This window comes from Patella vulgata, chromosome 6, assembly GCF_932274485.2.
Source record: "Patella vulgata chromosome 6, xgPatVulg1.2, whole genome shotgun sequence".
Taxonomy (NCBI): Eukaryota; Metazoa; Mollusca; class Gastropoda; family Patellidae; genus Patella; species Patella vulgata.
This window is the reverse complement of record NC_065884.2, coordinates 28,542,778-28,614,866: the sequence shown is the minus strand read 5'-3', so window position 1 is coordinate 28,614,866 and position 72,089 is coordinate 28,542,778. Positions and strand designations below refer to the sequence as shown.

The following is a 72,089-nucleotide window of genomic DNA, read 5'->3' as shown; positions in this document are numbered from 1 at the left end:
AAACTTTAAACATTTTTTTATGGGGGTGGCCCCCCCAAGCCACCCCAGTAGGAGGGTGACCCTCCCACACTCTCCATATTGTCATTGTCAACATTTTATATAATTTCATTTGCGGGCCCCCCCCCCCAAATATATATTTCACGGCTATGCCTCTGGCTCTGCTTAGCTTTAACGGGAAATATTAATCATTGAACACAATCAAGACATTCGCCTAATGAACATCTATACCTCAATTAAAAGCAGAATTGTTATGTTCCAAAGTCTTGACCAATCAAATTGCTTATAGCTACTTAGCTTAAGCAGAAAATTCTATTCATCAAACTTAGTCAATGTACTGATATAATGAATCTATACTCAGAGTTTCATCGCTCTCACCCAATTAGTTATCGTGTTCCAAAGTCTCAACCAATCAAATTGCTCATCTCTGCTTAGCCTTAGTGGAAAATGTGCATGAATGCATAATGTCAAGGCATTCACGTAATAGACACCTTCACCAATTTGGAAAATTCTATATCAATTAGGAGAGTTATTGTGCTCCAAATTTTTGACCAATTAGATTGAAGTCTCTACTTTGCAAAGGAGAGAATGTTCAGCATCGAACCTTGTTTAGGTATTGATGTAATAAAACTATACACGAAATTTCACCACTATCACTCAATTAGAATAAAAGTTGTTGAGCTCCAAAGTCTTGACCAATCAAATTACTTATCGCTTCGCTTACCCTGAGCCGCAAATTCTCTCATAATCCAAGGTATTGATGTGATGCAACTATGCACCAAGTTTCATCACTCTTACTTAATTAGAACCAAAGTTATTGTGTCCCAAAGTATCTACCAATCAAATTGCTTATCTCTGCTTACTCTAAGCAGAAAATGCTCATCTTTGAACTCCATCAAGGCATTCACCCAATCAACGCCTGCACCAAGTTTTAAAATTCTACCTCAATTCGAAGTGGAGTTATTGTGTTCTGAACTCTCAACCAATCAAATTGTTTATCACTCTGCTTACCCTGAGCAAAAAATGCTTATTATTGAACTTAGTCGAGGCATTGATGTAATGAAACTATACACCAAATTTCATCACTCTCACTTAATTAGAACTAAAGTTATCATGTCCCAAAGCATCAACCTATCAAATTCAATATCTCCGCTTACCCTAAGCAGAAAATGCTCATCTTCAAACTCCATCAAGGCATTGACCTAATAAACCTACACCAAGTGTGAAGATTCTAGCTTAATTAGAAGAAAAGATATTGTGTCCCAAAAAGTGTGACGGACAGGCGGGCGGGCGGACGGACGGACGGACAAGACAGACAGACCCATTTTAATCGTCCCCTGCCTTTCGAGTGCTCGAGATAGCAAGTCAAGCGCTTGAGATAATTAAGTCAAGCAATCGAGATACTAAGTTGAGTGCTTGAGGTAATACAATTGAACACGTCTCAACCGATGCTTTAAGCTGTATAATAGTTTCAGAACAAAGATATTCATTTGTTCGTTTTTACAGCCCATCCAAAGCTGCAGTGAAAATTTACAAAAATTAATTGATCTGGCTGATCCTACTTAACCAGAAGAAACTTTCAATGCCCCTTTTTAGCAGTTACAAAATACAATTTCTTCTTTTCGGAAACAATTTTATTTTTCACTTTAGACGTCCGAGTAGACTGACTTTCCGACACTCCTGCAAAGATTTTAACAATTAATTATTAAGTAAAACTAAACTTTTTATTTTGGCCTCGAGGAGAACAATTGAGAATATATGTTTATTATAGATTAGTTCTACATTACACATCTGTGTTTGGTAAATATTGTGAAATATGTAACAAATCATGTTGTCGGTGTAAGATTTGAGTTATGTTTTGTTTGATAAATATAAATACACCTGAGCTGATTACCTTAATTTTTAACTTGTTTACCTTTGGGAAAACCTGTATTTCTGTCTATAATATAGATGACATGATAACATTGACTGTTTTATAAAAATATCTGCCAAGAAAAATGTTATAATGTAGATAGAAGTGTATATGATTTCCGTTATGCAAGAAGATCTAACACACAGGCATGCTGATTTGGCATATTTATTCCTTGTGATGCCGAATTTTGAATTTGTTTTTAATAATGTATCTTCTAGTTTGTATTCACCTATTCAAACCCAACTTCAAAATATGAAAATAGATCTCAAATCTGTTCATAACTTGATCAGCTATTGCATATTTAATCAACTATAACTGATTAAAATAGCCTAATTCTTTATTTAATACACTAATTGTTCCATGAAACCTTTTCTAATATAAACATACTTTCGAACATATTTATTTATTTAATGGGACATGAAAATTAAATTTACAAAGGCATTTCCATATATATATATAAATACCAATATAAATAGACCTATTTGTCTATGGGTATACAGAAAATATAAATGCATTAAAATAACATATAAACAAAAATCAAAATAAATTTAAATGCATATATTTAAACCAAATTGGGCTGCACACTTTAAAGATACATTCCTGATTACAAACTGTTTGATTTGATGATATATTTGAACTAAAAACATATTCAAACTAAACTAATTTATTATAATTTTGCTTCAAATCCTTCACAAAACATTGTACTTGTCAGGGAATACCCCTGCTATGAAAAATTGATCAAAACAGTTCATGTTTGTGTCATGTGACTTGACTATCTCGGTACCTAGCAACGGGTGCGAAACTGGAGGAGAATTCATTGCATATACAAGACTATGTTGTCTTTAATCGCTGATTATCACAAATATAATAGCCCAATAAATTCTCAGATAATCCACTGCCCAAGTCTTTTTCCATGTTTTTTTATCGCAGAAACTCTTGTACCATTAAGTTTATCAACATATACATCAATCGCTCACTAACGCTGGGAGATTAGACAATCTTAGCATGCTACCTTTGACGTTACTCGAGCAGACATCACTAATCGTCGGGTTGCCGGTTAGGGAAACTCTTACATTTTTGTCCTGTATGCACTCTATGGGTGTTTTTCAGGGAATCCAGTATTTTTCAAGTAAGATTGGATGTTTCTACTTTTCATATATACCGTGTGTCTATCATGGACGAATGAATAAAAACATTTGCAAGTTACATGATAGAAAAAAACCCCTACAAATTGTGTTATGAAGAAATACCATGGTGCCGTATCAGCTTATAGAAAAAAAACGAATACAGTAATTTATTCAGGAATATTACTGACATGAATTTCAAACCGATACATGAATTAAATATAAATTTTTTTATGAACGGTGCACCCGTTTGTTGTTATTTTTTTGTGATAATTACATGTAGTAGAATAAGATATTACTCATAACAAATTACCAAGAATTATTTTTGTTGAAGTCTAGTTAAAATAAGGGGAATCCAAGCTTAAAATTTTAAAACCCAGTTCCTATCGGAACTTAATTTGACCTTATTCTGGTCAGTTCGTTTGAAAATGGATTAAGAACGCTGCTATCATATCTCACAAGTATTGTTTACTTCTCAATTCCTGCCACTTGTTCCCAGCTATGGTCATTTGTCAATTTGTAATTGGAGACGCACTCTGCCTGGTGCCAGTACATTACTGATTATAGATGCTTCCATATTCTGCAGGCAATCACACCTGATTTATAAGATATATTTTGAATACCAGAAATAAGAAAAAAAATTGGTGATTTCACCATTCTCAAACACAGCTGCTATTTCGAATACAAAATATCTCAATATATCGTTTTGCAGACACCTAAAAACAACCAGAAATTATCCTATTATTTTCCAATTTTCAGCAGCGCCGTCATCCAATTTAGTCAACAGTTTCTAATTACCCCAACAGCTGTTTCTCTTGGTGGCTGGCTTCTTGCAAAACAACCATTTGTCAAAATAGCTTTTAAAAAATAAATAAAATTTGTAAAAAATATAAGCTTGAGTCACCAATTATTCCATTTTCTGCTGCTAAAGCAATTTTGAATAGATCTCATTTATTTAAATTAATGTCCAATCTTTGCATAATGCAAAAATCTCTTACATTTTCTAAAGTAGGTGTTGGAATACTACACTTCTTAAATATCTGTTTGTTGATGGGGAGCCCCCCAACCTAACACAAGTGACCAGAACTTAGGCAGTATTATTCCACACACAGGTGGCTAGGGGTTAAACATTGAAGAATATGAGTTCAGAAACAAACGTTCCTCGATTCACCGGCAACAAAAAAGAAAAAAGTATGTTTGGAGATTACCAATGACATTTTTGCAAATTGACAGCTTCTGCATTCAAAACTCGAATATAAATGGGTTCAAAGTTACCTTGATTCCACCTAATAGTAGCACAACAAGTTGTAAAAAGGATTTGAATGTGTTTTCTTAATACACTCTTCCAGCTAAATAAACAAAAAAAGAAAAAAGAAACATAGGTACCAATCGAAAGTATGACATGGCATCGCCGGATAACAATGAATCTTCGGCTGCCAACCGCAACACAGGGTCCACCATGGATTAAGGAGCCCCTATGTCCAGGACTGATTTGAAAATCCAATGGAGGGCCCCTGAGGGCTACATCACTGTTATTAGCAGATGGAGTCCTCGGTCTGACCATGCTCACATGGTTTTTTGTGCAACCAAGATTTTTTTGTTGGGGGCTCTGGGGCCTCGTGGTTAATCCAGAGCTGTAGTTCAAGAGTTTGTCTGCCCTGATCACAATAAAAACCAATAGCCTACACATCAAGCATAATTATGTTAAGCAAAAATCAGTGTTTTCGTGGAAAAACTAAAATTGTGCCAGTCAAGTTTCACGTATACATTCCCTATGATAAAATTTTTTTAAAGACCCCAAATTGACCAATAATTCATGGCTTTGACTAATGTAAACAACAAAATATAATGTGTCTCGATTTCAAAACATCTATTTAACATATGCTCAGACATTATTAAAGGCTCTTTCATATTATGTGTCATCAACCCGAAGTTCCCTGTACACATTGGCATGAACGTAAAGAACCCTTAATATTCGAAATAAGAGTAAGCCATAGTGCCATGGTCCGGGCCCTTATATCACACTGCTTGCTAGGCAAGACTCGCCCACATTTGGAAGAGATGGATAGAGAACAAGCTAAAAAAAAAGCGATTTTTCATACAATCAGGGGCCATAATCCAGAAAGATACGATCTGAAATGCATGAATATTGCAATGAACTGAGATAATTGGTATATAAAGATATATTTCAGGTTTCATCAAAATCAAATAAAAATTGTGATTCCTAGAGGATCCACAGCCTTGATATTACCATATTCCTGAAGCAATGGCCCAAGAAATCCCTCTCCGGCCATTGCTGGATTAGCTTCTGATACTTGAGCTAGCTTTTGAGGGAGTGTGTCTATTCTTCCCTTTCAATCAAATCTATCCCAAGTACAGCAACATGACAGCCCTTCGTTTAATCTGGGGTCTTCCCTAAAACTTTGGACAGTGATTTAAGGTATTAACCAGCGGATTTTTTGTACAATCAGGGGCAATAATCCAGAAAGTTATGGCCTAAAATGTGCAGAAAGGACAGAGATCTTTGGGATATAAGGATATGTTTTAAGTTTCATCAAAATCAGATAAAAATTGTGACCTCTAGAGGGTCCACAACCATCACATTACACACTTCTACACAATTTGCGTACAAAGAGCGGCCATTTTGTCAGGCAGTTTCATTTCGATTTTCACGAAATACGAATTCAACCTTCATTATGGTGGAATGTTGATGTATTTAAAAAGGTTTTTAAAATCGGAAAAAAATTGTGACCTCTAGAGAATCCGCAAGCTAAAAATGCGATTTTTTGAACAATCAGGGGCCATAATCCAGGAAGTTAAGTTCGGGTATCCGCGATTATCAAAAGGAACCAAGATCTTAGTGTGTAATGGTGATATATTCACATGTTGTTTTTTTTTAAATCGGATAAAAAGGGACTACAAGCTAAAAACATGATTTTTTGTTCAATCAAGGGCCATAATTCAGGAAGAAATATTGAAAGGAACCAAGATCTTTGGGTTATAAACATGTATTTCAAGTTTCATCGAAATCGGATCAAAATTGTGACCTCTAGAGGTCCACAACATTGATTTACCAAATGTTTACACTATTTGCATACGAGGGGCGGCCATTTTGTACGGCAGTTTTGGGGGGTCCACAACCCTGATACACAATATTGTAACACTATTTGCGAACGAGGGGCGGCCATTTTGTCCATCAGTTTCAGTCCCATTTTTACGAAATTCAAACTCAACCATCCTTAGGGTGTAACGGTGATATATTCAAGCCTTTTATTTAAATCAAAAAATAATTGTGACCTTTAGAGGGACCACAAGCTAAAACACGAATTTGCGTACAATCAGAGGCCATAATTCAGGAATATGGATTTGGTACAATGATGGGCTTCTCTTCAGTGATACATGGCACGCCTTTTCGCCCAAATTGAAACTTTCTGAGAATATGTGTTGTTATTTCTTAGAGAATGGTTATCACTCATCAGAGCATGGTTTTTTCTCATCAGAGCACGGACATGCTCCAAGGCTCTATGAAGTGTAAATAGAAAGTTTCAAACTTTTTTTCTTAAATTTACAGAGAGAACACCATTATTATAGTGTAATTGGAAAAGCCATCTATCAAAAAAAAAAGATGGTGCTGTAGAACCTAGTGTACTATTTACTAATAGAAATATGATTGATAATGAAAGTCTGTTGGGTTATCAATTTCTGAATAATTAAGTAGCAGTAGACTGGTTTCTGTTCTTCTGTCAAAGAAGCCTTCAGACATCTCCATATTATTTATTCTGTCTGTGGCATCAAGAGATAAAACTCAACATTACTCAAAGGTTGTAAGGAATTTTTATTGTTCCATGAAACAATAAACCACTTATTTTGTGACAGCAGAAAGATAAGTTTTGAATAATGTTTTGATGTGAATTTTGTTTGAATGCTGATAATCAATTTGACAAATTGTTGACAGGCAGGGAAAATTTATCAGTGATAAAATATTGACTAGAAAAAATTCTACATTTGAAATCCATTACATACAAATTTTGTACACAATATGAACTGATTTAGTTACAATTGTTAAACAGTTATAGTAGTCTAAAGAATGAAATACAAGAGCATCGCCTGCAATATACGTCCACATTATCCTGCTTTGATCGATATGGTACTTTTTAAAATGAAGAGAATAAAATATGAAATGGCTACAATGTCTATAATATGATATCAGGTAAAGAAGGGTAGGCGTTGGGTTTGTTTTGCCAAATTTACAAACTAAATATTAACAAATAAGTGGGTGGGACACTGCCCCTGGGGGTTGGGGCATGCACTAAAATAAATAGTTGCTGTTTTTACAGTATAAGGAATAAATATGCAAAGTTCCAAGATAATTCATTCAGAATTGGAACCTGTAGACAATAAATACAAAATTTGGGCGTGGCACTGCCCCTGGAGGTTGAATATGGATTGATATAAATAGGTACCACACTTTTATTGAAATGATTGATACCACAGACAAAAAATATTTAACAAAAAAAGGGGGTTTGGTACCACACCCCTGGGGGGACATGCACCAAAATAAATAGTTGCTATCCTTACAGTATAAGGAATAAATATGCCAAGTTCAAAGATGGTCCATTTTGAACTCCAGCCTGTAGACAAAACACACAAAAAAGTTTTTTGGTTTCAAGGATGCATATTGCTGGGCCATTTGCAAAGATATATGACATTAACATGTTTATACAAACAATTAAATATAACCATCGGTTGCCAGGCAAGATAGCAAGAGATGGATAGAGAACAAGCTAAAAAAAGATTTTCTGTACAATCAGGGGCCATAATCCAGGAAGTTACAGTCCGATATGCACAAATATTTAAAGGATCTTTGGATTATAATCATATATTTCAAAATTGTGACTTTTTGAGTGTCCACAACCTTGGTATTACATACTTTTACACTATTTGCGTAGGAGGGGCGGCCATTTATTCACGAAATTCAAACTTAACCAATATTACGGTGTAACGGAGATATATTTAAACGCTTTTTTTAAATCTAGGGCGTCCACAAGCTAAAAACACAATTTTTCGTACAATCAAGGCCCATAATTCAGGAAGTTACCATCCGATATGCGTGAATATCGACAGGAACCAAGATTTGTGGGTTATAAACATGTATTTCAAGTTTCATCAAAATCCGATCAAAATTGTGACCTCTAGAGGATCTACAACCTTGATATATATATACATTTACAGTATTTGGGTACAATGAACGGCCATTTTGTCCGGCATTTTTGTTCCAATTTTCATGAAATTCAAACTCAACCATCATTGAGGTATAACGGTGATACATTCAAACATTTTTTTATATCGGATAAAAATGGATGAATCATTAAGCTAAAAACACTATATTTTGTACAGTCAAGGGCCATAATTCAGGGAGTTACGATCCGACATGCGCGAATATTGAAACCTAGATCTGTGGGTTTATAAACATACATTTCAAAATCAGACGAAAATTGTGACCTCCAGGGTGTTCACAAACTAAAAACATGATTTTTTGTACAATCAGGAGCCATAATCCATGAAGTTTTGATTTGATACATGACAATATCGAAAGGAACGAAGATCTTTTGGAGATAAGCCTATATTATATTCCATGATATGCCCATCGGGAACCTAAGGTTTACATTGCATAATTCTCATACCTGTCAAATAGTCTGTACTGTACCACTTGCTCAAACTTTAAAGTAGGAAATACTGCATGTGAGTACCATACCCTGTGTGTACGGAAGCAGTGTATATAAGACTGTGACATATCACCACGCAATGTCTTTTTCTCTTTGAGTCTAAGAATAAGTGTACCTTTATACACGAAGTGTATATTTTTATTAGCAGAAGAGTAGCTTCTTCGATTATAAGTTTGACGCTAAGTTTGACGCTACGTCTCTTATTGTCATTAGTTTAGTAAGGTTTTTTTTTTTTACACAACAGTGCTTGGATCGTTGATCCAGGTTTTGTATTTCAGCTGTTTATTCAACAAGTTGTGATGGAACATATTTTTTGTTTGATAAATTTAGTTTTGCTTTAATATGGATGATCACATGTTTGAAAGCGATGGTGCTGAATTCGGTGGATTCCGTCCTTCTAGCTAAAATGTCTACATGTGACAATCGAATTGCAAAGTTCAAGGTTCGATCAATGTCAAGGTTGCTGGAACTCATGGTTGATCAACAAAGGCTGTAAACTTGTCTATTTCTTTTTCTATGGAGGCCGCCATATTTATTTACAGTGTGTTATGTGCCACGAACTCTGATTGGACAATGCTAATTAGTCACGTGTAAACACAATGATCGCAAAAATTCGGGAATTGTTGAGTATTGAAGCAACGGCTAGATGTTGTAAAACTTGCGGTCGTTGCTTCAGGAACATGTGGGTCAGAGGGATCACATGGTTCAAGCCACTTCCTCTGATTTGTTAATAAACAATAACAGTAATGCGGAAAGATCGGGTAAGACACTGGTTTAAGGTAAAAAAAACGGAAGGCTAGTTGTAAGGTTAACAGCAAAGCAATTAAAATGCCAAAAATTCTGATGATGAATATCTAATAAATACCATGCTGTCTATTGGCATGGCATCTTCACGTAAACCTAGCTACTACTACCGAATCATGTCTCTTCACTTCCATGAATTTTCTATCCAACAATAATTTGTTGGATTTACAAAAACAAATTTTTACTTTGACCAATATAGTTTCAGATTTGAATAAAAAGTCTTCAAACTCTTGACAGACGGCTATCTGCACTGTGACCTCCGCTTCCACTGGTATTAATATTAATAACAATGATAATTTTCAGGGTAGAGGAGGAATCACTGATGAGGACATGTTTTATCAGTTTGATGAGGATGAGTCTTATATTTCGGAACCTATCCTAGATCTAGTTGATCCTCAGCATATGTACAATGAGTTTAAGGAAACCTCTCCTGAAAATGTTGAACTATCTGCATCTTGTTCTGATTATTCAATTCGGAGATTCCCCAAAAAAATTTTCAAAATGAGGGAAATTTTGGTGATCCAGTGTACACTTTGGTCCTTAAGACAATATTAGTTCTTTAAAAAATTGTTGCTTCACTCTGTCTATAGAGTCAAATCACACATACTTAATGAACGTGAATATATATTTATACATAAAAAACAGTGATATTTGGTAAAATCATAAACATTGTCAAAATATCCATCAAATTCTATCTGTTTATTGACCTATGGTTGGTAGACCAAATAAGGTAATGTTCCCCCCTCTGGTCTTGAGTAATAAAGAGGTTTATTCCATATTTGGGATGGAAATTAACGTCAAGGCTAATCTAAGACGTGCAGAAATTAGGGGATTATAAAAGAGGGTGTTGAGCAAGACTGGTCAGAGCTCACCCAGGTATTCCAAGCAGCTATTATTATTGAGACGAGGAACCTTCGAAGCCATTACAGCTTAACATAACAATAAAGTTGTAAGAACCATTTAACCTGTAGTGTTATATATTACGATCACGAAGAAAACGACTTACTCCCCCTCCTATTGATGAAGATGTCTGGAATGTTTTGCCTAAATAAAATCTGCCAGATCCCAGGATATTTCTCTTCAAGAGGTCCAAAAACTATTAGGATTTGGTATGGCTCCACTAATTAATATTTTATCTGGGTATACTACTAGTCCTGAGATCAGGGAGAAAGTTGTTGACTCTACTGCTATTTTAGGCAATGCCATGCTGGATTTGTCTATTCGTAGACGCCTATTTCTGCAGAAATATATTTGCAGGTGATATCAGCCGATTTGCTCTTCAACTCGGCCGGTTGCAGAGACATTGTTCGGGCCAGATGTGGCAGAGTATTAAATATTCGTCCTCGAAATAATTATTATAATAATAATAACAAGATGACTAGTCATCAACATCCTGCGCCCTTGCACTTGTTTGGAAGAAATAAGGAAAAATAACTTCTTTATGCTATTGGTAATGTATACATGTAGCTGTTTGTATTGTTACAAAGTTTTGAGCCAATCAATGAAAGAATAGTACATTTGCAAATACCCAAATAACCTAGAACAGGAATCATATATCCTATAATTTATGCAATGTATCATTACGATTGTACTGCAGACATTTACGCTGGCATGTAAATGATTTAGTACAATCCTCACATTTATTCATGTTTCTTCCTCTCTGTAACAGTAATAAATGTACATGTATACAACCAAGGTTTTTAAAATTAATGATGAATAGTTGAATGTGTATTTAAATGAGTTTTATGAGTAAATGATTTACTACAAACATCTCTTCTCCTTTAGGAATGTCCAGAAACTGATGAGAAAATGGTTTATGAAAGCATAAATGGTTTATGAAGCGGCAAAATATAGATATTCAAGTAACAATTATACAAAAAAGTGAACTTAACAAAATACAATATGTTGATCATGTTAGACTTTCGTAAAGTAAATAATGAGTGAATCATATACTATAGCTGAAAAAAAATTGGTATTACAGGTGCACATAATGTAAGTTCTACATCCTCTTATTTTGAATTTCTCAGATTTGATAATTTTATGAGTTTCCAGAAATTCCTAAATAGCAAAAGGCACAACTAATGTAATAGGTTGATGTGTGTACAAAGTATCAGAAAGATATCTTGAATAGTTTATGAGATATGCTCCGGAAACAAAATTGTATACCAAAAACTAAGTCAAATTTGTTTCCATGGAAACACACAAAATATCAATCCCATAAATTCCTAAATACCAAAAGGCACAACTACTGTAATGGGTAGATGTCTATACAAAGTTTCAAAAAGATATCTTGAATGGTTTATGAGATATGCTCCGGAAACAAAATTATACACCAAAAACTAAGTCATTTTTGTTTCCGTGGAAACACAAAAAATATAAATCTCAGAAATTCCTAAATAGCAAAAGGCACAACTACTGTAATGGGTAGATGTTTGTACAAAGTTTTAAAAAGATATCTTGAACGGTTTATGAGATATGCTCCGGAAAAAAAATTATACACCGAAAACGAAATCAGACCGGACGGACGAACCCCGTTTCAATATCCCTCCCTAACTTCGTTCGGCGCAGAATAATAATAGAAGATATTTTCTAGGCCAGAACTAACGAGGATTTCACCGCTCCTGGCGCGGAACAATGGAGGGGAAGAGGTCGTCCACAGTAGAGGCAAGTCCAAATTTTGTTGCTGGACAAATTTCCATGTGTCTTGATAACTGGCACATTTTGACATCAGAGGGTTCTTGATGTTGTAAGTGGATACACTATTGACTTCAGGACACCTCCATATCAAAATGCTTTACCAACCTCACCAAATTTTAGCCTTGATCAAACTTTGTTAATAGATGAAGAAATACAAAAAATGTTGTTGAAACAAGCAATTACTGTCTGAACCGTTGTAAATTTTAAACAGATTTCTTCTATTATGAACAAACTGCTTAACTTTGGTTATTATAACCCTACCTGTGTGTTTGAAATTAAATAAAATCCATTGTACAACTAAATATCCCAGCAAATAAAAAGGTTCTCTCTTTAAAAGGAACTCGTCACAAATTTTGTCATCGAGAAATACAAAAATGGAAGCTAAATTACGTCATTAATCGGGATAGATCATTTTGTATAAGGGGTCTCAGCAAGGCTTGTCTATCGTAACGGGGCTTTGCTCTTTTACAACAATTCAAATTTTGTGTATGAATAAGCTATTGCTCTCGGACCCAGTAATGAGTTTGGGCGTTTACAAACATAAATACGCCCATAGTCCGTTATTTTGTTTCCGTCTTGTATTAATTATTTGGTTAGAGAGTTGGGTGGGATTATTTCTTTTGAACACAGGTGCAGAACAAAAAGAACGACATTCGTTTTACAGGTCTTGAATATCTTTAATATTTCCTGATGAACTTAAGCAGTCCTTCAATTAACCTGAGCAATCTGCTGTAGCTGAGGTAAATCCGTAAGTGCCGATGTATTTTACATTTGCCTCAACAAAATTAAAAGCCACGGCCATTCCATTGAATAGGTATATCATGTTTTGGGGTTTTTTTTTTTTTTTTTTATAAATACCAAATATTATTATCAACAAATCGTACCGCACATCGGTTTAATTATCGGCAGATAGTTCCATGTCTTTCAATTTCTCTTTGAATATTATTTCTGTTGTGCAAAAACTGTTCAGAATTTTGCATCTCGGTAACACAATTAATTTCTGAAAATCCCGGCTCCATTTTGAAAGTCACAAGACAATGTATCCATACGAGTGTACGCTCAGTTATCAACTATATATTAATAAAAACTACAACTCCATTTTGAAATCCACGGTGAATGGAATTTTCTGATGGCATTTCGTAGATCGCGATCATGCCTCAACCAATCAACGCTTTGAATTCTATTACTGTAAAAGGTACCATGCCATATGAGTTATTGTATGCTACACAGATGCGGTGAAAATGGTTAAATTTTGCACGAAACTTGCAAAAGTTTTTCTCACGGTCTGCATAATTAACACACAAGAGCCAATAATACACGCAATCTGCGATGCCTCTTTTAAATACATTTTTATAGAGATGATAAACAATGTTTAGACATCTCAAACTTTTCTTATCAGTCGGAAGTCAATTAAATATGGAAATTATTTGAAGGTAAACATGGAGATAACTTAGCAATTTTAAAATGCGTATGCAATAACTTTAATTCTTTATTAAGTGACTTATGTTCACATTTTATTTACAATTTCTATCATAAAGTTAATCATTCCTAAAACTATTAAGAATGAAAGATTTAAAGTAGGGATGCTTGTTTTTAATGGTGTTTTCTCATCTAGAAGTAATCAAATTCAAATTTATAGTACACATGGGTAATTTGAAACACATGAGCGATATGTCAAGATGTGCAGCTTTAGAATGGTCAAAACCAAAGCAACTAATATTTACCAGCAGACTATGTTTAATTTACCACCTCATTACTAATGGTTCAACAATTACCAGTAACTCAAGCAGCCTTGAAAAATTATTTTAATATCTTGTAGCCCATCTGTCCAAATCATTTAACTAAATGATCATCACCCTAAGTACAGTTGTAAATGTTAAAGGATTCTGCAGGGTAAATTATAGAATTAAATACCATTTACATACCAAAATAATGTAGCATGAAAATATTTTCTTGAGGAAATCCTCATGGGCATTGATTATTGGGGAATGCTACCATGTTTTATGACCCATATTAAAAGAAACACATACTAAACAATATATGTATATGAGAATTAGAGTTTCATGTAATATTGTAACATGTAAAGACATCAGATAAAATAAATTATGGTTTTTTTATTCAAAGAATGAAGATTTAATGGTGAGATTTTTCCCACACATCACATGCTTATGGGATGGACCATAGATGGACGATTTAAATTGAATCTGGGTCTATTGAAGGTTCTTTTACACCCGTACCAATATGCATACAGGACATCAATCTTTCATCCAATCCAAATGACTAGACACTGTTCCTTGCCAGCCCCTCTGTCCGGCACCAATAACTACGTGAAACCAGACTATCATTTCTTATCTTCATTTTAGAAGGGCCAATCCGTGGTTATAATTCTCCAATACATATCGTCTTAAATTCTTTCACGGAACCACAGGTCACATCGCTAAGCCACTATTATTTACTCTGGTGCTCTGTTTTACAACCAAACAGATATTATCTATTAATTGCAGTAAAAACATCCTATTTACATTCAATGACGGAATGGGTAAGTGTGAGAGTGATATATATCGTCTGCTATATAGCATGCTACAGGCACCCTGTCAGTACTACACGGTACTACATGTTGGTCATTGAGGTTGTCGATCTAAAAATAATTCAAGCCCAATAATACTATAAAAAATGCAGTATGCAAATAAGAATGTTTGCCTTCGTGATGATGTTAATCCAATCGCTACTGTCAGTTTTCCCGTGTTTAGACGGCTCCAACCAATGACAAAATAGTTGTTTGGTGCACAGAGTGAAAATTCAGCCATTTTTATAAAATGCCACCTTGACAGAATATGAATAAGAGACATAATAAAATGATGATTATGTTGAATCAGTGAATAATTTTTAAAAAACCTTTTTGAGATGTTTCTGCTAATTTTGTGTAACCATAGATAGTCATCGTCTTGGTTCAGCTTTTGGCAATTGGTGAAATTTTAATTCAGTCAGTTTATCTCCATCGTCGCAACCAATTTTATCAAAATTTCAAATTCAGTATTGGATCAGAGATAGATTGTTGAATGAAAATATATAATTGGTTTCGATGTATTCTTTATCGAATTATTTTTATTTCCAAAGTGATTATAATTTTTTTTTAAATTTGCAACGGCCACACAAATTTTGAAATAGTCTTTAATTCTTTCTAACTCTAATGCTCTATTTCCTGGCATTTTTCACCTAAACAGATGTTATCTATACTATTCAAAAAAAAAGTAGGGGTTATTCAGAAACAATACAAAACTGCAGAAATACACTGCTGTTTTTATTAGAGGTAACCAGTGGATGTTAATAACAGGCCAATTGCCTACACATGAACATAAACAGTTCGAATGGGCGGCTTATCTAACAGCCCCATTTCACTCGCAAAGTGATACACTGTCAAAAGTGAAAATACACGTTATTTTTGTCTTAATAATAATGAGTAATTGCTCCACCAATCCTCAGACATTCAGCAATGCTCCTAACCAACAGTCCAATCACGATTTGGGTCAATCTGACCCACTCCTCTTGCAGTGCCACAGCCAATTCTTGCAGTGTTGTCAGTTGATGTTGATGTCGATGAACATCAAATTAAACGTAACACACTAAAGCAAAGATACGCTAAACAGTAAATCTTATACTAGGACCAATAGGAAAGCAAACATGGATAGGATAAACCAGCAAGTGGCAATTTTCATCAACCCTTCCTTGAAGTGTCAAATTTGACAATGAACCCCTCCCACGAATATGGTACTATTGCGTGTCGCACATGCAGCTCAGTGATTCTGTTGGGGCGATAAGTTCTTCATCTGTGAACATACTTTCAAAGCATGTCAAGTGTCCATGACTATTTATCATATCCCAACCTGCACAGGTATTTGCATTTCAATATCCCCCACTTTTTTTGAAGAGTATATTAATTGCTTGCAGTAAATTAACACAAAACATATAAATTGGCTTCATACAGCAATGCATCATGGTTTATGCTTTTATATACTGCGGTTGACCGTACTGTACACGAGGTTGACAAATCGTCTGCTACAGCGCAGTATATCGTCATTTAAATAACCAACAAAATAATTTTGAGATGATTTAAAATCAGTAATTTGTTACGAATGCTATGTACAACTTACAACAAGAGTGGCATTCAAGTATACGTTTTCTATTAAGAGAAAAAGACTTTAACCTCGTTTTCCCTACCATTTACCATGTTAAGACACATGAAGAATACGGCCAGTCTTCCAGAGCCTAAAATAGACACCGGAAATACGTCACACATAAAAGCTCCTATAGCCTATAGGCCTACAACATAACATTGTCTTGTAGGTTTAACTTTCCTGTGAAGCGTTCCACACATAACACAAGAGAGTTATCAACTTCACTTTTTATTCATTATCTTTATTTTACAGAGATCAATATAAGAAAACATTTTATTTGGTGCCTTCATATATGGTTTGTTTATCTTATATGAGTACATTCCCATTTAATGCAACATGACAAATACAAACACCAGACCACCAAAACTGGTCACCTTTACTTCATGGAATTACTTGTTGATGTAAAGCAAGTGTACATTAATTAATGATCAAGGGAATTTCAATGACATCTTGATGAAACCCAAACACAATAACTGCCTCTTTACCCTCCATTAAGGTTTTCAATCTGTCAGCAAGTTCTTCCTGGCTAGAAGCTAAAACAGACCTCATAGAATACTGTAAGTTTTACTGGATTCTCCTTGATTACTTGGTAAATACCAATGGCACCTTTGGGAGTGTTTGATGGTAACTAAAGACAACCTCCATGACCTGTTGTGACGTAATCTGATACTCTATATTTTGATTCTGCAGTTCCATTCCCCCTGATATGAAGGGGCTGATAAGAATATACACTTTCAATCGTGTTTATGCAGAACAGAGGGCCTGGCAAGGAAAAGAATCTAGTCGTAAATATGGGACTAAAGACAGAGGTTCTGTGTACATGTTAGTGTGTCTAAAAAATAACTCTAGCCAGGGCGCAATGCTGGTACCCGTTTAGGTCAAATACCTGAGGAAATATTTCAAAATAATAGAAGCATTTGCATCATTTATGCAGTAGTGAGAGAAATAAAACCATGGTGCTGCTCTATTATAAACGTGTAGAAACTATAAAATGGTAAACTAATGAGTTAAACATTCCTGTATGGTTGTTACAAAGTTTTCATTACACAGGGGAGAAATATTGTCACCCACTATGCAGGGACCTTGTAAAAGCTGTAGTCATGTTATACCAACAGCAGACAATCTGTGTATTAACCATGTATTTTAAGAATAACCTTCTATTTCCTCTCATTTTCTTTAAGAAGTAAAAATATACTAAACAGCAAAAAAAATGTCAGTACAATTTCAAAATCAGAGAGGCACTTTAATCAAATCATTCTAGAAAACAACTTCCTAAATGGATCAAAGCAATTATTTGTGAACATTATGATGACACATTAGTGATTAATACATCACAATTCCAAGACATTATGAGAAGGTTTAGAGTCTGTACACAGTCTAAACATCAGTATCTGGTGTGCCCACCGCAAGTGTCAATAACAGCAGCGCAGGGTCTGTACATGGGGTGGACCAGGCGATTGATGAACGCCATTGGCACCTGGAACCACACTCTCAGAAAAGCCTGGCGCAATCCATCGGCTGTGTTTGGTCTCGGTACGACGTTATTAAGTCACCTCTGAATTTCATCCCAAAGATGATCAATTTGGTTTAAGTCCGGACTAAGGGCTGGCCAGTGCATAACGTTGACACCATTATGCTGTAGAAAGTCCCGGATTAACTCTGGCAGTGTAGGCATGGGCGTCGTCATGCTGGAAAACGTTGTTTTGATGACATGCTGAAATGATGTGGGATCTGAGAGCTTGATCGATGTAGCGCACTGCTGTGATGCCACTCTCTGGTTCAGGCCGATTCCACACCAAACCATTATGCTTGGACCTCCCCATGAGTCTCGTTCCATGATACATTGGTTAGAATAACGCTGGTCATGTCAACGCCATATTCTGGTCCTGCCATCTGCAGTTGATACGCAATACCGACTCATCTGTGAACAGAACAGTTCTCCATTGCCTGTGTCGTCAGTTCTGGTGTTGTTGGGCAAACTGAAGACGTTCACATTGATGGCGAGGGGTGAGGATCGGTCCACGGTAAGGTCTACGGCAATGGATGTTCTCTCTGGTGAGACGTCGCCGCACTGTATCGGTACTGATGGGTCTTCCGTGTGTTCCCACTGTCTGATGTGCTGTCTCGGATGCCTGTGTGAAGGGATTCTGCATGTGCTGTCGCACAACATGGCGGTCTTGTCACCTTGTGGTAACCCCTTGGTCTACCAGTGCGGGGCCGATCATCCGTAGTGTTGGTGGCCCAAAAGCGTTGCTGAAGCCTGTAGATGGTCCGAACATTGACCTGGAAGTGTTTCGCAAATGCTTGGCCAGTGTGGCCAGCGTCGACTCTTCCAAGCGCCTGGTTCCTCTGAGCTGTCGTTAGTCATGGCATGCTGCTGACATTGTAGTGTGAATGATTCAACCAGGTATTGGGGTGCATTTTATACGGCTGGTCCCAGTTAACAGCACGTGCAGCAAATATACAATAAAAAGATTTGGCAAGTTTTATTCAGAGTACCAACCTGACGTTTCTTTTGCTGCTTAGTATAAATAGCAGTCAGGAGCGAATTCAAAGTAAGCTCAGTATATTTTATATTATGTGTTGCTATCTGAAAAAGTTTTGTACCTATGGCGTTCCATTCCATAATGTCATCATTCTACCACTCCGTTGTGGTCTTCTACCATCCCTTCACTATCATATTTACGGTTATCATGAAACGCCCAGTTAGTAATACCACATGTTCTGTCAACTATCACAAAACAGGCGGAATTGACAGGCAGGTCTTGAGATTATGTCCCATGTCTGATCCTCTCGTTCACAAGAATTTGCTCCCATCAATGAACTCCAATGCCAGGAAATTGACTAAAATTTTCAGACCCGGTCCCAATAAATATATACTCAGTTACATATTATACAATGCTATCTGAATTTTTTTTTACACCTACGGCACTTGTTTCCACTATGCCATCATTCTTCCACTCCTCTGTAGTACCACTAATGCGATGGTCGTGGGGCGATAGACTGTACAAATGAATGAATTGACAGGAAGATCTCGCAATTTCTCCCATTTCTCAGCAATGACCTCAAATGCCAGGAAATTGACTCAGATGTTCAAAATTTCTCAGGGGGAGCCCCTGCCACAATCACCCTTTAGGTTGCACTCCCCCCCCCCCCAATCATAAACATTTTGGCTACCCCACTCCTAAGGGTTCATAGTTTTGTTTTATTGAAATAAATTGCAGAATTTTATCAATAAATAGATTATATTACATATTTAGTTTTGCCCAATACCCCCTTAAAGTCCATCGTTTCATGATAATGTAACATTTCTCTTAACTTCTATTGGACACTGATCAGTCAATATTGTCTGCTATTGCCCTTGATGGAAGCGGACATTAACCCTTAAAATCAGTCAATAGACACACAAATTATTGAGGCATAAAACATACAGGGCAATTTATCTTCTCTTAAAGCTATTAACACTTACAATCATTATTGCAGGGTCGTGTTACAGTCTCCCAACAATAGGGTATCTCACCTAGAAAATCCCCCACATACAGGTGTTACAGAAGATTTGAAATGACCTGTTTACCTGCATATCATTAAGCTACTGTTGAAAGTTTAGAAGTGTTTTGATACCCTTTCAATCAGCCCTTATTGTCATTTAGTTTATAATGGTTTTAAGTGTACATAGGACATGTTCAACAAGTGAGCCCCAGTTTAGTATCAAGGTGACAATACTATACCGAGTTGAACTAATCCTAAGGTAGGACTTGTTTGACATAAACAGTATGGACTGACTGCTGATATACTTTGTAGTGTTTGCACAGATGTTAATTTCTTCTCAACAGTTTTAAATAGGATATATCTAATCTTAAATAAGGTAAGGTATAGATTCTTGTAAAAACTTGTATATTTACATCAAAGTAGAATTTTCAACAAGATTGTTACAATGACAATACTACTGACAACACTGTTGATACAATAATATATACTGTATAACAGTGAACAACCAGCGGCTGCCAGGCAAGATACACCCACATTTTGCAAGAGATGGATAGAGAACAAGCTAAACAAAAAGCGATTTTTCGTACAATCAAGAGCCATAATTCAGGAAGTTATGATCTGAATATCGACAGAAACCAAGATCTTTGGGTTATAAACATGTATTTCAAGTCTCATCAAAATCAGATCAAAATTGTAACTTCTAGAGGGTCCACAATCTTGACATACCATATATTTACCCTATTTAGGTATGAGGGACAGCCATTTTGTCCGGCAGTTTTGGTCCCATTTTCACGAAATTCGAACTCCGCTGTCACTAGGGTGTAACGGTGATATATGTAAACGTTTTTTTCAATCGGATAAATTTTGTGACCTCTAGAGGGACCACAAACTAAAAACGTGAATTTTCGTACAATCAAGGGCCATAATTCAGGGAGAAATATTGAAAGGAACCAAGATCTTTGGGTTATAAACATGTATTTCAAGTTTCATCAGAACTGGATCAAAATTATGACCTCTAGAGGGTCCACAACCTTGATATACCATATATTTACACTATTTGCGTACGAGGGGCGGCCATTTTGTCCGGCAGTTTTGGTTTGATTTTTAGAAAATTCGTACTGAGCCATCATTAGGGTGTAACGGCGCTATATCAAAACGTTTTTTTTTTAAGTCAAATAAAAATCGTTACCTTTAGAGGGACCACAAGCTAAAAACATAATTTTTCGAACAATCAAGGGCCATAATTCAGAAAGTTACGATTCGATATGCGCGAATATCGAAAGAAACCAAGATCTTTGGGTTATAAACATGTATTTCAAGGTTCAAAAATCATATCAAAATTATGACCTTAGAGGGTCCACAACCTTTACATACCATATTTTTACACGATTTGCGTATGGTGGGGGGGGGGCATTTTCACTCAAATTTGAACTCCAGCTTCATTACAGTATAACGGTGATATATTGGAAGGTTTTTTTAAATCAGATAATAAATGCGACCTCTAGAGGTACCACAAGGTAAAAACACGATTTTCAGTACAATCAGGGGCCATAATCAATGAAGTTATGGTCCAATATATGTCAATATTGAAAGGAACCAAGATCTTTGGGAGATAGACCTATATTTTAAGTTTCGTCAAAATTGAATAAAAATTGTGACCTGTAGAGTGTCCACAAACAAATTGTGGACAAACAAATTGCTGACAGAAGTTGCAACGACAATATACATCCACATGAAAATGTGGGCGTATAAAAAGTAACTTTTGTATATGTGAGATGAAAAGATTTGGGGTTCTGCAGTGTAAAGTATATCTCATCATATGTTGGTGTTTTACCAAACATTAGGTTTTAATTATTTTGGGGGAACTAAGATAATTTCAAAGATCTACATAAAGCTCACTATTGTGGTGGGAGTATCATAAATATGGACCCAATACATGTATTTAAAGCCTCAGGGATTTACTTTGTTATATATCTACTAGAAGATAAAAGACTTCTATTGATTAAGCCTGGGGTAATAATTATCTGTGTCTAGAAACATGTAAAAGTAGATGTACAACAAGTAAAGTTGCCACGAGAGGGGTAAACTGAGCAGACAGTCACTTAATCCTAAATACCAAATTGATTGAAAGGAAGTGTGTGCTTGTAGATAGCATCTGATGAGATGAGCCTCATAGATACACTATCCAAGTATCATTAGAAAACACTCTATCTTCTGGACCATCAAATATAAGGCCAATTGACCACTAGGTTTTACATTTATTATCATTCCCACATGTTCTCTGTGTACCAAACAAACAAATATAACCACTCAGTTTTCAAGGAAAGAGGTTTTTTTTGTTTTGTTTTCTCTTGGTAGGGGAAGTATGAGAAGAATGATGCATCCTGCTGTAGTCTTATATTTCGGCTAGCAGGGAGCATTAGTTAAGATTGCTTATTATCAGTAGAGGGTAGGAATAGTGTTGGGGTCGTGATCTTGTTGACATCCTGGTTAACCCACAGCACCTGCTCTATTACTTATTTACATCTGCATCAAATCAAACTATCCTCCCAATGGGCATTCTTTAATCAGGTGTTGAGTAGTTATCTCAGCAGAAACAACTTTTATTTTCAGTAGATGTCATTCTTAGAACACTTGCATAAATATCTCAGAATAATTTATAAGGATGCATGTGAAGAACCGATACATGCTACATTCATATACACAATTCAGACATTATTATACACTTTTACATTGTCTCTTAGCTGTTTAGGCCTTTTTAAGGTTATAACAATTTACTCTGGCAGTTGATTTATTTGGCTAACTTTTCCCTTTCATTTGCGTTTTCTGGTGGTATATTAATTTCAAAGGGACTGTCCCAGATACATTTTAGTGAATTTAACCTTAAAAGAGCCTAAACAGCTAATAGACAATGTAAAAGTATATACTAATGTCTCCATTATTCTTCTTTACTTCTGCATGGAAGGCTTTCATAAACCTTTACTTATGGTTGTCACTGTGGCACTAATTATAAGTCTGATACAGGGACCATACACAGATTTTTGTCAAAATTTTATATTTTTATGAAAGCTTCTAGTGTAATTTTATGATCTTTATGATGTTTTTATCAAATTTTATATTTTTATAATGTTTCTATCACATTTCATGTTTTTATCATTATCAAATATTATGATTTTTTTTTATGTATATATAACTGTACTGACAGTAAATAACTAGTCTCTGGTCCATGAAGTAGTGTTCAGCCAGTGTTATGCAGATAAGAACGTCTCACCAGTAGCACTGGTGGTATTGATGGTCGCAGTCATCTATGTTCATACAGAGCCCTCGCAAGCCTATGTGGCACCCAGGGCAAAAGTTTCAGTGATGCACCACCCCCACAACTTTGCATACTGTAACTGCGTTGTTCAGTGCCTGCGCTTAGTTGATGTTTTATGATTAAAGAAATTTGAATCATGGGCACTAAGAAGCCTATCGGCTTTCCATGATTTCCGATGATTATGGCAATTGATATTTAATGTTTTATATACTAAATGTTAGAATAGGGTAAAACTAGAAGCCAAATGGGTTGTTACTCATAATCAGATTTTAGTGTGTTGTAAATGAAATCTTCCATTACTCATTACATGACCATTACTTAAAAAATGTAATGATTACATTCCATTACCATTACCCATTACCATTACCCCAGCCCTGGACTCTGTGTTCATATACCCACATAACATTGACTGAACACTGTCAAATAGAAAATGAAAGAGAGCAGCAAGCTGGGGGTCATAAAATGCATGGATGATTTTCTTATTCACATTCAGATTTATTAGTACCGGTATAGATATTTATTTTTGGGAGTAGCGATTTATGGTTAGTTTTATATTTTGAAAATGTTTTCGTCTCATTTGATGAAAAATAGTGGAGTTTTATATTTTTTATGATATTTTTCCTTTTTATGACAATTTCATGAGAAATGACCAAACTTTATGAAAATATAAATGGTTTTATATTGTAATAAGGTCCCTGCTGATTGTATGTGGCTGATATCATCACCGATTTGTATATTTAATACTAATGGTTTCAGTTTTTATATGACTGATTCATTTTAAATCGGAATCTGAATACATTGCAGGTATCATATGGGGAGCAAAGTGTACTTACCCATTATGAAACAACTGGTACCACTTTTGGAAAATGATTTTATTTTAACAATTGCAGGGGCGGATCCAGGAATTTTTGCAGGAGGGGGTTTGCCAGGTTCCTGAGACAATGTATCTCCCCCCCTCCCGCATGGTCTCTATCGTCATTTTGGCGTATATACATACACATTGAGAAATTCAACACCTCGTCTGACTTATATTTTTATTATGAATTAATACAATAACATTGTGATTCAATTTCATAGATGCAAAGCATTAATTGTGATATCACATAATGTCTATATCATTATCTCGTGCTTTGAGTGCCCATCCTGTCCCACATCTGACGATAAAGCCGAAAAACTTTTATCATAAAAATTGTTGATTTACAAAAAAAAAAAAAAAAAATGTAGCTGAGCAGGGGGGGGAGGGGGGGGTCGACCCCCCCATACCCCCCTCTGGATCCGCCCCTAAATTGGTCCATAGGATTTTGCTATTTTCTACTCATTACCAGGGACTTCTTTTGTTTGGATCATAGTCTCACCAACTAGCCAAAGCTCTATGATTTGTATCAGTATATACCCTGTTACTTGGGTATTACCTGTACACCTTCTAAACTTTTCCTTCCAAATTTTGTCCTTTCTGAAGACAATCCAACTGTTTGACACGCAGATCAACGATAGCAAGACAACTTCTTCATTCGTTTGTGCTTGGGGTGTAATTCAGCTCCGACCTAGGGTGATTACGCAGACAAGAAGACAGCTTTTTAGACATTGTTATATCGTCATCATTCCCATCCTTCATGCACATTGCTTGTAGGTGTAATTGGCTTGAAATTCATACTGTACTACCAGATAAAGAATCCTATTGAACTTCAATGATTTCCATAATTACTGTCACAGTTATCACCTTTGACCAAGATGAAAAATCTAGTGAACACTCAAAAGTCTAAAATTATCATTTAATTGACTTGAAATTTATACACTGTGTTTTATATGATTATGACACAAAGAAGCCTATTGGTCTTCAACGCTGTCAGAGTGAGCTGCCTTGGGCAAATGTTTCGTTGCCTGGCAACCTATCTTATAGATACTTAAAACACTATTGTTATTTTATTTTTGTTCAGAAATTGTGGGAAAGGACCAAAAAAAAGAGCAAGCAGTATACACACACATGCAATCATCAAACAATTCCTATCTATGTATTCAGGCAGTATCCATATTAAGATCAGTATTGAAGTTTAAATCCAAATGCATATAGTGTATGAGTATGCTGATGATAAAAGTAAGATAAAAAAAAAATTCTATTCACAGGCCTCTGTCAAAATCATATAGTGAACATGTTACTTTAATGAACATTATTTGGTGCTGTTTCTTGTTAGTTTTGGTAATTTGCTTTTAGTAAAATACAAAGAGCATGCTTTATAGTTTTCGTAAATTAGTAAACTTAATAAATTGTACATCACTTTCATCAACGGTCAGTTTGAATTATTTAATCAATGGCAACTTAATATTTCTGTTAACCTAAATTCACAGGAAATAGATTTTGATGAATGTTTATCGAATATGGCCTTTTAGTCACATAGATTTTTTAGTCAAGAAGGTTTTATATCGATCAGTAACAGATTATATCTTAATATCAATTGTTCATTTTGGTAACAGTTGTAAAATACAGACAAGTATATAACTTTACTTTTATTATTATTATATTATTGTTCGATTTGCGTTATATAGTGCTTCATTACACATGATAGTTTCTAATCGCATTTACAGCAAAACAGTTCAAAAACATTGTGTAAGCAATACTACAGCAACAAATTATACACAGTTATAAGTCTTTGACCAAACTACATTTAACTCATTATATTAAATTTAACAAAAGGCTTTGTCATTTTAAATATAATTTTACAACAAGATTAGATTTGAGGTGGGTATTCAGGGGTCGAAATAGTATAGTTCCAAAACGAGTTCGGCAGCAACATTCATCCTGTTGCCTTTCACCCACACTGCCCATAGAATAGATTTTTGCCTAAAAAACACTGCCCAAACTACTGATATAGTGAGTTGGGAACATCAGTATAAAATTCTCTCTGTATCAAATTGAAACCACTGAGTAAACATTGTACTGGGCCTGGTAGAGGAAAACATGGATTATGTAACAACGAGCTGTAACAGCAATGTTGATATAGAGGGAGATTTCACCCCAAACTTGTTCAAGTCAGTGCATTTTTCACACAGCAATGATTGTTCGATTCACCCTGAGTAAAGTCCCACAAGCAAATAACACCAAATCCTGTGAAAAGTAACACCCAGCTGTGTGAGGCAACAGGATCTGCAGTGTTTCCATTTTTTTATCTATTGAACAAATCAAAGGCCAACATAATGCATTTTTTTGTTACGGACAAATCGAAGGCGAACATAATGTATCCTTTTGTTTAACAGGCTAACTGGAATTAATGCATTACGTTAAGAGTTATCTAAATAGTAACCAGCGGTTCGAAGGCTAGATACCCCCACATTTTGCATGAGATGGATAGAGAACAGGCTAAAAAGAAAAAGCATTTTTTCGTACAATCAGGGGCCATAATCCAGGAAGTTATGGTCTGAAATGTGCGAATATCGAGCGAGACGAGATATTTGCGATATAAAGATATAATGTAAGTTTCATCAAAATCGGATAAAAATTGTGACATACTTTTACACTACTTGCGTACAAGAAACGGACATTTTGTCCGGCAGTGCATTCTACATGTTTCTTTAATTTTTATTTTGTCGTTTGTGAATTAGCCTTTACTAATTACTTCCACATTGTGTTGTAGGATATGTATTTATTTGTTCATTACAAAATGGCACCGGAAACAATAGGGTACAGGACTCATGTACTGAATATAAAATGTTAATTGTATCTTAAATATTGGATTTTAGGATCGTATAGTTTCACGACAAGATAACATCATCTGGATGAACTTTCTCGGTCCAATGTAGGAACTGAACACCCGACTTCCAGGTTAGCGAGCCAAGGTCTTACCCAGTGTTCACTCTGGATTCCATTTTTTTTTTTTCCGCCAGTTTTACATTTTATTTTATTTTTCAGTAGTTTTTATTTAAATACAATATACATATGATATTACAATTTACAAAATTATTCTCCGCTTTGCAGAATCCCATTTTTTGAAAGCTTTTTTAACATCTGGGGTAACCCCTTTTCCAATACTTAGTAACATCAAATTACACAGTGTATTTGTTTTAATGAATTTCTGTATTTGTTTTTTATATTTTGTCAACTAAACCTTCTTCCACAGTCTGCAGTTGCCATAGGAATTGTGAGCAAGCACTTACTGATATCGCAAGGATTTAAAAATTTGCATTCATCCCTAAACGATCTACCTTTTCCAAATGCACATAAGATTTTATGTTTTTTGAAAATTTTCTTTGCCGCAGACTTTTGAGGTACATGCAGACCTATTGTGGAAGTTGATATCACATTCAAGGTTGCAATATTATCAGATGGGCGAGAGCTGATCATGACAGTATCATCTGTAGACTTGGAGCATTTTGGTGGTGGCATTCTGAAAAAATCTGACATCATTTAATCGGACGTTGACAAAAAAAGGCTGTTCAAACAAATTGAACGAGTTCACAGTGTCCGCCATTTTGAATATATAGAAACCATCAAAAAGCCACCGATTCATATTTGAAGACAAATAATTAAAACTTTATTACTACTCTTACTGTAAATACTTATCAACACTAATCTGAGATTGGTTAAGATATCTCTATTATTGGTAACTAAATTGACTGAAAACTGACTCAGCCAAGTGCAATAGACTGTAACGTGTATGCACGGCGTGGAAATCAAAAGTTTGTGTGAAGAAACCTTTATCGCCATGGTTAAAAAAGAATCGCCATTCAGGTAAAAGTTATCGCCAAAAATTTCACCAGATTGAATATTTTATCGCCATAATTATATTTTTATCGCAATTGCCACCGTGGCTCCTTACCAGTATAGACTTAGAAACTTTCTATATTAAGGCTAATTGTTTAAATTGCCATAGTTCTTATTTATTGTATATTTATTGTAACTTGGGTGTTTTGTAAGAAACAGTATGTTGGCCAAACTATCGCCCCCTTTAGTTCCAGTCAAAGAAGTAATATTAAATTGAAAAAGATTGGAAAATCACTTCACATAGCTCCACACTTTAATACACCTGGTCATGATTCTTATGTCTGAACTTAATATTGCAGAATTACTTTGGATCCACAGATAAAATACTGTGTGGTCTAGTAAATTAATTCTACACCTTTTCTATTATTCCTATTTTTAACTATGACCTCAGTTATCTATATTTAGCTTATTCTTTATGTCATCAAACTTGTTGCATCATTAACGTTATGACATCACTGGTTAATATGACCTTCCTTGCGCTTCAAATTTCATTTGTGTAGAGAAGTAGTGTTCTCTGAGGAAGTCAGTTTTTACACTTTCCAAACGATAGATGCTATAAAAGATGGTTTTGTGATAACCATTATTTATTTTTAACCACATGAAAATGTGGGCATATAGAAATACAGAGAGAGAGAAATGAGGTGTAAAGTCCACTCGACAAAAATTAGGTGATTTCTGGACTAACATGGTTCAATTTTTGCTGTTTAAAATATTATCAAAATATTTTAAGACTCTGATCCTCATTGGAGAGATTGTTAATCCTTTGCAAACTAAAATATTGTGAAAATTGAATCTTTAAAAGGAATAACAGTCCAGGAATGATTCAATTCCATTCATTACTTAAAATGATATGATGAATTGAAAATTTCTGATTATATTCAAATCAAGACATTCTTGCCTGAACTTTTCCAATTTTGTATGGATCAAACTTAAAGTGTACATAAGATGGACGAAAAAACTTTTTGGTACGTATAGCCAATGGTTACTATATCCACTTTATGGCAAGTTCATACCAATCTGATTAAACCCTCTTATGACTGGACCACCCGCTATTTTGGATGCCTTATGACTCTGAACCATCCGAAACCGCCCGGTACAAGCCACATTCATATTTCACACTTTTATCGGAAATCACGTTCTCGTATCACGTTCTCGTATCGGCGAGACAAGACTTCAACTAACTTCCTTTGTTTATTAGCTAGAAAATGGCGCGTAGCATTGACTAGTTTGCTATTCATGTTTATCAAGATATTCTAATTTTAAAGTCGGCGATCTTCGACACAGATTTTCTAGTAATGGCTGCCTAAATTACCGAAGAGTCTATTGAGGATTTTAGTGATAATTTCACAAATTCTGATGAAGAATATGAAGATTTTAAAGTGACAGACACCGATGACTTTGTTTTCAAGAGGATGATATCAAGCCAGTAATTCCGTATGAATTTGAAAAGACAAGCGAGTATGGCCTACAAATAAATTAAATGTTGATGCCATAGGAGAGAGGTAATATAGGCCTAGCCTGTTCCTCAACCCTATTCTGTGAATAAAATATTGTTTATACAAAAAAAATCCATTTAAGCTGCCTTTGTTTAAATAGGTCACATGGCAAATGAAGACGGTCCGAGCAATTTTCGCATTTACTGGTAATTTGGATAACCCCATAATACTTCACATCCCAAACTATTCTCTATAAGTACAGAAATACAAATGGTGCCAGTCATTTGTCGATATATTCATTATTAGCTATATATAATGATAATAACTATCTCTAAAAAACACAAAGTACAACTTTTATCTTAACTCCATTTGAAATTCACAGCGAGTATGAAATTTTCCGATGACCTTGCATAACAATAGATCCCCTTCATTTCTTAGCCAATCAACGCTGGGAATCTTATTACCATGGACGGGTCCATGCATACTACGGGCATGGTAACCGATGTTAAATTTTGGCGCAAAAATTGCATGGGATTCATGGACATGAATATCAAATACATGTGATCATACGTGGAGTTTCTGATGCCATTTGGTGAGTGATTAAACTGTCAATGTAATAGTAAAATACCTTTTTTATAAATAAGTTAAACGATGTTAGATATTATAACCTGATCTTATCACAAACATTTATCCATTGAATAATTTATATTCAGATTTCATAGTCAATTAAATGTTGTCTAAACACCAATCAACAAATAATACGAGACTACTTTATTACAAAAACATCAGTGAACAGAGCTAATTGATTATTGGGTAAATAATAAACAACTAATGAGTAAAACTTAATTATTCTATATAATGTGTCCGATTCAACAATTAGTTGTGGTTTGGAGAAATGTTTGTAGAAAAGTTCCCCTGTAACTTTTTTCGTTCATTCGTGGGGTACTACGCACACATTCCACCTAGAGTGATGTCTTTGATCTGGACAGCGTAAAAAAAGATAATCAGCATTTCTAATCACACATCGAGGTGTAAATTATTTTATGACCCTATGTCTGTGCAACTTTAGTCGCATTGATTAATGACAGATATTAACGACACTACACTTGCCATATTATTACCAATACACAAAGATATTTAGATGACCCTTCTCAATCTGTTATTCGATTTAGATGGTTACCAACAAAATTTATTTATACTATTAATTCTAACTTATATTGAGATATTTTTTCATATATGATTTTACAGTCTTTTTCAGAAGAAAGGTGCCGTACGATGGCTACTGGAAAATGAGATACAGTTGATAACGGATCGTCATTTACAAATCCCGTTTCAATCATGTTTGACTTTTATGATACATTTTGCATGACCACATCTTTTTACTCCTGTACTCTTTTACTCGCGGAAATTAGAACCACAATACTCTTCTGACGGAAATGTATCTCAAATCATTTGGACTGCACACAATGGTAGAGGGACTTTAAAATGACAGGTTTTAAGGCCCGGTCCCAGTGGCCGATGGACACAAAACGTATGCAAAAAGGACACAGCGGACGAGCAAACTTTCGGAGTTGGCTCCATCCGTTTTCATCCGCTCCAGAAATGGACAAAATTGACAAAAAATTGGCGAAAACGGAATGGAAAAGAACGAACGTGGGAAGTATGTAGCGGGGATGTTAAATGGATGTTCATCGGAAGCCTAGCGGATGAAAGCGGATGGAAGTGGATGACAGCTCCGGCAAACTCCAGACATCCTTCAATATACCAGATACATCCCAGATACAAACGCTTTGTCCGTTTTGAAAACTTTATATACGAGATGCATACGCTTACATCCTTTCTATTTCCGTGCTACTAACGATGTATAGACGTTCCATGTACCTTATCTTTCCTTCCTCTTTCCGTTTTCAGCTGGAGCGGATGTGAGTTGCGAGGATGCAGAGAGGATACAGTGGATGTTTAACGGATGATAACGGACATGGAACGTTTGGTGCTCGTATATGTCGCGCATTTACATCGTACACGCCAGAAAGTTCATCCGTTATAAAAGTTTTGTGCAGCTCAAAACATTTGCTCGATGGATAGAGCGTATGAAACATGTATGCAATGAGTACACAACGGATGCATGACGTTTTCAAACGGAGGGCACGTTTTTTTCCTGTGTTACATCCTTTTTGCATCCTTAAGTGCAGTGGGACCGGGCCTTAAAATCGCTGTCGTAAGAGAGGGCGGGACATTATAAAACAAATTCTATATTGGATCTTAAATTAAAATAAATTACAAAACAAATTATTACATAGTCAATTGCTTTAATTAATCCGGGGATTAAGGAATCAGTCAGGCTTTAATGAATACACACCCTGGCTGTATATAAATAATTAAGGAATAAACATTCCTAATATGCATTTGGTTACTGTGACGTCAGAACTTCACTGCCGTCTGGGGGGATTAAAAGTGTTTTCGAGAATTGGCAAAGTCATTTTTACAAGAGGTCTATATTTGCGACTTTGAGTGAAGTTTGCTGAATTAATTATTATCAGATTGGTGTTAACTTGCTGTAAAGTGCATATAGTAACCACTGGCTATAAATACATGCAGTTTAGGTTTTTCTTCCCATGTGCTCTTTAAACTGAAAGTTCCAAGAAACCCTGGGTATGAATCTAATGTGGGTTCCACAGTTAGGATTAAGTTGGGAATTCTACAACTGATATACATATAATCATAAGAAATTCTGGCCAAAAGAGTAAACACATTTTGTCTAAGATTGTGTACTCAAGCCAAAAAGATCTTTGCTCTCGAAATACTTATTGGTTTAACCTTAAATTCTAGTTTATATATTATTTGTTCTGTGTGATAATAGACAATGTTTTTGACAAGATGAAGATGAATAAAAAAAATGTACACGGTAGACAAAGATGTGATAAAGTTATTTTCTTGTATCAAGACCAAATAAATAATGTGAAATAAAATATTTTCTCATGTGTCAAATTTTGTTTCAGCATTTAAAGTTTTAAAAAGTTCCTCCAAAGTTCAATAGAATATTAATCTTTTAAAGTAAAGTGTAACATTACGTTTGATTATAGACTTTTTGAAAATCCAATCTTTTACAGTTTCTTTGGCTTCCCAATTCATAAAGATCTGATAGGTTTGCTAGGAAGGTTACGCCAAGGATCACATAGGTGAACTTTACTGAATGAGGTATATTTAACTTTTGTTTTGGTCTCTACTGTTCAGTCCTTTGTGCTGTCAAGAATCGACTATTGTAATTCTTTACTAACTGGTATTACAAACAAACAAGTTTCAAAGTCCACTAAAACTATATCAAGATCACACATAACTCCAGTCTTAAACAAATTACATCTGATCTGTGTTCAGTTGTTTCAATGTCATTTATTAATTGAACTAGAATATTCAGGTCACAATTCTATGGAATACAATTACTGCTTATTACTGAGCGACGTTTCGACTAGGCTTCTCTAGTCATTATCAAGCAATTTTAAGATGTGAAAATATAACGAGACAATATACACATGTTGACCAACCAGAGATCTGTGTTTGTGAAAGGATTAACTTTAAAATGTTATCTTTAATCCATGGCTGTATTAACAATGCTCCAGGTTATCGTTATCTAGCTAGTATCATTGTAACATCCAAAATGCTCATAAGATCAGAAAGCAAATTGTTATTGGTTGGATGTACCTACTACCTACCCATAATTTGAAATCATTTAGATCCAGAACTTTTCGATACAATGCAGTTTTTAAAACAAAAGTGAAAACTTGGTTATTTAGTAACAATCATTAACAATCCAAAGTTTTACAGCACCAAGAGTATTCCATACATGGATTACATGCCCATATTTAGTATTTCATGATAGTAAGTAAATCCTTGTAAGAAAAGCCATGGGCAGGGCTATGTGACACGATATCTGGCAAGATTTCACCTGTCATGTCATGCCGCCCTGTACATCATTAGAAACATAGCTTCGAAAATGTAAAATGAATTACCATAAAAAGAAAAACTGTTTGGTAACTATCTTAGTGACCCACTCTTCACTATTTGTGATAGAATTACTTATTTCAATTCAAACTGCTATCCTATGTGTTGAGAATTGTGCGTTTAAAGCTATGTTTATAACTTGTGCAAAGCCTTGAAGAACGGATCAAGACAAGACAGTTGTCCTAACAATACTGCAGCTAGGTTTCCCCTTGACAGTGATGCAGGACAGACAGCCTGGCAAGGAAAAGCATCTAGTCACTCAGATTGCTCAATAAATCAAGGTCCTATATATATATATCATTGGCAGCACACAATGAAGAATATTAAATGACACTTTAAAATAACAGTTTGACACCAACTTGGCAATATAATGTTAATGATAAGTATGCATATTTGCTGGTGTCCTGGAAAATAATTGTTATATAGTTTGATGGTTTTATAAAATAAAACAGTGTAGATACTACTGACAAATGTGCAGAACATGGAGTGTGTACAATCTGGTCGTACTATATGCAGCTAGCAGACAAATAATAACAGAATTTGGGCAAATATTTTTTTATAATTGAAATGAAAGGGGGTTAAAATTTTCTACAAAAGAAAACAACTCAAGAGATTAATTTTATATGTAATGAGATGAGCTAAGTAGGTAGCTATAGTAAAACATCAACATCTGTGTAATCTCATGCAGATTATATCTTCTTTCAAACCTCGATTATATTGGCAGTTTTTATCTGATTTATATCTTTAATAGTCTACACTTAATAGTGATAAGTATATTGACAGTTCTATTGATAGTGTTGACTTATCAAATTTACACTGATGGGGGTTCTATTTTTCTTTACTGCCTACATATTGTCATCACATTTTCACAGATAGTGATAAATATTATTTAAGCAAGTTTATATATAACACAAATTATTGTCCACTTTAAATAATCACTACATGACCACAGATTAGTTTTGTCATTAACTCTTCATTTGTATAAGGTAAGTAGTTGGCTAAGTTAATTACTTCTTAAATAAGTGCTTTGATAAAATCATTTATTGCAACTTCTAATCAGATCAATAAAATCCAATCAAAATTTAAAAAAATAAATCATTTATTACAACTAGTAAATCTATCAACTATCTTACAATTATATCATCTGTGGGGAGTTAAATGGTCGTATCTAGCATATTTGACAAAATTTACTTTTTTGCTTCTTCAGAATCATAATTTTCATGCACAACTGTTCATCTAATGGTCCTATTTCTAAGTCAATCAAAAAGGCTTTTACATTTTGTTTCAAAATGCTGTATATGGGTTGTTCCAAAAAAATATAAATATTAGGAGAAAAATGTATATCCTTGAAAAAATCGACATTATTGCCAATGCATTACCAGCAAACAGGTATGTTATTTCAAAATTTTGCTTGTGAGACATTTTTAGTTGGTGTTAATAGAGGCCAGAATTAGGTCACAAAAAGTTGTTTAAACAGGTCAAAATTCTATGGAATACAATTACTGTTTATTCCTTCTCTAGTCATTATCAAGCAATGATAAAATATGAAAATATAACAAGACAATATAAACAAATACACAACAAACCCCGAAAGGTAATGAATTTGATTAATGATATCATCGACCACTTTACCTGAAATTAACACAATTTTTTAATGGATAGCTTGTTGTGGAGTATTTAAAATGATTTGATCAGATGTTAATAAGATGAACTTTGATTGGTATTATATATGAAAAATATTGATATGTGCATGTTGATGTAAGTGATTCCACTTAAATACAAGGGGAGTGGATGGCCGAATGGTTAGCACATGCGTGCTGTATCATACGGCCTGTCATTCAGTCAACTGGCGTGGTTTCGAATCCCCGGTTGTACGTGACAAGGAGTAGGGTCGCCTGTCCAACCTCATGGGTTTTCTCCGATCCTCCGGTTTCCTCCCACTGCTAAAGACCCCTACGCGCAAGCGAATTATTGAAATAAAATTAAACCATATGTTAGTCCCGAAATGACCTAGTTTGTGTCGAGTGGACGTTAAACCCCATGATTTTCATTCATTTAATATTCAATTGTCAAAATGGGGTTTTGTTTCATTTTTTTTATTTTTATAAAACATGGATCAATTTTTAATGATTAAATAAAAGATTAATACTTCATCTACATAAACTGTAACATTATCTCCATTTAGTCCAGTAACTGAATGGGGAGTATGCCATTCGAGTGTAGAATTTATGAGGCACAGTTTTTCGAGTGTAGTTTTTTATTTCGATTCTGGTGTGTGTGTGTGTGTGTGTGTGTGTGTGTGGGGGTCCAATGCCTAAAATTTGGAGGAAATGTGATACTGATAATGTTGACATAAATAATCATCATCTTATTGATAAGTAAAACATTAATTTTTGGCACTGTACATTGCTAAGTAAATATACAGGTTAGCATTGTACAGCTGTTTTGCTTTGGGGCTTGTGTGGGTGGTATGGGGTTCAAAATGTATTTTAGGGACAAGAAAAACATGTGGTTCGAAATTGTTCTAAAAATGGTATTTTGCTATAGTTTCAAACATAATTAAATAACCAGTCAGGCCTATTTAGGTCCAATTTCTTAAAGATACATTATTTGAGATTATATAAAGAGCTGGCAGTTCTCACTATAACAGTTAAAAACTAGATAATGTAGAAACCTTTATACAGCATTTAGTAATTGAACATATAATATTATTATATTTTCAATTACTAAATGCCGTATAAAGATTTCATCAGACGTCAACATGGAGACGTGGCAGTTATATTATAATATATTATATTATTTTTAGATAATGCAGAAGTTATTTGCTGAAAATTTCAGTCAAATTGATCCACTCTGAACCGAGAATTTAGCGATTGAATTTTCGGCCCAGCCTCGATCGATCATCATTACTAAAGTTGGTACGATAAAAAAACATAGTCTCGATTATCCATTTCATGATTTAATCATGATTGAAAGTTGAGCAGCAAATCGGATCCTAATCTAGTAAATATCGCAGGCTAGCGATGACATCGAGAGTTAATTATGGTCTGGATAAGTTAATTAATGTCAATTAATAATTCAGATAACATTTCAGGCCTAAAGAAAGACCTGCAATAGGCAGATTTAGCTCTTGCATAATGTATGTTTAATGTTTTTTAAGGTTACCCCTGAGAAATGATTGGTATAACTATACTGCTGGTTACAAAGGTTAAGTCTGAGCTTTAAGGATTTCTGTTCTCTACCATCTTTCACAACCGTTCCTTGAGATTCATTTGAATTCCGTAATTTCTTCTGAATTTTAAGCATTGGCCACCATCCCCTATTGACCATGGAAAAGCTTCCTCACACACCTTATCATAACTCATAATCGACATCTAAAGTTAGGTTGCCAGGTAACAAAATATACACCCACAGCAAACCAGCAGCTCAATCGTCCAAGAATTTTTGTCATTCACCAGATTCTACAAAGTGAAACAAGGGCCATAACTCTTAGAAGTAATTTACAGAAATTGTTGAATTTCGGCAGGCTTTTCGTTTTACTAATTCAAATAATGCATATAAATTTCATACAGATCGGATTATAACTTTTGTCATTCAAACATTCACAAGTTCAAAGTAAAACAAGGGCCATAAATTTAGAAATAACTGACAGAAATTGCTGAAATTCAATAGGCTTCTTCTTTTCACTAATTTAAATAATGCATATAAATTTAATACAGATCGGATGATAACTTTCATCATTCAAGTGTTCACAAGGTGAAACAAGGGTCATAACTTTACAAGTAATTATTTGAAATTGCTGAAATTCAATAGTGTTCTTCGTTTAATTTAAAGCAGAAATTTCAAATTTTTAAGTTATATTTTTAAAATTTATTAAAATAAAGCCTTAAAATAGATGGTATCCATAAACAGTCCTACCTTGTTAAAGAATAATCCTATTAATCCTATAATTCACTATTGCCAGCTGAGAAATTGGCAAAAATATCATTTTCAACTTCAAATTCCAACGTTGAGGAAATGGCTGAATATTGTTTTCAATAGGAAAACAAGGGAGGCAATTGTGTTGTTATTTCCTGTGTAAATGAGTTTTAAGTGTGAGAATGACACCTATGATCGTATAATAGTGAGTTGATAACCTATTGAGCAAAAGACATAGAAATAATTATGTTTTGACTTTCTTAGAAAATATGAAATTCTCGCTTTAAATGATGCATATAAATTTTGTACAGATCAGATGAAAACTTTACAATGTTCACAAGGTTCAACAAAGTTAAACAAGGGTGATAACTCTAGACGTAATTATTGGATATTCAATAGGAGTCTTCATGTCACTAAGTTTCAATGATCTGTATAAATTTCATACAGATCGAATGATAACTTTTGTCGTTAGAGCATTCACAAGGTGCAGCAAAGTGAAACAAGGGCCATAACTCAAGAAGAAATTAATGGATATTGTTGAAATTCAATATGATCTTTTTTTGTTTTACTAATTGAAATGATGCACATAAATTTCATACAGATCAGAGGATATTTTTCATCAACCGAGTGTTCACAAGGTTCAACAAATGGAAATTGTTGAGATTCAATAGGATTCATTGGATCACTAATACGTAAACAACATATATATAAAACATTTTTAAAATGATCATATGATACATGTAGTAGTGTTCACAAGAAATTGTGAACAACAGATGAAATGGAGGAAACCGCACTATACAACCATTTTGAAATTAAGCAGTAAACAAATAAATCTTCAGAAATAAAACAAAATCCTTTTACAATCTGGAATTGAACTCTATCTTAACATTCATTATATCTTTATCTCTAATTAGTAGGCTACTCTACAGATTTCTCTTATCCCCATAGACTTAACTGCATTATCAAAGCTTAGTGATTAATGAGTGAAAAAAAAAAAAGGAGAAATGGGGTTTAATGTCCACCCGACACAAACTAGGTCATTTCGGGACTAACACATGTGGCATGTGTAGTGCATTACTTTTGTTGCATATATACATGTGTACTTAACAAAAATCTCTGACTGTGGCTGTTGGAGCACTTGTTTGGTTATTAACCCAATATTCTCAATAGTTCAAGAAAAACTACAGAAAGATAGCCCATATACAATTGTCTGTGTGATCTGTGTTCGAAATTGTATGGAATAAGAATATAACATATTCATTGTGAATTAATTGAAAATTATGCAAAAATGCTGCTGTCCTGGCCAAATATTTAGGGTATGAACTGCAGAACAATTGTAAATGATACCCAAAATGTGTTTGGAGTATCCCTTTAACTTGCCCTTATTTGGGTCTTTTATCATTTTAGTGTTGCACAGGACACGTTTTCTTGCCAACAAGATGTGAAAAAGTTCACATTAAGTGCATTTGTGATAAGAGGTGTTAAAAATTTATTGGGCAAGGGACACTTTTTATCTTATCGCAACTGTTATTTATCAAATGTACAAGACTGTATCCTTTATAATAAATTTGCCTGCTTAGGCATTTTGAAAAATTGTAATTGAAAAAACATCTGTGAAGCAAAAAACTTGCTTGTTCACTTTTTATCAATTCAAGTTCAGAGATCATGAATTTGATACAATCCTAAAATACGAGTTAGAATTATGGGTGTTCAGTAGGAGTAGAAAATAAAATGTGGACTTCTATTTAAAAATTTATAATAGACTTGGGACAAAGGAAAGCCAGATTTCAATTCGAAAGACTATACAACCCCCTGGAGCTAGAACAGAAGGGAGAGATTGAAATATGTTGCCCTCTATTGTGAGGTAATAGAAAAACCATCCCTGACTGAGCACATGGACATAGCATGTGATATTGGACAGATAGCATGTTACATGAACATACAACATTTACCCATTTATTTAGATAACACATTCTATTCACAGCTTTTGTGAACAACTGACTGTAGAATAGTTGTACATTGGATGTAGTTTTACAACAAGAGATTGGATTATATATTGCGTTTAGTTTTAAACTGTCTCGTTTCTCCTTGTTTGGACTAACTAAACAGTACATTAGGTAAATATCACTTGGTGCAACTTTTACATACTTCTTTCAAAGACTTAACAGATTTGGATTAACATGGATGCCTGAAGAAGGATAATGCATGTTCAAATTAAGCTATCTAATGCTCTTTAGTGGAGTATGATCTCTGAGTTGTAAGTAATACATATATAAAATCAATAATATTATATTGAATAAGTTAAGACAGATTTATAGATTTTAGCTTTAGAACATAGTTGTCAGGTTTCTTGAAGGCATGTAAACTTTTAATATCATTGAAACATTAATTTGCAACTAATGCAATAATAAAATCTTAAAGAGGCATTATGTAGGATTTAGATAAAGAGCTGGCTGCTCTTTCTATTAGCCTATATTTCAAAAACAGATAACGAAAAATGAATACATTGAAAATTTCAGTCAAATTAATGACTGTTTGAAGTTTTGACAAGAAATAGCCTAATGTGTCTCTGCCGAATGGGGGTGAGGGTGCACTTTAGATCATAAGATTTGTCATTGAGTCAAGCGATGTGGTTTTCATCTAAAGCCTGTACATGACAAAGAGGATAGGGTCGCCTGTCCAACCTCTTGAGTTTTCTGGTTTTGTCCCACTGTTGAAGACCCCTACGCAGGAGCGAATTAATGAAAAAAAATGGAACCATATGCTAGTCCCAAAATAACGTAGTTTGTGTCGAGTGGACATTAAACCCCACCTCTCTTTCGAATCTAAGCAATCAACAATGTGTAACCCATGTAACTGATAAAGTGTTTGGGCTGTTTGTTTTTCTTGTTATTTTTTAAGAAATCTGAAGCACTTGGGCATGGAGGAGTTCTGGAACTTTTTTATTTACCTTGCATCAGGTTGTTAGGTTACCCTTATATAGTCATCTTTTAAATTAGTCATTAAATCTGTAAATTTCAAGAAATATGGACCCCTACATACAATTTTGACAGAGAATTTAACTTCTTTTTATGTCAAAATATTAACAAAATATCTCTGTATTGAGTGTTTGGAGTTGTTTTGTTAGGTATTTTACTAGCTGTGCACAATTTCACCAATCTTAATCCTCTATTGAAAAGGCATGTAGTTATGCTTTGTACTAGAAAATCCATTTCAAAAAGCTATTATCAACTCTATACACTCCATATTTTTGTGACATGTCTATAATGTACAAGAAACAAGCTGTGGACTTCCATTTTATCATGAATTGATCTGATAAATGTAAGTATAACTAGATATCGGAATACATGTGGGATAAATTTACAAGTTGAAAGTTAATTCATGTTCATACATTACATGTACGGCAGATTTTTAATATATACTTCAGAGGTAAGTTACTTTATTGGTGCATATTTATGTTAAACTTTTAAAGCCACTTCTTTAAGAGGTAAATTAGTTTATCAGTCTAGAAACTAATAATTTAGAATAAGTATTTACTTTTATAATTGGCCCAAATCTTTGAGGTCATGAACATGTCTCTCCTCTTGGCTGCATCAATAGCTGTGTTTACACTTGTATGCAATGAGCATTCCGTTCTCCGAACCATTCCAGACCTTGATAAAATTTGCACCGCTTGCAATCGCTATTCAATAATCGTTCTTGAAACTTTTCCTGGTATTGTGAACAGTGTTATTGTACTTAGTATAAGGATGTCTATGGTTGTGTTCTGTATTGTTTGTTCTTTCTCTTTTTATTATACGGTTATCCTGTATTCTCCAATTGATTGCTAAAATCGTAAAGTGGCCTAATTCTGAACATGAAAGACATAGACGAAGAAATAGATCTAATTTAAAAATAGCAAGATGGGATAAAAGGTTGTGAGGCTAACTATCGACACATGGGAGGGGGGGGGGGGGGTGCATGGTATTGTGGTTTAATGCATTCGCGTGAAATCACAAGGCCTGTACTTTAGTCAAGTGGGCATGGTTTGATTCCCTGCTTGAATGTGACAAGGAGTAGGGTCGCCTGTCCAAACTCATGGGTTTTAGGTCCTCTGGTTTCCTTCCACTGCTGAAGTCCCCAATGCGCAAGCAAAATTATTGAAATATAATTGTTTGTCCCGAAATGACCTAGTAAAGTGGATGTTAAACCCCATTTCTCTCTATCGACAGAAGTACCAAATATGTTAGACTGATGTAACCCTTCTGTGTACCAAACCATTCATTTAATACCATAATATTGTATTTAAAAAAATAACAAATATTTAGTATCTAAAACTGAAATTATTTTGGTAAACTAAAGGCAACTTAAATATCTAAAAACTTCTTGCATTTATTATGAATAAACTCTACTACTGTACTAGGGTCTATTCAGTGTTACATTTATTCTCAATGCAATATTGGTTCAGTTTCATTTTAATGAAAATAATTTGCAAGTATTTCGACCATTTTAACAGAATGTCATCTGCATTCAAGTTGAAAACTGCAGAATAACCCGCTGGCCATAACTGTACTCTACCATATAGCAAACACAGTGTTGTGGGGCCAACATGTCTGGTTATAGTGAGGAAACTCTATTTTAACCTGTGACACTAAACATTCAACGCAAACAACAGGCGTAAATACAAGTTTACAGGGATGACTGGCTGAGACATTCTATCCTCTGTGGGACCTGTGAATTGATCTTTTTCCTGTTGATATTGTCGCCTTTTTCAAACAAGATTTTGAGAACATTTTTTTTTATTTCACACAATTTATTAAGGTTTGATCTCAGTAACACATATATATTTATAAGTTGTGGTGTGACAATTTAACTGATAACAGTCTGTTGATTTAGATGTATTAGAATCCTAATTGTTTACTTAAAATGTTAAATATGCTATAAAACATATATGATTTGTTAGAACATATTTTAAAAAAATTAAATAAATACTATATAGTAAAGTTAAGTGCAAACACTTAATCTCTTCAATTATACATAATTTATGTAAACTGTCATGTGATAAAATGTATGGTCATTAAGGTAATTGTTGAAAAAATATTTCAAGGGCACAATATTCCAGACTAAGAGGCAAATAAGGTCTTTTAGTTTTGTCAAGAAGCAAATTAGACCAATCATAAGTTATGGCCATCAAAAGTTCCCATTACTTTCTACTGATTCCATGTCATCATTTTCTGTCTTACAACATCAGCCATCACATGAAGAATAACTCATTTCTATCCTTGAATACTGAAGTCAAGATTACGTCTACTTAATTAATCATTGAGATTACAATCTAGAGATTACCTTTCTGGCCCTATTATTAACCTGCTGGTGCATTCAGGTTTTAATATAAACATAATTATCTGATGGTGTATCATGTAATTTGTTGTGAAAGTTTAATGTTGATTAACTCTGTATTTTTTTCCCTTCTTTTTCAGGTGTTTGGGTTTGGACCTGTGTGTGATGCAGTAACTGTTAAATTTGATGTCTGCCCTGTACATTAGACACAGTGTACTTGTCGTTACCATTGAATGATGAAAAGTATAAAAGTGAAAAATATATATGTTCAAATTTAAACATTTGCATTTAAAACCTCAAAATTGTACAAATGTGAATGAAATTGGTAGAAATTAACACTTCTTTATTTATCCAACATAATTTCTGTGTAATTACTATGAAATAGAAAGTTTACAGTGTTTTCAACAAAATATCAGAAGGTATATTTAGTGTTTAATGATAGCCAACTCCTGGGCTCTTTAATTTCTATAATGTATGGATTTGGTGAAAGTCTGTCAGAAGTGACTAAAAAAGTTTCTGCTACCTATAGTGGTTAGTGTTGAAATTGAGAAATTGAAGAGAAATTGGTTGTTCTCTATCTAATATCACTGAGCCTCGTGGCTATAAGCAGCTGTCAGATACAACTCTAAAGCTGTTCTCTACATAAGAAGCCTTTAACTGCCCTATTCTACTCACACATCATGAGTCGATCGTCAGACGTTGAACTGTGTATTACTACAGTGAGTACTACCAGCAGTATATGTTGTGTACATAACAAACAATAACAATGGGATATACAGTGATTATGTGTAGGTAAAACCAGTCATAACAATGACACAAATTTCAACAAATTCATAAAGGAGGAAGGAAGGAATTAAACAATTGAAAACGAAATGTATCTGTTGTGGTGGGCACTTACTTTCAGATGGGTGTCAACTATTATATTATTTGTCACCTAGCTGTCAAATATCTAAATCATCGAAATGAGAGGAATTAAATTCCGTAAAGTGAGAATGCTTTTCTTTTCGATATTTTCATTTTCTTGTTTTTTTGTGTTACTGTTAAATTTGATGGTGGTGCAGCTGAATTCCCCTGAAAATGCCAGAAAGTTAAATCTCAATCCTGGATCATTGCAAAGAAAGTTGTCACAGCATCAAAAATTTGTTGTCGAAGACTTAGATAACTCAGAAGAATTTAGAAAACATTACCAGAATGCCAAAATAATTGAAAGAAAACCACAAGGGATGAAAGAAGAAAATGTGCCACACAAAAGTAACAAAGTTTTTTACAACCCTGTTCAGTACATCACGGAAAAACAGAAGCATAATATTGAAATGGATTATAAAATAAGTCAGTTAAAGAAATTGGTTAAGAAGAAACGCCAAGATTTCATTTATGACTATGAACCTGATATAAACAAAGCTTACATTGAAGATGAAGACGAAGATGATGAAGATGATTATGATTATCCTAATTCCAAGGAGATGAACAATCATAACAAAGAATTAATACTTAATAATTTTAATGAGACCAAATTAAATTTTCTAAAGCCAAAATTAAAATTTCATGAGGTTCCATTAGTGAAACCTGTGAAATTAGTGACTAAATCAGTTTTATCAATAACAAACAAAACTCATGTGATACGTAATGTAGTTGAAGATGGAATTTATTGGTCTAACGAAGTTGAACAACTTATTCCTAAAGGTAAAAATATTTTCTTAATTTTATTTATCTGCAAAACTGTCCATGAAAGTATTATATTGGCAGAATATTGAATATATTTCTATCAGTAAAAGCAAAAAAAAAAACTTGTATATTTCCATTTAAAAAATTGATCTTACTCAAATCAGACATCATTACAACCAATTTTAATTAGGCAAAACAATTATAAAATCATCTACAATGAATTTATGTTCATGACATAAATATGTAATAAAATTGTTGTAGACATCATTGCATAATAATGTCAACAGTGACACTCAACAGTGACACTCAACCATATAACCTGAACTTAAATTGCTATCTAATGAATTCTGGCACTAATTAGATGAGAACTGTTCATTAATTATTCAAGTGATTAACATGTACCCTTCAGTCAATATATGAGTCATTATAAACCATGTGGCAAGTTAATATTTCACCAGATGACAATTTAAATTAGAATACATGTATCAATGGGAATTTTATTTACTTTTATTACAAGCAGTGTAATCTGGCATTTATTGCTGGGATAAAATTATAAGAGGAGAGGGCTAATGATATGCTATAATGAAAGCCAATATTATTCTGCTTCAAATCAAGCATGATACATATTAATACTTAAGATAATAGCATTAACTTATTATTATAATCTTCTTTTTTAAAAAACAAAATATGTTTAATTTGTAATATTTAATAATGATAATTCACAAAGTAATTCCTTTCATAATTCAATAATCTAATCATAAAACAACCATGTTTTATCAATTCTAGGCTAATCAAAACTTTAGATATAGATATAAATCATTCATATTTATTCCACCACATCAAACTGTAGGTAAAGCAAATATTGGTAACCTCTCTTTTATAGCTATAGTTCAGGAAAGTGACTTTTGGTTTTAGGTTTCTGTCTATAGGGATTAGTTAAAGAACACTAGGACATAATGTCAGACAGTTAAAATACCATAACATATAAAAGGTTCAACAAGACATCAACATACTGTAAATATTAAATCCAATATATGCCAAGTTCTACTTTTCCATAAAAAATTTGCCACTAAAACAATTTCTGTATGCTAACTGTCTTTCAAGATATATGTATTATCAATATGCAAGAGTTCTGTAGACTAATAATACACAACTGTACAATATACACCTTTAACTAAGTAAAAATATACACCAGTGCATTATCCAGTATATAACATCATTATGCACATAACATCATTGTAAGCTGTAAAATATAAATAAAATACACACAGGTGCATTGTCTAGTATGTCACTTTTTTATACACATAACATAACATATGCCTTAATTGACAAAATTAAATACTGCTGCATATACAATTATTAAATCTGTATTTTGAATTATATAATCATATTTTGAATCCTGTATCTACATGTAATAACTAAGGGGGTGTTCATACATTAAAGTATGCATTATGAGTTTAATTCAAATCAAATATATATTGGATTACTTCTATATCTGGGTTTATCTGAGCGTGAGATAAGAAAACTGCTAATTATATAATCAGTAGATTTGTAGTATCTCTATGTGTTATTATTGTACAGATGCCACCAATGTTAAATAGTATTTATTTCTGCATAAATGGAAGAACATTTACATGGTTTGATCTCATTATGTGGTGTATTATTTTCATGAAAATATACCTCTTATTACTTCTATATAAATATTCTCCATTCCCCAGCTTCAATAGACACAAAGTCAATATACCAAATTTCTTCAAATACCCACCACTGCTCCTCAATTATGAATAAAGTAAAATAATTGTCACTTCTGTTGGTCATTACTCTTTTACAGTTCATTTTACCACTATACAGTTGATTAATGTCCAACTTTTGTGTTTGAGCATCTAACCCAACACATTAAGATCATAAAGTGTGTCATAGATTTATATGTCATGGTTTTGATCTCAGGCTTGTACATGACAAGGAGTCTGATTGCCTGCCTTACCTCATGGGTTTTCTCCAGAGCCTCCCTTTTCAATTTTTTAAGGAATTGTAATAGTTAAACCAGATTTCTCTCTTTCTCCAAAGTCAAACATAGTTTCAACTAATGGTAAGGTGTCATTTTGGGTCAATTTTATTTTTGCCAGGGCAGTACTATGGTCTTATAATTTTGTAAATATTAGATGCTCATCTTTATTAAAGCTTGCCGCACACTACGCAGCAACTTAAGCGAGAGTTCGGTGACAAATATTGCCGCAATTTAAGTAGAGTGAGCACTCTACCCGACGACTTTGGGGATCACAAAAAATACAAACTGTGAAGTGCTTTGTCATATGACACCTCTAAATGCATTTTCGTTGTCAGTGCGACAAATACTTCAATAAATATTATTTTTGTACATGATGATAAGGCAGCAGCGTAGTCTTCATAGTACAATGCCGACTGAGCGCAGTGCGTTTATTTATAGTAACGAGCTCAAATTGGGCGACTTGTGTATGTATTGAAATCAGGCTATGTAAGGATGAGCCCAGAAATATTCCAGAATATATATAATTAGCCCTTTCATTACCAAACAACCAACCAAGATAAGACAACCAATAAGGACAGGAGAGCCATTGACTGTCACACTCCGTTTTCCCGCAACAGGTACTGGAAAAAAAAATCACCCATTCTAATTACCATCTATGAATCCTAGGACTATATTATTATTGGGTATATTGCTATATAGACGGAACAGTTCACTGGGTCTACCGTACGTATTCGACATGTTTCTTTTCTTTTGATAGTCTAACAAAATAAAATTTAGAGTTCACACATTTAATAAGTGTCAGAATTGCAAACTTAATTTCAATTAGTCGGTAAGGCCTAATTTATATGAAAAAAATTCTAAGAAACATTGTCTGTAGTTATATCACATGAGAAGGTTTAATATGTGATTTTATTTCCTTGGTTGTCGCTTGACTTGTCGCTGAGGTAATCACATTACAAATGTTGCTGATGAAGTGACGACTTGAGCGATCATATCAAATATGTCAGATGCCAGTGATGGAAGCTGGTGATGAAAATTTGCTAGCGACTGAGTGCACAAACTAGGCTAGATTTTGATTTTTTTCATAGTCAGCGACTAAAATCGTCCATGTCCTCGCAAAGTGTGCGCCAGGCTTTAGTATTTCATTACATTCAGACTCTTCTGTTTGAGTAGTCTTATAATTTCTTATAAATATACTCAATATTATCGGGAGTTTTTGACATTACAAACACAAATTACTGGTCCATTCCTATCAATATGGGCTCCTATCTCATATATTGTAGACACAGTGAACAATTTTAAAACCAGTACATACTGGTGTGTACTCTGTACTCTTGAGCAAGATTTGTAATGAGCCACCTTGATGAACAAGGTTATATGTCAGTGCGTTAAGTGAAATGTCAAACCCTAGATGGGACTAACCTGGCGCAAGTGACTGTTATTCTTTATGTGCTTTTTGACCTATTTTCGTCCATTTTAAGTTTCAAAGAATAGAGATTTAGCTCCGTTAAAAAGAAAACTGTACTGTAATAAAGTTGAAAACATCTCTATAGATCTGTGGTGGGATATAATTCAGTAACATAATGTTCTATTGATGAAGCATGTTTTACTATAAAATACTGTGAAAATTGCCACATTATACATGGTACAGCTGTAAATTATTAACCACGAAAGGCATGTGCTAGTCATATCTAATTCACCTATCCTGAACTAGGCTTGGTACAAATTTTTACAGTGAACTATGCGCATGAGCTGTATTGGTTACAAGTACTTTCCACCATATAGACAGGAGGAAAATATTTTCTTTTAGAAAAAAGCAGGAACTCTAATTTCCTTCTAAGCTAAACACTGGAAATTTGACAAATACCAAAAGCCAAAAATCAAATATGAATTCAATTTACATTAAAGAATGTAATGACGTTTAAATAATAACAAAACGTTGACTGTGTTACCTTATACATAGGTAGTATCTAAATTTTACAGAAATGAAAGCAAAAATGTTTAGGATGTGCATCTGCGATGCGATTGATATTAAGCACCACTCTGGCTTCCAGGCAAAAATGCCAAGGTAGCAGCTACAATAATATCTACAGTCAATAAACACCAAAAGGTTATGCAATAAAAGAAAATAAATATCCACGATCATATCGCTAAGACAAACAGCTCTAAACAGTCAAAATAAAACAGGAGTATTTATCAAATAAACTGAGTGGGATATCTTTACTGATCATCTTCTATTAAAAGCCCACACCGTGTTTGACCACCTGGTATTTTCTTACTTGACACCAGACTTGGAACATAGTGTACAAGATAATTATATCTAGATTAAGTAATATATGTAAATTAGGCAAAAGTCCAGAAGTAGTGGAGATATGACTGTTTGGTCTAATCAGTAAAGCTATGGTGCTCTCACCTTCAGACAGAAACGATGCCAAGAGCAGATGTGTATTTTGCTGGTACGTGTCTAGGGGGCACTCATATGTTCCTGAATTAAACTTCTAGTACCGTAAATTGTGATAACAAGTGAAGTAAAATGGTTTTAAGAAAATTCAGTATTTCATTTTTTTAACATAAAAATCCAGTATTTGCCATTTTTTTGCATTTAAAATTAAATATGGATCAGATATATGTGTATTAAACTACAAGAATTAGTAAATGTTGCACTAATTTCTGATTGACAGGTTATGATGAACTAATGAATAAATTCAAAGCTTTAAACAAATAGATTTTACAAAGGAACACCAAAAACTATTCATTTATATACATAGTTATAAGGTTTCACAAATGTAAAATTTGAAATAAAATCTTACGACCACAATAGTATTTGAACCAATAGATTTCAAAACCAAAGTTCTTGAAAAGAAATTATCATCCTCATCAACATTGTTTTCTACCTCAGATATCAAATTACACAAAGAAAAGTCTTGAAATGAAGCAGCATCAAACAAATAATAATTACAGTAAATCAAGTTCAGTTTCTCTGATAGTTGGCAAAGTGTTGAAGAAATACTAATATTGACAACCACATGAGGCTATAATATTACTCAATAACGATCTATAAAGTAGAATTAGGATGACAACATTACACCACTAATTGTTGTAATTGCTTTGATTCCCTTTCATTACCCAGCTAGTAAAGGCCAGATTCATTGAAGTGTTGACTTTGAAACAACAGTAAATAATTTTGAATGTAACAGTAACAATTAAATTATCCTTGTATAAAATATGTCTTAAAACAAAATTACAAAAAAAAACCCCACTAACTTTTGAGCTATCATAATTATCGACCACATTTTCATTTCAGTTCTTATAAAACGAGAGTGATAAAATAACAATTAAAAATTTAATCTCTATTTTTATACGCCCACATGGAAATATGGTTGTATACTGCCATCGCCCCCGTCCGTACGTCCCTCGTTCACAATTTCCTGTGAACACTCTACAGACTACATTTATCATCTGACTGTTTTGAAATTGATATATGTTGTTTACATCAGTGAGATGAAGAACCCTTTTCAATTTCAATAATTGTTAATTTCTTCTGGAGTTATGGCCCTTGTTTCACTTTGTTGCACCTTGTTAACAACAAAAGTTATCATCCGATCTGTATGGAATTTATATGCATCATTTAAATTATTGAAACAAAGATGCCTATTGAATTTCAGCAATTTCCTTTAATTATGTCTAGAGTTATGGCCCTTGTTTCATTTTGTTGAACCTTGTGAATGCTTCAACAACAAAAGTTATCATGTGAAGCCTATTGAATTTCAGCAATTTCCGTTAATTTCTTCTACAGTTATGGCCCGTTTTTCACTTTGTTGAACCTTATGAACGCTCGAATGATGAAAGCTATCCTCTGATCTGTATGAAATTTATGTGCATCAATTAGTATACAAAAAAAAATCATACTGAATTTCAACAATTTCCATTAATTTCTTCTGGAGTTATGATGACCCTTGTTTCACTTTGCTGCACCTTGTGAATGCTCTAATGACAAAAGTTATCATCCAATCTGTATGAAATTTATACAGATGATTGAAACTTAGTGACACAATGACTTCTATTGAATATCCAATAATTACATCAAGAGTTATCGCCCTTGTTTAACTTTGTTGAACCTTGTGAACATTCAAATGACAAAAGTTTTCATCTGATCTGTACAAAATTTATATGCATCATTTAAATTAAACGAAGAATACTATTGAATTTCAGCAATTTCAAATAATTACTTGTAAAGTTATGACCCTTGTTTCACCTTGTAAACACTTGAATGATGAAAGTTATCATCTTATCTGTATTAAATTTATATGCATTATCTAAATTAGTGAAAAGAAGAAGCCTATTGAATTTCAGCAATTTCCGTCAGTTACTCCTAAATTTATGGCCCTTGTTTTACTTTGAACTTGTGAACGTTTGAATGACAAAAGTTATAATACGATCTCTATGGAATTTATATGCATTATTTGAATTAGTAAAACAAAAAGCCTGCCAAAATTCAACAATTTCTGTAAATTACTTCCAGAGTTAAGGCCCTTGTTTCAGTTTGTAGAACCTTGTGAACCCTCAAATGATGAAAATTACAATCTGATCTGTATGAAATAGTCTTGTCAATAAATGCCCCCAATTATCTACAAAAGAATAAATATGTGACAACCCTTGTCGACCGCTCGGACGATTTACCTGCTGTGGGCGTATGTTTTGTTACCTGGCAACCTATCCATGATGAGACATGGAGCTGTAGTGGACAATGTTATGTTATTGGACATGGTGAACATGAAATGACTACATAGTATTTCTCTATCATGTTTATCATCTGGTTCAATTTCTATAACAATGCTTATTAATGTTCTTAACTGACAACAGATATGTCTTTGAAGACTTCTCTTTTTAAACTTACTCTGCTAAAAGGTGCCGAAATTTGATTTATTTTCCTCTAAAACCTGGTAATTTAATGGTGGATGTTTAGCATTTTGTAATTAAATGTGTGAAATTTTAGCAGATATGATTAAAATTTGATTAAATTAGCTTTGAATAAAATTCTAAGAATGTTCAGTTAAACTTAAAGATTGTAGTTTTAATTAAACTTAAAGCAATAAGGGGGAAAATCCACCTGTTACATAATTAGGACCTTAATTAGTGTTAAACATCATGTTGTTCTGTTAAAATATTGTCTTCTGAACAATCACTGCCCTGACAAAATATTTGTTCACAATGAATAAAAAATCTTATGTCGGGGTAAATCATTAAAACACACTGTCCTGACAGGACTAGGGTAATGGAATTATTACACAAAAAAACATAGTTTTATGGAACAATAATCACTGGTTTATTATACACAAGCACAATGTTTAGTCGTTTCCAATCGTTAAATGTTACTAAAGGATTAATTATTACACATTTTAAACAAAAAGTCATGTAATGTGTAATGGAAGATTTCACAAGTTGTGAATATTGAATAAAACATGGAAATTATTATATTTTATAAGAAATTTAGGTTCCTTGAATTTAATTCTTAGCATTCAATTCCACCTAAATGAATAACAAGGCTGCATGTACCATAAAATATCCTAAAGCCAAATGTAACACATTATTTCAAAATAGAATTGATTTTTATACAGGTACCATGGATGAAAGTAGACATACTGGTAGATAAAATATTTACAATCCACAACTAAATGTAATTGAATCTGAAAGTATTTTGTACAAAACTCATTATTCCTCATATCCTAAATAGTTTGAACATGTTTCCATTAAGAAGGAAACTCTATATTCTACATTACAAACAGTTTAATGGGTTTGGACTAAATATTACTGAAACTAGATACATGGTACTTGAAGTTGTTTTTACAAAATGTAATAATATTATGGACTTATCATTAGCTCAACATCATAGTATGGTAGTGCTGTATTTTGAAGATTTCTGCCATTTTTAAGATTTCGCCTTTCAGAAACAAAGAAAACTTGTCTACTAACAAACACGAAATATACTCAGTGAAATCTGTCTGTGGAATTTCCTGAGTAGAAACCTAAAACTGAAAAACGTAAGATGATTTAGCGTTGGTTTCTTAAATTTAAGATCCCATTAAGATTTATGCAGTTGCAAGTTAAGTTTACCCAGTTCAACATTTCTGCCAGTCAGTAAAATTTGGCTACTATTTCATGCCTTTTATCTTGGGGATATATATTATATACATGTTTGAGTATTATTGTTTATGTTCATTTCAAACCTGTGACAAGTTCTAATTTTTTAAAAGTGCTTTTGGGGTATCAAATATCAAGTATGTGAGGATGATGTATTCTTTCACATACACGCTATACCCGGCTTGTTTGTTTAAAATATTCTTATCAGGGATATCTAAGTTTTTTTCTCACTTTGAAACCTATAGTGTTTTGATCATGAATAGGGAACACCACCTTCCATCAAATCAAATCGCTAACTTGAGAAGGTATAAAAAAAATTCTCGAAAGTATTTAATGACTGGCTTTTAACTAGCTTGTGATATTGTTATCAGCACAACTCTAGTCAAATCCCCAGTTAGATTCAAGTAAGATAATAATGTAGTTATTATACGACCACATTTCCGTCCGTCTGTCGGTCCGTCGGTCGTCCACAATTTCTTGTGAACACTCTACAGACTACATTTATCATCTGATTGTTTTGAAATTGATACATGTTGTTTCCATTAGTGAGATGAAGAAGCCTATTTAATTTCAATAACTTCCGTTAATTTCTTCTGGAGTTATGGCCCTTGTTTCACTTTGTTGCACCTTGTGAACGCTCTAACAACAAAAGTTATCAACCGATCTGTATGAAATTTATATGCATCATTTAAATTAGCAAAACAAAGAAGCCTATTGAATTTCAGCAATTTCCGTTAATTACATCTAGAGTTATGGCCCTTGTTTCACTTTGTTGAATCTTGTGAACGCTCTAATGACAACAGTTATCATCCGATCTGTTTGAAATTTATATGCATCATTTAAATTAGTGAAACAAAGAAGCCTATTGAATTTCAGCAATTTCCGTTTATTACATCTAGAGTTATGGCCCTTGTTTCACTTTGTTGAATCTTGTGAACGCTCTAATGACAACATTTATCATTAGATCTGTTTGAAATTGATATGCATCATTTAAATTTGTGAAACGAAGAAGCCTATTGAATTTCAGCAATTTCCGTTAATTACGCTGTGAGTTATGGCCCTTGTTTACACTTTGTTGTACCTTGTGAATGATCTAACAACAAAAGTTATTATCCGATCTGTATGAAATTTATATGCATCATTCCAATTACTAAAACAAAAAAGCCTATTGAATTTCGTCAATTTCCGTTGATTACATCTAGAGTTATGGCCCTTATTTCACTTTGTTGAATCTTGTGAACGCTCTAATGACAACAGTTATCATTCGATCTGTTTGAAATTGATATGCATCATTTGAATTAGTGAAACGAAGAAGCCTATTGAATTTCAGCAATTTCCGTTAATTATCGCTGTGAGTTATGGCCCTTGTTTCACTTTGTTGTACCTTGTGAACGTTCAAACGACAAAAGTTATCATCCGATCTGTATGAAATTTATATGCATCATTTAAATTAGTGAAACAAAGAAGCCTATTGAATTTCAGCAATTTCCGTTTATTACATCTAGAGTTATGGCCCTTGTTTCACTTTGTTGAATCTTGTGAACGCTCTAATGACAACAGTTATCATCAGATCTGTTTGAAATTGATATGCATCATTTAAATTAGTGAAACAAAGAAGCCTATTGAATTTCAGCAATTTCCGTTTATTACGCCGTGAGTTATGGCCGTTGTTTCACTTTGTTGTTCCTTGGGAACGTCCGAACGACAAAAGTTATCATCCGATCTGTATGAAATTTATATGCATTTTTTGAATTAGTAAAACAAAGAAGCCTATTGAATTTCAACAATTTCAGTAGATTACTTCCAGAGTTACGGCCCTTGTTTTAGTTTTTAGAACCTTGTGAACCCTCAAACGACGAAAATTATAATGTCATCTGTATGAAATTGTCTATTAAATTCCCCTAATTAGCTACAAAAGAATAAATATCAAACGACGAAAATTATAATGTCATCTGTATGAAATTGTCTATTAAATTCCCCTAATTACCTACAAAAGAATAAATATGCGACAACCCTTGTCGACTGCTCGGACGATTTAGCTGCTGTGGGCGTATGTTTTGTTGCCTGGCAACCTATCTTTATGAATATCAAATACTCTTCTAAACAAAAAAGAAAACCAGGGCTCTTTATCTAATCATTTTTACCAGTTCTGACCGGCTAAGCATTAAAATGCCAGAAAATAAGTAGTATCAGTGATTGAAACAAAACAAAAATTTATATGACCTGATCGTCTTTGATTAAAGTCAAAATAAAGTATTGAATTGTTATTTCGATTTGTGATGTAGCATAATCTTCCTTGATAAACTTTTTGTTTTGAAATACTACATGGAGTGGAAGTCATTTGTTGACTAATCTCTATCCTACCAATTACTGATCACCAAGATCAGTTTATACACAGTGTTTAAGGTCATGAGACAAAGAAGCCTGTTGATTTTCAACAATTTCCGATAATTACTGCCAGAGTTTTGGCCCTTGATCACTTTGAAATATCTTGTGGACGTTCTAGAGACTAAAGTTAATATCTGATTGACTAAAAATTTATACGTAGTGTTTCAGGTCATGAGACAAAGAAGCCTGGTGATTTTCAATGATTTCCGATAATTACCGCCAGAGTTAGGGTTCTTGATTACTTTGAAATATCTTGTAGATGCTCTACAGGCTAAAGTTAATATCTGATTGACTTAATAAATTCATACATTTTGTATACCGATAGTCCATTGGCCAATCACACTATTTTATCGAGATTTTGTCTAATAGTTTGGATGCAGCTATGGTGGGTGTGGCGCAAGGCAGGGTAAGCTTACTCTTCCGGACACCTGTTACCACTGTTTGTCGTGTATTTTGTACACGGTGAACAGTCCATTTTGTCTAATGGTTTGGATTGTTCGTACTTGGTTTTATTTTATTTATACACAGTGTTTATGGTCATGAAACGAAGAAGCCTATTGATTTTCAACGGTACTGTTAATTACTGTTATGGCCCCTGATCACTCTGAAATATCTTGTAGATGCTCTAGAGGCTAAAGTTAATATCAGATTCACTTTAAAGTTATTCACGGTGTTTAAGTTCCTGAGACGAAGAAGCCTATTGATTTTCAACGATTTCCGATAATTACTGCCAGAGTTATGGTCCTTCATCAAAGTCAAACAGTTGATTTAACATGTTAATGTACATAAAACAGTGTTGGATTTAGAAGTAATACCTTGCTAATCAGCCAGAGGTGGGAAACTCATTACCTGGTCTTCGTAAATCTTACGTTAGGTGCAGAAAAGCCTACAATTCAATCAGACATAGATTAACTGTCTGATTATGGATAACAAATTGTTACTAGTTTATTGAATTACCATAGCAGGGTGCTCAGCATCAGATTTAATATGATTTTCATACTCCAGGCTTATTTATATGATAAATAGTTTTTATCATAAAAAAGCCTTCTTGATTACTGTACCATAAATCTGTCTTGTAATAATTCAAAAACTATGTTATCTGTGGAATTCATCTGATACTCAAAATGTCACAGAGACCTTTCCTTCTATGATTTGTTTAAAATATATTTTAGTTTAAGTTACTATTTATAGTACAGGATTTCCTTTGGCACAGAAATTTGGTGATCAGTATTGAATTTATTATTTTGTTACTTTGTAAATCATGATCTCGTAGGTTTGGATTATATTTTTGCACATTTAAAATAGCTGTCTTGGATTTCACTGGGTATCTATCCATAACAGTCGGTTTATTTATACAAATTGAATTCCAAAATGTGAAGTAATAACCCAAATAGTTTGTCTGAAACTTTCTGCTCAAAATATTAAGCCACTTGGATTTTGCTTAACAGGGTTACATATTCCATTTAAGGAATTCCATTCTGGAATTGTATAAATGTCTTGATAATTATTACCATCACTTACCACCATAAATTATGCAGGCATGTAGACATGTGAAATGACTTCGAATCTGGGAAGTAAGACAAAAATTGGAAGTAACAAAAATACTCTTTTAAAACCAAATTCCCCAAATTTATCTGCCCATGTGGGTGTGATCTTTACTCAAATATCCTTTTAATAAAGATAATAAACACTAAAGTTATTCACTTAATTGGGCTTGGTCTTTAATTTGAATTCACATGGGTTAATTATTAATTATTCAACAGAAACTTTACAGCCCACTTCTTTGCCCAAAGTTATTTAGTCAATCATAAAATTTATGATTTACAATGATCCCCCACAACAGCTCACTTATTTGCCCAAAATTATTCACCTAAATGGGTATGGTTTCTATAGATTATTACAATTGATCCTACACTGACTTCACAGCCCAAGTGTTTCTGGACTAATATTTACATTTAGTTGACATACTTGTAATTTATATAGCATTCAAACAATCTAACTCTTATAATTATATTAATGATTATTACCTTCTTTTACATAAATACATATGTATGTATATAAATAATTCATTTATGATAATATACCTTTATAACATAATTATGCCATATTACTGTTCAATTTATGGAATGACATTTCAACAAAAAAGTAATGACACAATAATGATAATGAATGTTTATGTCTTTAAGAAAAAAAATTGTACTTTTATATGCAATAATCATATTACATGAATTTCTTTATTTCATATTCAATTAATCTTTCCTCGCATATTTTTGACTTGCATTGTAATTAAGCACATACAGTGTTACATGTAATATGTAATTGGCAGAATTTCATATTAAAGGAGCCAAATTGCTAATATTTGGGACCTCGAAATTGACACAAATGGGTTGCAATGCTATAATAATGTAATATGAATGTATATAAACTGATTTACACTCAATCATTTCCGTTTTTACTTTAATTCCAAATCATTTATGTTCGGCAAAATATGCCAGAAGTCTCAATCGAATGACAATCTCTAGAGTCTAGTTATTCCAGTCTACACCGATAGTATATATTGCGCATGCTCTCCAGATAAGAATATGGCGTAACCGTTTGACACGACTTGTGGAATATGTCTGGCCTCGTTCTTTGAGTCCCTTGTTACAAATGGAGCTGAAATGCAATATGGTACACGATTCGTGTATCAACAGTAAAATGTTTATTTTGTCTTAAATATTGGATATCAGAAGCCCATCTTTCGGTTCTTGATATAAAAGGTTCTTGACTAAAAAGTTATTTTCTCCTTTATGCATGCATTTTGCACAACATTAGAAAATAAATTTCATCCTCTACTTCCTGGCATATTTTACATAAACAATCATTAACACCTAATTTGATTATATCATACACGTCTTTTGGCATATTTTTTGCAGAAAATGAATTTCACCCAATATGAAATTTGTCATTGTTCCCACCTCCTCCACCTCACACGTCAGTCTAAACAATTGCTTATTGGAAGAATTTGATCAACAAAATAAATATTTAATTTTACCCAAATATTTGTGACTATTACTGATGATTAAGCAAATAATCAAGACATTAAGATAAACAGGTACCATAAATGAATAAATTATGACAAATATTCAATGCTTTTCTTCCAAGATAGAACTTTGCCAGCAAACATTTTAACACCTTTATAATTGGCTAATTACCCATAGGAAATGTGAAGAAAGCTAAAAATGACAGGAGAGTATGCAGATGCCATTGTAACATATGTAATATCTTACAAATTTCATTTCAATCTTTAATTTATTTTCGGAAATATAATTCACAGTGAAAATTGGATCCTAATGAAAGATTGATTTGCAGTTTTTGCACCCCTCTAGGTCATGACATTTATATCTAAATTAAGAAGATAAGTATACAGATAAAATGCAAGACTTGAGATGATCATTATTTCTCATAGTTATACTGTGAATAGATAAGAGGGAAATATGTACAAAATTCCCTAAATACTACCTATCTTTCATAAACAAATGATACAATGGCAATAATGTTTTTTTACTACAAAACAATTTGCCAGCATCCATTATTTTCAGAAATATGCCACATTTAACTATTATTATATACACAAAGGTAATCAGATACACTTAGGCAAAAAATATCACTTTGTCATACCTGGTAGGTATACGTAGGTTGGTGGAAAGTATAAATTATTATAATGCTAGGTTGTATATCATCTATAAAACATGAATTATTGGTTTCACCATAAATCATATAATATTCATATATAGTATGTATCAGATGTATATTTTATGTGTAGTTAGAATAAAATGTTTATTTTAATTATGCACTGCTGTTGAAATATCAGAATTGGGAACTCCTGATAGTTAGATGTTATTATTATGAGTCGATCATTGGTTTATGCTCTCAGGGATTGGTCTATTTTATTGTTCTGATATGTACAGCATTATGCTATATGTACATTTGGCTTATAATTACAGTTACTTGCTGTAACTTTTATAGTTTCGGGTTACTGACAATTTACTCTAAAATCTGGGAAAACAACTGCACTTTTTCAAAGACTGCAGTATTCCCTTAATCAGAACTTCCCTTATATGAATTATAAAATTTCAAAAAACACATTTTAAAATTTAGAATTCTGTGAAGATCAGTTTATTTTATATTTATAAATGTTAAAATGTCATGAAAGCCTACTCAATAATTATTCATCATCGTCTATATTTTTGTTTACCATCATCATACAAACAAATGGCTGCTAATCTATAAAAAAAAACCTTCTAGAAACTGTAAGAAATGCACAAAGTAATATTTTTACCAGTAACATTAAGCGGTAAGAAAGGGATATATATCGTTAATTACAGTGCTATAAATATATTGTGTTTTATCTCTACTATAACAGGTGACTTTAATGGTAAACTCTACACATATATAAGACTTATCAGTTAAATTGGAATTTGATGAGTTCTTGAATATGAAATAGTCTCACACTGATGTAGGAATTTGTCTTTTTCATTGGATTGGACAAATCTGTCTCTGTCAGTTGGTGTTCTGTATCAGCATCCCCAAAATCAAGATTTATTTTGGGTGTAAACCTGACACATTGTTAAAATGCTTCTGCAAATCAATTAGACCACAAACAGCGCTGGATCTCAAATTTGAGTCTATTAAAATTAGAGTGCCACATTTAAAAAATTATTTGTGATTTTTCCAAGTTGTACCATGGCTGTCTAAATCACTGCATGATGTCTAACCCATGGCACGTTATGGCAATGATGGGGCAAATAAGTTTCTTGAAGCATAGAAAGGGACATAAATATATATCATAGTTTTAAATTTTCCAGATTTTTAGTTAGAAATTTAAGATTGCAGTTGAGTAAACATAAATAATTTTGGATTTTATTTAGGCTTGAATATTTATAACAATTTGTAATGTTTTCACTGATTGTACCCCCAAAAAACTAAAATCCATCAATCAAAATAAAGTTAATAGCAAACGACACTTGCCATTAATAGATGGTTAACTCCTGTTTTCTTTTCATTTACAGACCTTGGTTTCTGTTTTATTTACCCGGGTTTTAAATGACCATTAGCACACATTTTCTGACACATTAATGAAGAGTTTTAACCTTTGATATACTGGTGCGGAAGGTGAATTCATCACTTCCTTTAACCACCCCAAATATGAGTTTCAAAGAAAACTTTGTTCAATTTGTAGTTGTGTGGATATGATTCACCAATTAAAATCTGACCTGATTCCAATTACATAACATCTTCAACCACTCAACCCATCTTTTTCACACTTTCCTTATATATGAACTGTACTACATGATTGTAAAATTCCCTACACTGATAAAATGTGACATTATAGTACTTAATTGTGTGTGTTCTCAAGCTGTATACTTAACTTTTATCCTGGCATATTGAGGATTTAAAAGGCATAATTTAAAAAATATTAAAAGGTTGGTAGACCAGTTTTCATTCTTAAATGCACTTCATTTCCTGCTATGCATGTGCGAAAGGAAATTACATCTATCATATCAATTTCAAAAATATTTCAAATATATCTAGCAACTTCCGGTTTGAAACCATAAAAAAACTGACTCTAGGTAACGAAAATAATGAAGAAATCTTTATCTCTCACAAATAGGCACAAATGTTTCCATCTGTTCTATTTTAGTTCAGGTTTCTTCAAAAGTGATCATCCAGGAGTGACTAATATATCATAAAGATCTTGACAGAACAATTTTAATATCAGGGGTCGTTATATTTGTTGTAAATAAAATCTCATTGCCCTATTAATTTAATCTGATCAGCAATCAAATTGAAATAAAATATTAAGGGAAGATAAGGAAACAAATTAGATGAAGGTATATACATGATATGTTTTGGGCTTAAAATAACAAGAATATTTGTCATATTTATCTCGCTATCTTGAAATTTTAACATGGATTAATAAATCAAGGTACATGACTTTCAACATTTATTATTGGCAATTTAAAAAAAAAAATCAGTAATAAGAACTTACCTTTTACCAAGCTTAAACTACTAAAATTTCAAAAATATCCAATGTTTACAAGGTTTGATAATATGCATATTTATAATGCGCTATATCCACAAACTAAGTTTATGCTCAAAGCGCGATAATAACTAATGAGAGTTTTGTTTTCCTTTTACAAAGCTGTAGAGCCCCCCCCCCCCTCCTCTCCCCCATGCATCCCTGTGTGAACAAAAGTTCAAATTTACAATTTTAACATTTCCTTGATGATAAAATTATCCCAAGTAAAACTGAAATGGATGGTGGAGATGTTACCTATGCCATGAGTTGCAAAGATTCTTTCATAGTGTTGTTTGTTTCTCGAAGTGTTTTTTTTGGGGGGGGGGGGGGAATTTAGTTAGTTTGTTCAGCCAAAACTGTACATGGTGCAAACATTCTGCCAACGTAGATTTGGTTGGCCTCCGTGGATCTATTTATTAAATATAAATTGTGTCATTTTTGATGAACACAAATGTTTTACAGATGGGACAAAAAATAATCTCAGATTGCCCTTATCTCTGTTACTTCTCAACAGATCTTCTTCAGGTTTCATTTTTATACGCCCACATGGAAATGTGGTAGTATATTGTTGGATTCTTTGGACGAATTCCATATTGGCACAGACTGAAGGGTTTTCGAAATTCGGAAGTTCTCTCGATTAATATAAGCATCAAGGATTTGCAAAAGTTTTCTTCATCATTTTTTGACATTCAAGATGGCGTATCTCCGTCATTATTTGAGTTATCAAGTTGAAACTCGGTAAGAATGAGGAACACATCGATGCCTTCAACATGGCATATTTAAAACTTTTGTGACCGCATCCGGAAACTTCCAGAAATTACCAAGGCCTTCCGATTTTTCCTGAACATGAATACTTTTCTTGCTTTTTAAAAATAGATGGTGGTGTCAGCCCCAGATATTATCTTTCATTTTCAGAGACCTTGTTTGATAACATTTTCAACCATTTACCCACATATTGGCTTTTATAAAAAATCTTCAAATCAATATTCAGCCGCTATTTTGATTCTGATTATTTTTTTTTTTGAATCTACTCCAAATGGCCACAATTCTTAGGGAGCCGATTTTTTAGTTTTGATTTTGTTTACTTCCGGTTTTACATTGAATTTTCTTTGACTTTTCAACTTCTATCTGGTGACCTAACCTTGTAATGACCCTTGACCTTTTCATATATGATGACCCTCATGTCCACTAACAATTAATATCAACATGTTCGGTCTTGAAGTATAATTTCCGGTTTTATTAAGAGTTCAAAATGACAGGTTTTACCACTTTAATAGGTATTGGATCTTACTAAACTCAATAATGCATGGTGTAACTTGATTGAAATTTCATACAAAGTGTCTGACATTTTGGTAACAAAATACCATGGGAATCGTTTGTTGACAAGTTCAGCTTTGAAACTTTTCATTGTGTATTCAAACTAGAGCGATATGTTTTTTTTAACATTACAATATATTTTATGTGCGTCTTTGGTGCATGTTGTCTGTAGAATTTCATCTTTTTATCAGGAAAATGTGGCTTTAAAAAGAAACGTTTCTTTAACCTTATCTAATTGGTGAGGTTGAGAAAAACTTAAGTGCATTAGTTAATATAAATATATTTCATTTTCTTATCTTCCAACTTAAAGAAGCAGATGAAATAGTTTTCTGTGATCAGACAAAACTATCTTCGAATGATTTAACATATTCATAAAAAAATGACAGCTTCAGATATCAAGTTAATGATAGCATTTAACATAATTCTCAAAATATGTCTACTGCCTAAATTTACTCTTTCTTCAGAATACATATATGTTTGCCATCAAGTAGTTTGGAATATGGCCAGTTTACGATTTTCAAAAAATATCATTTCCCTTATGTTTTCATAGTTTCAACCTTTAAAAGAATGTCTAAAACTTTCATAGAATTTTGAATACTTCACAAAGTTTTTGCTCAAGAATAAAATATTTGGAATTTTCAATTAACTTTTTCCTTCAAAATAATAACTGATGTGCACCTAGAAGTTTCATGGTAGTTCTTTTACCTCTTGACTAAAATGTCTGAGACATTAACAAGGTTACATATTTGAAAAAGGGTATAAAATTACAATTAAGGTGTCTCATATGGCTGCCCTGATCACCCAACTCCTATCTCCCAAGCAATGTGGATATATGCTTTCAAAATGGGATGTAGTACTCAAATTTATTCCTTTTACAACTCCTGGTTAACAACTGTTACCCAAGGGAACAATATTTTTACGAACATGTATTCTTCATTTTCAGTAGGAGACTGATCATGTAATAGCATCAGATAACATTTTATATGTCATACATGTAAAACTGGTTTAGTTGTATTTCTGTTCCAAATTATGACTGAGTCCAATTAACAACCAATGCCTAACTGCGTAACAATGTCATTCGGGTTTAAACAGAGCTTCACATTGTTTACATAATGTTACGTCATGACTTACGAAATTTTTACCCACGATAATTAACCAGTGCATAGCAGAATATTGCAGAAAAACTAATTGCGTGACAAACGAGGCTATCAACTGTTACAATGTAAACAATACTGATTGGAGACAAACAATATTTTCACCGTTTTTAATACCTTAAATCACTGTCCAAAGTTTTAAGGAAGACCCCAGATTAAACGAAGGGCTGTCATATTGCTGTACTTGAATGGGAAGAATAGACACACTCCCTCAAAAGCTCAAGTATCATAAGTCAATCCAGCAATGGCCAGAGAGGGATTTCTCGGGCCATTGCTTCAGGAATATGGTTAACATATTTTTTTCTTATTTCTTAAACCATTTCTCCTACATATTATCAGGATAAAAGTGAAATTTAAATTAATCTGTATCGTCATTTTTCAAAACTGTAATTGAACAGTAAGAAGACAACAATCAAATAACAATGACTCATACACTATAATTAAGAAAAATATCATGCTTTATGTAAACAAATAACTTCAAAAACTTGTAAGAATATATGCTTAAAAGCATGAGCGTTGATAGTTGGTTGGGTGTGTGTGGTGTGTGTGCAGGACCTTACTTCATTCATAATCTGTCAGAAGGCCCTAAAAAATTGTAGGTAAGTGCCCTCTACCCCATAACTTATGTGTTATGATTAACTTATGATCAACACCCATGTACTTACCTCTAATTTCTTTATCTGTAAGCTGTGTATACTCAAACATTATAATTATTTATCTGAAATATAAATAAATTGTCTTGGGTATTGCTTTATTTGTCTTCCCCACTGTCTGTCCACCCATTTTTGCTTCATAAGCAAGAATCTAAAGTTATCATCCAATTAACTTGGAATTTATACACAAGACAAAAAATTCTAGTGATTTTCATCAATTTCTGATAATTACTGTTGTAGTTATTGTCCCTGATGAATTGAAAAATTGTGTTGATAACTTAATGCAAGGCTTATGTCGCCTTTGCAACTGCTTTCAACCAGTTACATGTGTGCTTATATCGATCATATCAGCAACTGCGGGTAACTGAATTCTGAATGCTCATGTTGACTCGGAACTGAGTTATATGAGGCAATCTGAGTTATAAAAGGCGATCAGGTCGACCATTTACAGTTGCATTTAGTTGAAGCCAGTTGCTCCCATTTGCTGAAATGCCAGTTGCTCCCAGTTGCTGAAACACCAGTTGCTCCCAGTTGCTGAAACACCGGTCGACATAAGCCCCACTTAAGAGGCTAAAGTTATCATCTGATTGACATGAAATTTATACAGAGTGCAAAGAAGCATAATTAATTTCACTGATTTTCAATAATTACTGCCAGAGTTATGGCCCTTGATCACATTGAAAAATGACACACTAGAGGCCAGAGTTATCATTTGATTTATACAGTGCTTATGTTCATGAGACGAAGAAGTCTATTGATTTTCAACACTTTCCGATAACTCGAACAGATACATGAACCAAATTTAAATTATTTCTATTGATAACTTCAAGGTGTGTTACTCTTGATCAGTTTTTATTAGTGTCTTGTGAATCCTCCCATTGCCTACAAAAGAATAAATATGCTGGGAGGGTGAGTATGTTTCATTGCCTGCCAACCTTTCTATGTGACTACCGATATAACTGATTACTAGTAAACTGCAGCCATGGCATTTTGTTTTCATTTAATTTAAAATCATTACCCATATAAATGTTTGAAGATTTTGGTTGTTACAATGAAATCACAACACAATAATCATGATCTTGTACATGTATTTCCAGGTTTTGATGATGATCAACTAGCCAATTGGACCAAAAACATCCGCCAACAGCCAATAAAATCCTTGAAACTACCGACATGGAATAAATGTGGTCGTGCCAAAAATAGATACGTAATATTAGGTGATGGGACATCACTTTGTGGACGCTACAGGCACCCTCACAATAAATTAGTGCTTGGTAAGTTTGATTCTGCAAAATTCTTATAGGAAGTGAACACTGAACAAAAAATATGTCATAGACTGATTCATTTATGTTATGATTAGCTTTTAAGGAGCTAAATCGCTATTCTTTGGTACCTATAAATGGATGCAAAGGGGATAGCAACGCAAATAATTATGTAATATGAATGTATATAAACTGATTTACTTTCAATCATTTCTGTTTTTACTGTAATTTCTAGTCAGTTATGTTCGGCGAAATATGCGAAGTGTCTGAATTGAATGGTAGTCTGTGGCATCTGGTTATTCTAGTCTACACTGGTAATATTCTCCTACATGGTACATGTTTAGCCTCGTTCATCAAGTCGCTTCCTAAAACTGGTGCTTGAAAGCATTCTGGCACAAGATTTGTGTGCCAATTTTAAAATTTCATTTTATCTTAAATATTGGATATCAGAAGCTCAACTTTTCATGGTAAGATAACAACATCACTGTTGATTTAAATTGAGCAATAGGGCGTGTTTGCAATGTCAAAAACTGTGGATGATATTGAGTTATCACAGTGGTTCTCAACCACACCTTGGAACACATGAAGAAATAGCGGACACCTGGCAAAATAAAAATTATAATTTTATACTTTCAGGTGAAGTTCTATCATTTTATTTATCAAAATTGTTAAAAATGGACAATGTACCTGGTGTGGTGTTGTCCAAGTTAGATTCTTCAACTCTTCAATGGTCTAGTCAGAATCTAGATGAAGCTGGCTGGGAAGAAGGAAAATTTGTAGCTCTTATACAATGGATACCAGATATGGAAACTAGAAAGTAAGGACAAATCATTAGATATAAAAAAACATTAGATAACATCATTAAATCAATCAATGGCATCAATCTTTCAAAGATTCCTATCTATGACATACATGTAAATATGGTCCCCAATGATAAATAGGATTAATCACTAGTGTCAAAAGTAGTAGCCTGTTTAATTGGTTGTTATTAGGTTAAAACATTAAGACTTTGAGAGCTATCAACAGTATTCCAGGCAAATTTAATTTTTTGTCGTCGCTCTGCCCGTCCGTCGGTCCGGTATCCACAATTGCTTGTGGACGCTCTAGAGGCTAAAGTTAACATCCGATTGACTTTAAATTTATACACAGTGTTTAAGGTCATGAGACGAAGGAGCCTATTGATTTTCAGCGATTTCCGATAATTACTGCCAGAGTTCTGGCCCTTGATTACTTCAAAAAATCTTGTGGATGCTCTAGAGGCCAAAGTCAATCGGATAATTTATAAAAAGTTTAAGGTCATGAGACGAAGAAGCCTATTGATTTTCAGCGATTTCCGATTATTACTGCCAGAGTTATGGCCCTTGATCTCTTTGAAAAATCTTGAGGATACTCTAGAGGCTAAAGTTGATATCCGATTGACTTTAAATTGATACACAGTGTTTAAGGTCATGAGACGAAGAAGCCTATTGATTTTCAGCGATGTCGGATAACTACTGCCAGAGTTATGGCCCTTGATGACTTCAAAAAACCTTGTGGATGCTCTAGAGGCTAAAGTTAATATCCGATTGACACGAACAAATATATTGATTTTCAATGAATTTTGATAACTTGAACAGCTAAATCCATGATATTAAGAGAGAGAGAGGGGGGGTTTAACATCCACTCGACACAAACTAGGTCATTTCGGGACTAACATATGGTTCAATTTTATTTCAATAATTCGCTTGTGCGTAGGGGTCCTTAGCAGTGGGAGGAAACCGGAAATGCACCACTTTCAGTGACACTTCACAAATTTATTCACTCGTTCCTCTTGTACAGCCTTAAATGTTGTATATCCTGTATCTTTAATTGTCTTTCCAGATCCTATGTGCATATGCCTAAGCAGATATTAGAAGCTTTAGAAAGTAATTCATTAGTTAATGCTGTTTCTTTAGCTGATGATCACCTTAGTCCACCAGTTTTATCTGATCTTGTTCAATGGGGCACCATGATAATATTTGATTATTTAACTGCTAATTATGATAGGTAAGCCAACCTGCAATCAATTATTCCAGTTCACTTCCGATTCTCTAGTATGAGGAATCAGATAAGATTTGTCTACCAAATTTATAATGTCTGTTAAAACTTTTCATAGTGAAATACCACCCTCCCTTTCAAAGATTATGGTATTCATACTGATCCGCACAAAAACTTTAAAGGTTTGTACACATCTCTTTAAAGTACTATTTAAAATTAATGTCTAGTTTTATGTCTTCTTAATTAATTTAATAATCCAAATGACAAATTTAATTCAATTAAATGACAAATTAGGGTTGTATATTGTCATCATCCCAATCTGTCGGTGTTGCTTGTAGATGCTCTCTAGAGGCTAATCAACTGATTGACTTTCAAGTCTAAACATAGTGTTTAAATTCATGAGACAAAGATGTCTATTTTCAATCATTTCTGATAATTATTGTTGTAGTTTTGACCTGTGATCAATTGAAAAATCTTGGGGACTCTCTTCAGATTGTCTGCGATATCACCTCAGTGGAAGCGGACTTAAAATAAAGCTATTTCACACACACTCTTCGGGTTCCAGTTATAATATGATTGACAAATAACTGCTGTCCGATTTATAGTCCTTGATCATTTGTAAATCTTGTGGAGGCTATAATTTTTATTATCAACATCATTATTTCAGAGTTGGTAGTATGCAGGATGGTGCTTACAGAGAGAAAAATCCAAGCATATTGAAGGAAAATATACGAAATTTAAGAGTATCTCTTCAAAAACGGAAATTATGGTTAATTGACAATGAAAGTGGTTTGTTAGATGCTTATGACTTATTGTATAAGGGTGGTGAAAATGGAAAACAATTCATAACTTTTCATCAACAAATGTTACGAACTATGTGTATTTTTCAGCGATCAGTGGTTCAAGCTTTACAAAGTTTACACAAAACAATTGAACCTCACAAAACATTAGAAGACTTTGCTCGACAACAAGAACCATTTGTGGACCAAATACCAAAAGACGATTCCTTCGATATATTTAAAATTATGTTTTCCAAGAGACTCAATGATGTGTTTGAGTGGATACTGTATTGCCAAAATAGATAATTGTGATAAACTAATCGTATAAGTGTTGATATAGTCCTAATATGTGTTCATATTTAATTCTAATTCTATCTATTTATCTACATCCATCCATCTATCTACCTATTGTTTGTCAATGTATTGATGTTTTCAAATATTCAAACAGTACTAAAATAATATGATTTGTTTCTATCTATCTCAGAGAAAACATCGAAACAAATTAAATCTAGTTATCAGAAGAAACTTTCTGATCATAGCAAAGGATAATTCTATTGGCATTCAGTTGTGAATCAGTATTTCTCTGTAATTATTAATTTCCATATATTTTTTTATTAAATTACTTTTCTTAGATTAATGATATCAAGATTCCAAATTAAGTTCTATAAAACAGGAAAGATATATTATATATACATATATAATAGCCATACAATATTACAGATCTACAACAATATATTACATGTATTTTCTTATAAATCTGCTATAAAATAATTATTTCTCTGTGTAACTTAAATATATGTACCCATTGTGACTCATTAAAATTTAATCAGACAGTACTATGACAAGGTAGTACTTAATACAGCCATTCATCCCATATAAATTGATAAAGTACACCACAACTTGACACCATAATTAGTACATGTAGGTAATGATTATGCAATGTTTATAAATGGATTATTCCACAAAGTGTTATTGCCTCTATCTAAGCATGCACGTCTATGAATGGCTGAATTGAATGGTCATAGTACTCCTATATATATATATGCCTGCACATTTTCAGTCGTGGTTCAAATACCAAAATTTTCAAAAATTCCTGACGAAATGTACAAATTAGGTTATGTCCTGTATAAGGAACACAAATAAGAAATAATTATTGTGGACATTCACTGACACCTCTCATTTAATTGACTACCAGGTTCTTAACATAGATCAGAAAGGGAAAAACTGGCTCATGAAGCTTGGATATGGCTAGCTTCAAATCAAATGAAAAATACATGCATTAATTTGTTCATTTTTTTTTTTTAAGTCCAGCAGCCCTCCATAATCTGGTACTACCACTACTGATGTTTATCAGTCGAAATTTATTGCATCATCTGACAATGTTTATTAGAATAAAAATTGCTGAAATTCTAGAAGACAAGAAAGGTTTAAACAGACCTATTTAAAGAGACCTTAGGTGATCTACAGGAGATTATAATTAGACAGCACTGGATTAGTAGATCATGCCAGAATACAAAACATGTAGAATGTTGGTTTAATGTATTCAAATCCATTTTTATACGCCCACATTAAAATGTGGTCGTAAATTGTCGTCGCCCCCGTCCGTCTTGAGGCTAAAGTTAATATCCGATTGACTTTAAATTTATACACAGTGTTTAAGGTCATGAGAGGAAGAATTGAAGAATCCTATTGATTTTCAACAATTTTGGATAATTACTGCCAGAGTTGTGGCCCTTAATCAATTCATAAAATCTTGTGGACACTCTAGAGGCTAAAGTTAATATCCGATTGGCTTTAAATTTCTACCCGTGTCATGAGACTAAGAAGCCTATTGATTTCCAGCAATTTCCGATAATTACTGCCAGACTTATGGCCCTTGATCACTTTGAAAATTCTTGTGGAGACCCTAGAGGCTAAAGTTAATATCAGATTGACTTTAAATTTATACACAGTGTTTAAGGTCATAAGACGAAGAACCCTATTGATTTCCGATAATTATTGCCAGGGTTATGGCCCTTGATCACTTTGAAAAATCTTGTGGATGCTCTAGCTAGACGCTAAAGTTAATATCTGATTGACTTGAAATTTATACCAGAGTTATGGCCCTTGAACACTTTGAAAAATCTTGTCGACGCTGTAGAGGCTATATAGTTAATATCCGATTGACTTCAAATTTATACACTTTGTGTAAGGTCATGAGACGATGACGCCTATTGATTTTCAATGATTTCCAATAATTACTGCTAATGTTATGGCCCTTGATCACTTTGAAATATCTTGTGGACTCTTTAGAGGCTAAGGTTAATATCCAATTAACTTCAGATTTATACATAGTGTTTAAGGTTGTGAGACGACAAAGCCAAGTGATTTTCAATGATTTCCGATAATTACTACCAGAGACCCTTGATCACTTTGAAAAATCTTGCGGACGCTCTAGAGGATAAAGTTAATATCCGATGGACTATACATTTATACACAGTGTTTAAGGTCATCAGACGACGAAACCTATTGATTGTCAATGATTTCCGATAATTCCTGCCAGAGTTATAGCCCTTGATCATTTTGAAAAATCTTGTGGATACTTTAGAGACCATAGTTATCATCTGATTGATTTTATATTTATACACTGTGTTTACTCCTATATATAATCGTTTCGATTGACTTTAGATTGATACAGAGTTTAAGGTCTTGAGACAAACAAGTATATTGATTCTCAATGATTTTTGGTAACTTGAATAGCTAAATCCATGGTATTAAATGTTTTGTATACTAAACGTTAGATTTTAGTGTATTATGAATGTTTCATTACCAACGGAAGTAAAAATATGTGACAACTCATGTTGACTGCCTGGACGATTTAGCTGCTGTGGGTGTATGTTTCGTTGCCTGGCAACCTATCTTAATTTACCACGATAAGTCATAATACAGCCATCCTAAATATTGTGAATTCCATTATACAAATGTTGTACAAATATATATATGTGTGAATGTTAGAATCAGATTACTATATTATATATAAGTCTATTATATGATGTTATATTTATTTGTCTTTATAATATTTGTGTTGTAAAATATTTTTATTTAATACGACTATATATTTTGTATATACTATTTGTTATTATTAAGTCTTAAATTACAAATATTACAAAAAAAAGGATAACAAATTTTGTGTTGATCTATTACTTTATTTTGGTTCAAGAACAACTTGATTTGACAATATGACAGAAAAGTATTCACCTACTATAGTCAAATCAAGGGTGACCAGAAGCACATTATAGTGCTTTAAGGGAGGGGTGGTGTAACTTTAAAAGAGAGTTTCTTGACAGAGAATACTGACAAGATAAGTGAGCGATCATAGGCCACAAAAAATCTGAGGGATGCTATGAGTTCTCCAGTACATCCATGATTTTTGGGACAATAAAAGTACAAGTGATGCTTAAAATTAGTTTGGTAAGACAGTTTTTAGAATATCTCTGAATGATGTAAGCATACAGGTAATTAAGCACATGGAGACAAGTCAAACTTGTGTAAAAAGCACCAGAAACTTAAAATTATTTTCAAACATATTGGATACCAAAATATACTCTTCAAAAAAAGTAGGGGATATTCAGAAACAATACAAAACTGTGGAAATGCACTGTTGTTTTTATTAGAGATAACCAGTGTAGGTTAATAATAGGCCAATTGCCTAGACATGAACATAAACAGTTCATATGGGCGGCTTATCTGACGTCCCCATTTCACTCGCAAAGAGATACACTGTCAAAAGTGAAAATGAACACTTTTGATTTTTGTCTTAATAAGAGTAATTGCTCCACCAATCCTCAGACATTCAGCAATTCATCGTGGCATGCTCTTAATCAACCGTCCAATCAGGATTTGGGGCAATCTGACCCACTCCTCTTGCAGTGCCACGGCCAATTCTTGCAGTGTTGTCAGTTGACATTGACGTCGACTAACACGTCGCCCAATCAAAT

The 72,089-nt window shown here is 33.5% G+C and overlaps 1 protein-coding gene across 3 annotated transcripts; it reads left to right on the top strand.

The window, feature by feature from the left end:
- Positions 1-19,821: 19,821 nt before the first annotated feature.
- On the top strand, positions 19,822-71,282 carry LOC126825721 (four-jointed box protein 1). 3 transcript variants are annotated; one of them, XM_050555491.2, is made up of 6 exons: positions 19,822-20,300; positions 42,809-44,351; positions 65,153-65,329; positions 65,954-66,134; positions 67,178-67,342; positions 68,001-71,282. In XM_050555491.2, the coding sequence occupies exons 2-6, from the start codon at positions 43,631-43,633 to the stop codon at positions 68,416-68,418; spliced, it is 1,662 nt and encodes a 553-aa protein (XP_050411448.1). In that variant the 5' UTR covers positions 19,822-20,300; positions 42,809-43,630; the 3' UTR covers positions 68,419-71,282. The 3 variants fall into 3 exon arrangements, with proteins under 3 accessions (XP_050411448.1, XP_050411450.1, XP_050411449.1); XM_050555493.2 differs by lacking the exon at positions 19,822-20,300 and adding an exon at positions 39,342-39,466; XM_050555492.2 differs by lacking the exon at positions 19,822-20,300 and adding an exon at positions 39,473-39,606.
- Positions 71,283-72,089: the final 807 nt, after the last annotated feature.

Bases quoted from the DNA above. Each gene is read 5' to 3' on its own strand.
- LOC126825721 (XM_050555491.2), top strand. From the start codon at position 43,631: ATGAGAGGAATTAAATTCCGTAAAGTGAGAATGCTTTTCTTTTCGATA. The intron at 44,352-65,152 runs GTAAAAATATTT...ATGTATTTCCAG, and splicing joins TGAACAACTTATTCCTAAAG to GTTTTGATGATGATCAACTA. The intron at 66,135-67,177 runs GTAAGGACAAAT...TTGTCTTTCCAG, and splicing joins CCAGATATGGAAACTAGAAA to ATCCTATGTGCATATGCCTA.